Source organism: Cetorhinus maximus, chromosome 2 (genome assembly GCF_964194155.1).
Source record: "Cetorhinus maximus chromosome 2, sCetMax3.hap1.1, whole genome shotgun sequence".
Classification (NCBI taxonomy): domain Eukaryota; kingdom Metazoa; phylum Chordata; class Chondrichthyes; order Lamniformes; family Cetorhinidae; genus Cetorhinus; species Cetorhinus maximus.
Genome location: NC_135880.1, coordinates 116202607 through 116274695, shown reverse-complemented (window position 1 = coordinate 116274695; position 72089 = coordinate 116202607). Strand labels below are relative to the sequence as shown.

Here is a 72089-nt window from a genome sequence, read left to right as displayed (position 1 = left end):
TGCTGTGATGTCCCCTACCTCGCTCTGGCCGCAGGAGGGGCAGCAACAATTACCACTCCAGCCAGGTAGGCAATGGCAGTGGTGATCGGTGCCAATGCTGCACTGAAGAGGTTGGCCATCCAATGCAGATAGAAGGTGAATGATCTCATCATTGCTGCCAGGGTAAGGCAACCATTTCATCTCTCTAAACTCTTACAGTCAAGCCCATCGCACATTTACTGGCATCTCACTCACTGCAGGCTCAAGGGACATCACCACTCACTCCCTCTCACACACACCATCACATCTCCATCTGGCCTGATCTCCTCTGGAGACTGCCTCCTCAGCCTTCACCAACTTGACGCCACTTACACAGATCAAGTTGTGCCCCCACATACAACCTGGGATACTCCCCTTCCCTAATATAGCCCTCGCGCTGCAGTCTCTTCTCTTACCTGAAACCGCTTTTCCCCCTTCCCCAAGCCAGCCGTAGCCCTGCAGCTGTTGGAAAACCACCACCACTGTGGTGACTGAGGGTATAGCCCCTCCTGCTGTCTATCAGGGGTCACGTGATGTTCTGTTAAGGCTCCAACAAGTGGGCCCTAAGCGCAGGAAATCCAAGGGGGGGCTTCCTGATGAGAGTCTTGATCGAGCGTATAGAACCAAAAAACCCTCTGCAATAAAGTTTAGCTGTTTCTTGTTGAAACCTGTCCGCTCCATCAAGTCATTACATTTGGTGACGAAGGTAAAATTAGCTGTGACTCTGCGCCTCACCCTGTTACTGTGGGTACATCGAATTTTAATTAAAAAAAGACTACTCACCAGTCATGCCACTCTTCGGCAGGATTGATCTATATGATGTGACTATGGAACACTGCAGCGCCTCGGATTTTATTTCGGAGCAAACGAAATTACGGTGGAGGAAAAGCGGAAAACCATCCTCTTGAGTGTATGTGGCAGTAAAATATGCAACCTCATTCGCAACCTGACAGCCCCGAGTGCGCCCAATTCTAAGTCCTAAGGTGAATTAGTGGACCTTGTGAAAACACGCTTCCAGCCGAAGCCATCCATAAGAATGCAGCGCTGTAAATTTATTTCCAGAGTTAAGTCCCAGGGAGAGTCCATCGCAACCTATGTAGCAAACCTCAAGCAGTTAACAGAACACTGTGACTTCGGGGACACATTAAATGATATGCTGTGGGATCGATATGGTTTGTGGAGCTAAGGACAGTGTCATACAGCGCTGTTTACTCGCCAAAGTCGACATTGACTTAAGCATGCCCTAGAAACCTCCCTCCCCATGGAAAGTGCTTCGAGAGACTCGCAGGCATTGCAACACATAGAACATGGTGCCGTACTTCATGTTGGGCAGGAACCTACCGTTGAAAGTGGTGCGAAAACCAGACCCACAGCATCGACACGAGATGCAATGTCTACTGTGAGAAACATGAAAAGGCCTAGTAGAAAGACTTCAGCAGCGATTTCAAGATTAGGTAATTATAGAAGTGGAGGTGACCATGGAGCGGACACCTGTAAATTCAAGGAGGCAGACTGTTATTACTGCCATAAGAAAGGTCATGTAGTAACACAATGCCAGGAAAAGCTGTAGCAGTCTGCAAAGCAGCAAACCAACATGATCGAATTAAAGAATACAGTAGAAACTGAAGCTGCTGACACCGATGTTTATTTCCTGTATAATGTAACTGCTCTGAAAACTGAACCTATCACTGTGACAATCCAAGTTAATGAGAAGCCACTAATAATGGAGGTGGATACTGATTCTTCAAATATGAAGGTGGGAGAGCACACCTTCAGGTACCTTAATGAAGGTAGATAGCCAATAAACCTGGAGCGGACAACCACTAAATTAAAGATATACATGGGAGAATCCATTCGGAGGTCTAAAGGGCATCGCCAAAGTACCAGTTTCTTACAAGCAACAGGCAGCCCAGCTGCCTGTAATAATAGTGAAAGGAGAAGGACCCAGTTTTTTAGGCCAAGACTGGCTACAGAAGATCAAACTCAACTGGTCTCAGATATTTCATCTAAAATCAGATGGAGTTCAAGAACTTCTAAGAAAATACAACATGGTTTGTCAGGATGAACTAGAAGTTAAAGGCATGCAGGCTAAGGTATATGTGGAGCCACAGGCGGCATCTCGCTTCTTTAAGGCAAGACCTGTGCCTTATACATTGAAAGAAAAGGATTGACGAGGAGCTGTATTATCCCAAAAAATGGAAGATGGGTCTTAAAGGCCCATTGGCTATGTCTCAAGAACCCTTACCATGGCCAAGAAGGGTTATTCTCAGCTAGAAAAGGAAAGTTAATCGGTGGTATTCGGGGTGAAGAAATTCCACCAGTACCTGCATGGACGACAGTTAAACCATAAAAGCAAGGACAAGGCCATCCCACCAATTGCATCAGCAAGGATACGATGGTGGGCTGTGATATCATCTGCGTATGAGTATACTTTTATGTACCATCCTGGTCTACACATTGCAAATGCAGATGTACTCAGTCGTCTCCCGTTGCCAGACAGCATTGTGCATACCCCCGTTCCACAGGAATTACTGCTATTATTGAACTTCTTAGATTCTTCACCTGTGTGTGCGAAACAATTTGGTAATTGGACAAACAGGGATCCAACATTATCGAAAGTCAGAGACTTTGTCTTAAAAGGATGGCCAAACTTGCCTGTATCTGAAGAATTGAGACCATTCCATGTCAGACAGACTGAATTGAGCTGCAAAGGTGGGATATTGTTGTGGGGGCCAAGAGTGGTGATCCCACCAGAAGGCAGAGAGCCACTCTTGACAGAACTCCATAGTGCCTATCCAGGCATATCAAAAATGAAAATGCTTGCACAAAGCTATTTATGGTGGTCAGGCATTGATGGAGATATTGAAAACTTGGTCAAACACTGTCTCCACTGTCAGCAACAACAGAAGTTGCCTGTTCCAGCTTCCCTGCATCCATGGGAGTGGCCGGGTCAACCCTGGGTTTGATTACATATCGATTATGCAGGACCATTCTTGGCTACCGTGTTCTTGTTAATTGTAGATGCACATTCCAAATGAATGGATGCGTATGAAGTCAAGCTGCCAACGTCAAACGCAACAATAGAGAAGTTACATCATGGTTTCAGAGTACATGGCCTATCTGAAATTGTCATTTCAGATAATGGCCACTGTTTTTACCAGCACAGAGTTTCAGAAATTTATGGATCTGAATGGAATCAGGCATATTAAAACAAACCCTTACCATCCCTCATCGAGTGTCCTAGCTGAGAGGGCAGTACAAACTTTTAAGTCTGGTGTGAAAAAGCTAGCGGAAGGCACTCTGGAATCTCGACTTTCCCACTTTCTTCTCAGTTATCGTACAACACCACATTTGACTACAGGTTCAACACCGTCTGAATTATTGATGAAACGCGGCCTACATACATGGCTGTACCTGAGCTTCCAAATTTAGAGGGGAAGGTAGATTTGTGGAGGATGATGACGAAATGCAGTGAGGAGATGCCATGAATCCTCCCATTACGTCAAAGAACGTTTGACTCCAAAACAAAAACAGAATTACCTGGAAAAACTCAGCAAGTCTGGCAGCATCGGCGGAGAAGAAATCAGTTAACGTTTCGAGCCTTCATGGCCCTTCGGCAGAACTGCAGCATAGTTTCAACAAGGGAGAAATATAAATTGGTTTAAGGTGGGTGGGGGGGGCGGAAGAGACACATTGAGGGTGTGGTGTGAGCAGCTAATCAAAAGATGTCACAGACAAAAGGGTCAAAGAGGTGTTGAAGGTGGTGGTCTTTGTCTGAGATAAGTGCTAATTAAGAATGGAAAACAGGATATTCAAAGTACAGCTCTAGTGGGGGTGGGGTGGAAAGACTAAAGGTTTTAGTTTTAGATTTAAAAATAATGGAAATAGGTGGGGAAAGAAGAATCTATATAAATTATTGAAAAAAAAAAGAGCGGGTGGGGGGGAAAAGAAACGGGGTGGGGATGGGGGGAGGGGGAGTTTAAGATCTAAAGTTGTTGAATTCAATATTCAGCCCAGAAGGCTGTAAAGTGCCTAGTCGGAAGATGAGGTGCTGTTCCTCCAGTTTGCGTTGGGCTTCACTGGAACAATGCAGCAAGCCAAGGACAGACATGTGGGCAAGAGAACAGGGTGGAGTGTTAAAATGGCAAGCGACAGGGAGGTTTGGGTCTTTCTTGCGGACAGACCGCAGGTGTTCCGCAAAACGGTCGCCCAGTTTGCGTTTGGTCTCTCCAATGTAGAGGAGACCGCATTGGGAGCAACGAATGCAGTAGACTAAGTTAGGGGAAATGCAAGTGAAATGCTGCTTCACTTGAAAGGAGTGTTTGGGCCCTTGGACGGTGAGGAGAGAGGAAGTGAAGGGGCAGGTGTTGCATCTTCTGCGTGGGCATGGGGAGGTGCCATAAGTGGGGGTTGAGGAGTAGGGGGTGATGGAGGAGTGGACCAGGGTGTCCCGGAGGGAACGATCCCTACGGAATGCCGTCAAGGGGTGTGAAGGGAAGATGTGTTTGGTGGTGGCATCATGCTGGAGTTGGCGGAAATGGCGGAGGATGATCCTTTGAATGCGGAGGCTGGTGGGGTGATAAGTGAGGACAAGGGGGACCCTATCATGTTTCTGGGAAGGAGGAGAAGGCGTGAGGGAGGATGCGCGGGATATGGGCCGGACACGGTTGAGGGCCCTGTCAACGACCGTGGATGGAAAACCTCGGTTAAGGAAGAAGGAGGACAATTCAACAACTTTAGATCTTAAACTCCCCCTCCCCCCATCCCCACCCCGTTTCTTTTCCCCCCCACCCGCTCTTTTTTTTTTCAATAATTTATATAGATTCTTCTTTCCCCACCTATTTCCATTATTTTTAAATCTAAAACTAAAACCTTTAGTCTTTCCACCCCACCCCCACTAGAGCTGTACTTTGAATACCCTGTTTTCCATTCTTAATTAGCACTTTTCTCAGACAAAGACCACCACCTTCAACACCTCTTTGACCCTTTTGTCTGTGACATCTTTTGATTATCTGCTCACACCACACCCTCAATGTGTCTCTTCCCCACCCACCTTAAACCAATTTATATTTCTCCCTTGTTGAAACTATGCTGCAGTTCTGCCGAAGGGCCATGAAGGCTCGAAACATTAACTGATTTCTTCTCCGCCGATGCTGCCAGACTTGCTGAGTTTTTCCAGGTAATTCTGTTTTTGTTTTGGATTTCCAGCATCCGCAGTAGCTTTTAGCTTTAACGTTTGACTCCAGTCTGGCTTATGGCAGCGCACATACCCTCTGCGATAACGTTCCTATCATTGAGATGCAGTGGAGGTCCTAATAGTCAACTCAATTGCAAGAGAATGATGATGACATGCAGTGAGGACATTCCATAGATCCTCACGTAACCTCTGTGAATGTCTGACTCCTGTCTGACCGAGGGCAGTTCACTTGCACTCTGTGATCAGGGTCATCTCATGGCGACGTAGCTACAAAACTTTAAAAGCATCTGATCCTTTGTCCGCCTTCAGCACCTGACCTCTTCAGTAGCACAGTGTCAATGGTCACAGATGCTGAAGAGATGGAGGCCAGCCCCAACCGAAAGGTGCTGAGAGCACACAGAGAGAATGATGAACTCTGTGACGCCTGCCCACTACATTCTGGCAGCAATGACAAGCACCATCGAGGTGCAGGCATCAGTAATGTGTCCAGGGAGTGTGAGGCCAGACCATCACTTTGCACGGGGAAGAGCCCCTGGACTGAGACACCTGCCTTTATTTTATGCAGAAGGGTTTCATATCTGAGTGACATGAACACTGCTCATCAGAACAAGGAGCCATAGGCAGGGAGACATTCTTGGGAGTTTATTTACAATTTGAACATTATGTACAAGTGATTAACATAGGTGCCCAGGCTGTGCAACTACATCTTCTTGAGCCCCAAGGCCCGAACCCTCCCTCGGGTGCCGGTGCCCCGCAATAATATGAGCCGCCTCGGGGACATGCCCTCCGTGCCATTTGGCACGGTGCGGAGGGGTTTTCTGTACGGACTGCTGCTGCACACCTTCCATTTTCTCGCCCTGGTCCGCCGCCCGGACACGCCCTGGCGTGCCTTGTTGCCGTCCGGCGGCGGAGGCCCCCGATGGGAGGCCCTCTACGGAGGTGTTCTCCCTCTTTCTATCGGGGACCTGGGTTGGAGGGTGTTGCATGCAGCAGTCCCCTATAATCGTAAAATGTGTAGGTTCACGGACTCCCAAGACACCTGCTCTTTTTGCGGTCTTGTGGAGTCCGTGGACCACGTGTATATAGGGTGTCTTAGGCTGCACTCCCTTTTTAGTTATTTAAAAAATCTTTTGTTACTGTTTTGGTTGCACTTCAGTCCCACGCTCCTGATCTACGGACACCCGGTGCGGAAGGGGGTCGGGAAGGAGGAGGACCTCCTCGTGAACCTGCTCCTGGGCCTGGCCAAGTTGGCCATCAACAGGTCCAGGCAGCGGGCGATCGACGGGGGAGTCCCGCCCGATTGTTTGTCACTCTTCCGCGGCTACGTTCGCGGCCGGATGTCCCTGGAAAGGGAGCACGCGGTGTCTGCCGGCACCATCGAGGCCTTCCGTGCTCGGTGGGCACCGCGGGGTCTGGGGTGTTTTGTTGACCCCTTTAATCACATCTTAGTTTGATGTTTGTAAGTTTCCTTTAAAGTTTTTTTCCTTGATTTTACAGCTGACCTGACTTAGGGGCTGTGCTTGTTTTCTCCCTTGTTCCTTTTTGCTCATTTAGTTTATTGTTTTGACTCAAAAGAGTTACATCTTCTTGAGCCCCAAGGCCCGAACCCTCCCTCGGGTGCCGGTGCCCCGCAATAATATGAGCCGCCTCGGGGACATGCCCTCCGTGCCATTTGGCACGGTGCGGAGGGGTTTTCTGTACGGACTGCTGCTGCACACCTTCCATTTTCTCGCCCTGGTCCGCCGCCCGGACACACCCTGGCGTGCCTTGTTGCCATCCGGCGGCGGAGGCCCCCGATGGGAGGCCCTCTATGGAGGAGTTCTCCCCCTTTCTATCGGGGACCTGGGTTGGAGGGTGTTGCATGCAGCAGTCCCCTATAATCGTAAAATGTGTAGGTTCACGGACTCCCAAGACACCTGCTCTTTTTGCGGTCTTGTGGAGTCCGTGGACCACGTGTATATAGGGTGTCTTAGGCTGCACTCCCTTTTTAGTTATTTAAAAAATCTTTTACTACTATTTTGTTTGCACTTCAGTCCCACGCTCCTGATCTACGGACACCCGGTGCGGAAGGGGGTCGGGAAGGAGGAGGACCTCCTCGTGAACCTGCTCCTGGGTCTGGCCAAGTTGGCCACCAACAGGTCCAGGCAGCGGGCGATCGACGGGGGAGTCCCGCCCGATTGTTTGTCCCCCTTCCGCGGCTACGTTCGCGGCCGGATGTCCCTGGAAAGGGAGCACGCGGTGTCTGCCGGCACCATCGAGGCCTTCCGTGCCCGGTGGGCACCGCGGGGACTGGGGTGTTTTGTTGACCCCTTTAATCACATCTTAGTTTGATGTTTTTAAGGTTCCTTTAAAAGTTTTTCCTTGATTTTACAGCTGACCTGACTTAGGGGCTGTGCTTGATTTCTCCCTTGTTTTTGTTAATTTAGTTTATTGTTTTGACTCAAAAGAGTTACATCTTCTTGATAATTTTATCTTTTGTTTTTTCAGTTTCCCTTTAAGGGGCTGCTTTTACTTTGTCCCTGGTTTTGTTTAATTTAGTTTAATTGTTTTGACTCAAAAGAGTTACACCTTCTTGCTGAGGTAGGGAGGGAGGGGGGCCTCCTCTTGAACCTGCTCCTGGGCCTGGCCAAGTTGGCCATTAACAGCTCCAGGCAGCGGGCAATCGAGGGGGTCGTCCAGCCCAACTGTCTGTCCCTCTTCCGCGGATTTGTTCGTGGCCGGGTGTCCCTGGCGAGGGAGCACGCGGTGTCTGCTGGAACCTTCGAGGCCTTCCATGATCGGTGGCACCGCGGGGACTGGGGTGCTTTATAGACCCTTTTGCTCACATTTTGATTTAATGTTGGTAAGTTACCTTTAAATTTTGACTTTATTTTTGCAGTTTCCCTTTAAGGGGCTGCTTTTCACTTTGCCCTGGTTTTGTTAATTTACTTTATTTGGTTGACTCAAAAGAGTTATGCCTTCTTGATGGGGCGGGGAAGGAGGCGGACCGCCTCATGAACCTGCTCCTAGGCCTGGCCAAGTTGGCCATCAACAGCTCCAGGCAGCGGCTGATCGCAGGGGTCATCCAACCCAAATGTCTGCCTCTCTTCCGTAGCTATGTTCACAGCCGGGTGTCCCTGGAGAGGGAGCATGTGGTGTCTGCCGGCACCGTCGAGGCCTTCCGTGCCCGGTGGGCACCGCGGGGACTGGGGTGTTTTATTGACCCCTTTAATCACATTTTGGTTTGATGTTTGTAAGTTTCCTTTGAATTTTGTCTTTTGTAATTGCAGTTTCCCTTTAAGAGGCTGCCTTTTAATTTGTCCCTTGGTTCGTTAATTTAGTTTATTTGTTTTGTAACCAAAAGAGTTACACCTCCTTGATGAGGTTGGGAGGGAGGGGGACCACCCCGTGAACCTGTTCCTGGGCCTGGCCAAGTTGGCCATCAACAGGTCCAGGCAGCGGGCGATTGAGGGGGTATCTGCCCCTCTTCTGCAGCTGGGTGCCCCTGGAGATGGAGAATGCGGTGTCCGCTGGCACCATTGAGGCCTTCTGTGCCCGATGGGCACTGCAGGGACTCGGGTGTGTTATAGACCCATTTAATCACATTTTGATTTAATGTTTGTAAGGGCAGGATTTTCGGATTGTCGGGCAGGTGCAGTGGGCGGGCCGCGGAGTGGCTGGGAAACGGCCTGCCGCCCGCAATTGGCTGCCGACCGTGATTTCATGCTGGCTGGCCAATTAACGGCCAGCTAGGGTGAAAGGCTCAGCGCTGTCAGGGTGGGGGCGGAAGGAGGGCGAGCACTGAAATCAGTGCAGGCATGGGGAGGTGTGCAATGAAAGCTCCCTGAAGGCAGAGAGCTGCCTCAGGGAGCTGAAAAATTTTAAGCCAATGAATAAAATTTTAAAACTTTGGGAAAAAATGTCCACGGAGTGGACTCACTTACCTTAACATGTAGATTTGAAAAATTCTGCCCAAACATGTTTATTTTTAAAATTTATTTATGGAAACCTCATTCCGCCCATGGATGAGGTTTCCTCAACAACCCAAAGGCCGCCTGGCCGATCCACCCGCCCGCCAAAGCTTAATTAATTGATTAACAGCCTTAAGAGGCCTCTTTATTGTCAGCAGGCGCACTAGCAACACTTGCGTGCATCCACTGACCAAAATATCGCGCGAGTGTGCGATGATGTTGGGATGGTCGCCTGATGTCATTGCGCGCTATTTCATGTTCGAGCGTGTCAGGCACATACCTGCACACCGAGCTGAAAACCCTGCCCTATGCTGGCTTTAGATTTTGTCTTTCGTTTTTGCAGTTTCCCTTTAAGGGGCTGCTTTTTAATTTGTCCCTGATTTTATTAATTTAGTTTATCTGTTTGTAACAAAAGAGTTACACTTCTTAACTTTCCTAGCCCATGCTGCTACATCTTGGTGCTTTCCGGACATCCACAGCAGAGGTGGAGGCAGCCTGCTGACTGCTATGCTGTTATCTGTTATGACCTTGGTTGCCATCCTCTGAAGGGCCAAGACCCGGAGGGCGCCGGCCTGCTTTCAGGGTCCTGCTGCATGGCAGTGGCACCCTCCTCGGCCTGTAGAACTGGAGCTGCTGAGATCACAGGAGAGGGGATTTGGATGGGCTGGAGACTCCCGGAGTCACCTAGATGGATGGACACGGAGGGTAAAGCAGCTGATTCTCCTCCCTATGAGTGTGTGAGGGCTCCTGGTTGACTCTTTGAGGAGAAGGGGTAGCTGGAGTGAGATCGGGCTACACCACATCCCTCTCGCATCAGTAATGGAGTTAAGCCTGCGCAGTTGGTGTCCTGAACCAAGGTCTCCATGGCGGCAGCCATCCTACCAGTGTTGACCTCGATGCGTTGGCGGGCTGGCGCTATCACCTCAGCCTAAAGGTGAACAGACTCCTCCATCATGCCTTGCAATCTGAGGAATGCAGCGGACATCCCTTCCTGATGTTCCTGAGCTTACCTTTGCAGCTCCAGCAACTGTGACATGACTGAATCCAGAGTCTTGTCATCTGACTCAGACTCTGCAAATTTCTGGTCTCCAGCAGTCCTCTGAATGCCGGACACCAGGGAAGTCCCTGCCGCTGCCTGCTGTGGAACAGAAAGTGTGATGTACTCACCAGGTTGTGATCCCGAGGCTATTCTAAAGCTAGGCCCCACCGAGGTGTGTGCCTCATGGGTGAGTGCTATGACAGGACTTCAGGGAGGGTTTCAGTGGATTCCTCTTCTGTCCCTCCCTCGGGCCTTGACTGGAGGCCCTGGGTCTTGGACTCCCTTGGCTGTTTCCCAGATGTGCCTGCGAAAGCAAGGGGAGATAATTAGTGCATGGCAGTGGCCTGTGAAACAGGGCACATCACTTACAGCATGGTTGTCTGATGGATGTTGCGCTGCTCGATCCTCACTTTGTAGAGCACCGCCGACCTCACCATCAGCACAGGAACAGTTCAGATCCTGACCGGCCAGCTGGATGGCTCTGTTTCCAAAGTCCATGAGGACCTTGATTTCAGACATTCCTCCAGCAGTCTGCAACCTCTCCTTGTTTTATGCTAGCTTGTCCTGCATGAATAGAGATGGAGAGAGTGTAAGTAGGATGCCTGCCGGCTCAGATGATAAGTATGCCTGGCCCATGTTGGTGGGGAGTGGCCCCATGGACGGGATGAGCACTATGACGGTCAGTGTGAGAGGGTGAATTGTCATGTCTCTTGAACTGGTGGTGAGTGGGCCCTGTGGATGTGTGAGTTGAGAGTGTGAGAAGAGTGACTTACCCTGACGGAATGGAGGAGATCATTAATCCTCCTGTGGCACTGGGCGGCTGTCCCCTTTCGCAGGGTGTTGGCGCTGACCCCCGCTGCCACCGCCTCCCAAGACGGAATGGTGATGTTGCTGTCCATCCTGCAGCCAGAGCGTGGGTAGAGGACATCACAGCGGGCCTCCACCGCATCCAAAAGGTGCTCGAGGGTCCTGTCATTGAACCTGGGGGCTGCAGTCATTTTGCCTTTCAGGGCCGTGTCTTCTGTGCAGCAGTCCTGGGCTGGAAGCACTGAAAGGTGTGCACGGCTGCTGCACTTTAAATACGGTGCCCAGCGTGGTGAAGTGGAGAGATGATGGCATGGTGGGTGAATGACACCCCATCAGCCATGGAAACGGCATGTTTCCTGGGAATGCATAATTCATGCAGCAAGTTTGGGACGATAAGGCGCGACAAGCCGCCATGCCGGCCGGCGGGTAAAACGTCATTTTACCCACTGACTGCCGCACTTAGTGCAAATCTGGTACAATTCTGCTCAAAGAATACATGCTGAATAACGTCACCATTCACTGTGACACTGTTTAAGGAAATATAATTTCTTATATCACACATTGAACAATATTTTGCCGCTGCTGCAACAACACAAATGAACAATCTCGTCTTGTTGGCACAACTTGAAACACTTTAGCAACAACAGTCAAAATATTCACCCATCTAATTTCAGACAATCGGAGATTGCAACAACTCTTCTGCATGGTTGATGCTGAGTGGGGCAGTTCAACTGTGTTATGTTTACCACTGACACATAGGGCAGAATTTTGCCCTCGTTGGGCGTTCTCAGCGGGGGTGAACGGGAGAGGTCAGGAAGGCGATTGCTGCCCGCAATCGGGCAGCGATCACGATTTGACGCTCAACGCTGCCTGTGTTTGGGGGGGCAGTGGGGCATGGGCGTGGGGGGAACTTCGTGCATGCGCACGGGAAAGGGTCCCTGGGGCACAGAGCTGTCTCAGGAAGCTGAAGGTATAAAGAAAATCAAAAATAAAGAATGTAAAAATGTTAACAAAACAGCATGTCCCCTCTGTCACATGAGCAGGGACATGTTATTAATGCAAAGTTAAAATTTTTATTTTATTTTTATTTGCTGTTGGAAACCTCATTCCTTCCGCGGCTGAGGTTTCCTAAAAAGTGCAAAGGCCGCTCGGCCTTTTTGGCTGCCCGCCAACATAACGATGGACGGGCAGCAAAAAATTACATTTAATTGGTACTTTAATGGCCTTAATAGGCCTGTTAATTGTCGGCAGGCGCGCTGCTGACTCCCATGCATGGCTGCCGACTGAAATATCGCGCAAGTGCACGATGACGTTGGGACGCTCGCCTCACATCATTGCGCATCATTTTACACTCCTTCAGGTCGGGCGTGTGCCCGCCCAACGAGGTAAAAATTCTGGCCTTAAAATAATTCTTCTTTTCTCATTTACTTTAGGTATGATTCCCAAATCTTGCATTATAGGAAGGGTTTCTACTGTGCATGTGTTCGGATGGCTTCTTACTATTATTTAACAAAATTTGCAGCATCCAGGGACTTTCCAGATTAGGCACTCTGCTGAAAATCACACTTGGTAATTTTGCCAAATATATTGATTTAAAGTTCCTACAAGTTGAGGCAGAATCTTTCCTTCATAAGCCACATTGTTGCATTATGACACAGGTATGCCATTTACTGTGTTTAGGCTCTTGGTAGTCCTAACTTTAAATCAGCACTCTTATCTGTTTCCACAAGAATGTACAGTAATAGCAGATCCCTGACCTTTGTATAGTCTAGCATGCCTTGGGCTATTGATTCAGAGTCATCATTTGTATGTGGGTGACTAAGGGAGATATACCAGGTGGTGTTTGGGGTCTGAAATCAGCCACAAAATTGCCAGTGTGCAGGTATTATTTCGAACAAAGCACCCTCTGTCTCGATTTTTTATAATTGTTATTTGAAAAATTGGATGACATTGCCTCCTTTTGGCAAGCAACCTAGCCAACGTGCCAACTGTTATTCGCTGCTCTTACTTGTAGCACTGCTTGAGTTATTTTTCTGGGTTTTGTTTTGCTTGACCTAGTTTTAACTACACTCTGAATTTACCTTCTGGGTAGCTTAAAAGCAATATCTTGGGAAACAGCCAGTATGAGGAAAGCATTGAACTGTGGAACAATGTCCGGCACAGATTCTTACGTTGTCAAATAATTAACATTTTTCTCAATAAGCACATGAATGGTTATGTTTGTTATTCTATTGTTTGCATTTTCGTTTTATTTCTAAAAGAAATCTCCCCTCTCCTGAAAGCCTTAACCTGTGCTGGTGTACAGGTCTCTGGGCCGGAATTTTACGGCCTTGTCGAGGCGGGAATGTGGCCGTAAAATGCGGTGAGCCATTCTAAACTCCATTGACTTTGGCAGGAATGTAAAATCCCACTGCCGTAAAATTCTTGCCCTGGGCCCTGGATGCCCTTAGCCAAGTATCTATTTTTCATACACAAGTCCAAATATTGAATGATGAAAAACTATTCATCTAAAAGAGACATTGTTGGCAAACCTTATCAAACCTTTTTGAAGAAAAGATATACATCAATTTATCTACAATATTTGAAAGGAGGTGAGGGGTGGGGTGCAGTGCCTGCAGCTGCAGTACTTTAAACAGCCTCAAGCTCTGAAAATGACAACAGGAAGCTGATGATGAAGGCTGAACAGTATCTGTTACATGGGTGTCCAATTCTTATCCATCTTCAACTGATGAGCACAAAGATTCCAATATTATGGTAACTGCACTTAAAAAAAAATTATAAACACTAATCAGTAACAACTTATCTGCAACAGAGGAGGGGTGGCCATAAGGTTCCACCATCCATGCCTGGGGAAGGACAGATTTGCAGTACAGTAGGGAGCATGTTACAACACCAGAGACATTGACAACAGAGTCTCCAACATGGGCAAAGATTCTATGGCCCTCTCTCCTCCATGTCAGAAAATTGTGGATTCAATATGTACACTGAATTTGAGCACAAAAAAGGTTGACATTCCAGTGCAGTACTGAGACAATGCTACGTTGTTGGAAGTGCTGTGTTTTGGATGAGACGTTAAACCAAGGCCTTGTCTGCCGGTTTAGGTGAATGAAAAAGAACACGTGGCACCATTTTGACAAAGAGCAGTGAAGTCTTCCCTGGTGTCCTGGCCAATATTTATCCCTCAATCAATATCACAAAAGCAGATTATCTTGTAATTATCACATTGCTGTTTGTGGGAGCTTGCTGTGTGCAAATTGGCTGCCATGTTTCCTATATGTTAGGAAATAGAGACAGTTTAAGTAAGTTATATTTGCACTTGTGGGTGTTAGGAATGATTTTTAGCTTTAATGTTAAAGTTTGATTTGTATATCTGTACCTGTGTGTTAAGAAAGGTCAAGTTGAGTTTTAGTTTCACTTTAAAATGTGCCTGTATTTTTAATGAGAGTTTTGTGACTGTGGCAGTTAAGGTAAACAAACAAGAATAGAGAAACTGGGCTGTTGTCTAGTAACAGGTCCAGAGAGGCAGGCCCCTCCCACAGACACAGAAAAACTAAAGAAACAGCAGTTTTGAGTTCAGTTTGAAGACAGCTGCCAAACAGAGGCCACCTAGAAGGGACAGATAAATTTATCTAAAATTAGTTGAAAGTAGCTGCCAAAGAGCTACTGGAGCAAAAAAGACAGATAGCAAGTCCTAAGCTAAATAAAAGACCCCAAAACCCAGGGGAGTGGAACAGGAGAAAGTCCCAAGCATGCGTTCTACTCAAAGTAAGGACAGGAACTTTGAAAAGGTCTTGTTAAGTGAAGATAAGAGTGAAGGGCAGAGAGAAAGGCTCCAAGCTTCAGATTTAAAGAGAAAAAAGCTGCTGAAAGCAGATTTAAAGCAACAACAGCTTGTAAGAGGCAAGAGGATCCAAAGAGATGGCTGAAGGTCCGTAAATCTTTGCCATGGGCATGTGAAGCAGTGGTGTAAGGTTGATGGCTGAGTCAGTGAGAGAGAGTGTGTGGAAGAAAGATTGAATGCATGTGGTGACCCAGGGGAGAAGAACATCGGAAGGAGACTGCAAAACCCTGGAGGTGAACCCTTGCGGAATGCGCCTGAGAGAAAGCATCAACTTGAGAGAAGATACCAAAGTGAGTCCTTTGAGAGTGGAGATTGGAAACCCTTGTGTGAAAGACTGAGCTCAGTGAGACTGGTTGGCTCACGGTATGACAAGTGTCTGAGGGGAGTTGATGAGAGATCCATAGTATCTGGTTGAGGTGGCATCTGTCATTTGGTTTCAGAGTGTGTTGTATCTGACCACAGGGTGCCAATTGACTTACATGGACTGTGTATTTACTGTGAACATTAGAGTATAAGATAGCTTTAGTAACTTGTATTATTCTAACAAATCAGTATATATCTGTAAAGGTATAGTTATGGGTGAAGGAGTATTGTAAAATAGTTCATCTTTTCTTGTTTAATAAATGTTTTATTCTTTTGTTAAAAGTTCATCAGCTGACCCTTGTGACTCTGTTCAGTAGCGACTCATCATGAATGTAAACAAGCAAATAAAAGTTAGGATCTATCAAGCTGGATTCCAGTCTGGGATCAGGCTTGTCCAGTGGTAACCTCAGCTAGGGATCATTACATACATTACAACAGTTAATGCGCTTCAAAAGTATTTTATTACTATAAAGCACTTTGAGATGTCCATTGGCTATTAGAGACATATAAATGCAAGTCTTTTTTTTTAAGGCTAGCCACAACATCTCCTTTGGGTAAGATGGTTACCATAGATACCTTGGGCTCCATTGTGGAATGGACTCTGTGCCCAGCACGGACAGGCTTGAAGATCAGATTGTGAGAGTTCTGACAAGCCATTACATCAGTCATAAATAAAAATGCTCCCTTTTGTCGTTATAATGATTATCTGTTAGCTTCTTCTTGGTTACAGCTTCCACACAAGGTTCAAATTGGTTACTGTGAGTTATTTCTCATCTGGAGAGAATGGGCAGGATTTTCCTGTACCAATGAGGTGCAAACCCTATGTCAAGTGAATGGAAATGAAAACATGCAAGTCCCACATGTGGAAGTCCTGCCCCCATTCCTGTCGCCGGCTATTTTGATCAGTGCAGGAAAAGGAGCAGGTTGCAAGCACCTCATGCATCACTTCTACCTTTGCTGGCTCTAATATGGGTGTGGGCACTTTAGGTCCCCAACAGTTTTCATGAAATCAGGCTGGCTTCAGAAAGTGACATGGTTTGAGACAGCTCAGAGATGTCAGGAACCATGGGAGCATCCTAGTTTGGAGTTGGGAACCTTTTGATAAGTAGGTTCAAAAGGCATTGACAACTTCACATGTCATAATGTATATGATAAGTTTAGTGTGTTTTTAATACAACGATCAATGCAAAGGCTTTGTTCTTGAAATATAGGACATCTGTTCCCCTGCTTTTAAGTTTGAATAGATGGCTGAGCTCATTCAATGGCTTCAAAGGATTTAATATATTGGAGGTTTTATTTATACAGCTATGGAATGGAATCTCATTATGAATGCTTGGCTGAAGTCTAAACCCCAATAATGGATTCAGCTCAGCAGAGGTTGTTGACACAGTTGTCAAAGGGACTGTGAGTTTATTCATCTTGATAATCCTCTTCAGTCGTCATAAAGCTATGTTTTTGGAAGTGGCTTTTGAATGAGTGTTTTTCTTGAAAGTATCAATAGCATCTCAAAGATTGCCTAATGTAATTATAGGGGTCAAGAGTTCTGCACTTAGTGGATACTAGGTAAATTGGCATGGGGGTGAAGGGGTATTCAGGTGGGTGACAGGGAGTGAGGGATGGATGAGAGAGTAAAGGTGCCTCACACTCATCTACAGAACTGGCCCGATATCCCAGTGAACAGTTGGGGAGAGGAGCCTTCTAACATGCCCACATCGGCATCTGCCCGCCTCCATTCCCACTTCTGCCCTGCTTAGGGAGGCCATGTCCACACTTCAACCTGGCCCCATCTCTGAGGGGGAAGAATACAGTGAATGGGCACAGCCACTCAGGAGGTGGGATTGTGACACCAGGAAATGGCCTGATTCCGATTCCTGCCTCAAAGGGGAAAATCCAGCCCAAGGTATATTGCAGATAGGCTGATTATAGAGGGATTGAGTTCCCACTCTGCTGGTCCACAGTCGCTCAATGGTAGCACTGTCACCCCTGTATCAGGAGGTTGCGGAATCAACTCCCAATCCAGAGATTTGGAATGGTAGTATTATAGTAATTTAAATAGATTAGTAATCCAGATGCATGGACTAATGCTGCAGAGACATCAATTCAAATCCCACCATGGCCACTTTGGAATTTAAGTTCAATTAATTTATAAATCTGGAATAAAATTCTAACCTCAGTAATAAGCTTGAAGCTCCCAGATTATCAAAAAGCTATCTGTTCACTAATGCCCTTTAGGGGAGGAAATCAGTCATCCATACCTGTCTGGTCTACACATGACTCCAGATTCACAACAACGTGGTTGACTTTTAACTTTTCTCTGTAATGGTCTAGTAATCCATTAAATTGTATTAAACTGCAACAGAAAAAAGTGCTGTGGGTGGGCCTGTACCACGTGGACTGCAGTGGTTCCAGAAGGCGGCTCACCACTAACGTCTCCAGAGCAATTTGGAATGGGCAACAAATGTGGGTTTGGCAGCAATGATCATATCCCAAGATTTTTTTTAAAGTACGTAATGTAGGCTGATGCTACAATGCTAAGGAAGCGCTGCATTGTTGGATATTCTGTTTTTCAGATGAAACCTTAACTGAGGTCCTGACTGTTCTCTCAGGTGGACTTAAAAAAAATCCCATGACATTAATCAAAGAAGAGCAGTGGAGCTTTCTCAATGTTCTAGTCAACATTCATCCTTCAACCAAGAGCTAAAACAAATAATGTGACCATTTATGTTATTATTGTTTGTGGGTGTTTGCTGTGCACAAATAAGTTGCTGTGCTTCCTACATTACAACAGTGACTATGCTTCAAAAGTAGTTCATTGGCTAAAAAGCAGTTTGAGATGTCCTGAAGCTGTGAAAGGTGCTATTCTTTTCTTTTTCTCCTGCTCATTCGCTGAAACTTTGGCAGAGTTGTGAAAAACCCAGAAAAATGATGTAAAAGGGGATTTCTGCAACTCTTCCTCCGAACTTGCAGCAGAGAGGCAGGCAAACCACCACAGAATGGTTTTTGCCATTGTCTATGCAACAGATAATTCAAAATATTTGAGCTTGATCAATGATTAGGCCATTTCATTCAGTTCAAACATACTATATGATTAACAGCCTAAGGAACTCTTTAAAGTAATATGTTTGCATTGAAGATTTGAGTTAGCTTTGTGAGAGAGGTAGGGCAATGGTTCTTTATAAATCCATTGTCGGATGGCTTTGTAATCAGGAGCTATAGATTTAGGTTCCAGCTCTGAAGAAGAGTCATACGGACTTGAAATGTTAACTCTTTTTCTGACTCCACAGATGCTGTCAGACCTGCTGAGTTTTTCCAGCATTTTCCGTTTTTATTTGTTCTAGGCTTATATTTGGCAACCTACACTTAGCTTACTGAACAGTCTGAAGTCGATTGGTAAGTCTGATGGGAGAACTCTGTGGTCAGTGTTCCTTGTAAACTGTGAAGGCCGTAGACATATCAACCCCTTTAAGTTATTGTGTGGTGGCTGTCAAAAAAATTAAAGTGACCATGCACTTAAATCACAAAAAAGTGAGGGAACGATGTCTGTGGTAACAAGTAACCATGTTACCATGAGAAAAATCCTCCCCCTGTCGGGGGGAAGTGCACGAATGGGCGCAGGCGGGCAGGCGTGCCTCCAATTGGCGCCCCCGATTGGGGGTGTGCCACCATTTTACGTGGGCGAGCCAATTAAGACCCGCCCAGCGTGACACTCGCCCGGAAGTGTTGTGCGCTCCCTGTGTGGGCGGTGGGGGGGGCGGCGGATTCCGTGAGATGTTTCCTGCGCTCTTTCGCACGCAGAGATCTCCACGAAGCATGGAGGTGCCTCAGGGAGATTTGTTTCAGTGCTAAAGTTTTAAATAAAGGTTTTTATCACTTTTAAAACATGTCCCTTCATGTGACACTATCACATGATCTGGGACATGTCAAAGAATAAATGTATAAATTTTTATTAGATTTTAAAATACTTCATGAAACCTCATCCTGCCTGTGGATGAGGTTTCATGAAAAACACGAAGGCCGCCTAGGCTTTTTGCCTGCCCGCCAACCTTAAGGTTGGACAGGCAGCTCATTAAATTGAATTAATTAGGTTTTAAATGGCCTTAATAGGCCCTTGACAGTTCGGCCGATGCGCAGCTGACTTGGCTGCGTGCCAAATGAACTGAAAATCTAAATGATGCACGGTGACATCGGGACGCACGCCCAACATCACCGTGCCTCGTTTTACACGTCGGCAAGTGGGCCCCTCCCCCGCTCGCCGACGGGAAAGTTCTTCCCCATGTTTCACAAGCCAGACATATGTTGAAGGTTAACACAGGTGTGTCTTTGTTATTTTTGACATGTTGAGGCGGTTTGTAAAAGAATATAATTACTGAAGATGTACAGGTCCTGAAAATCTGAAGCCCTTCTTTTGCACTCCTGGTGTAAACTGGGCCAGATTGCAATTAGGCTGGGACCCAAATAAACCAGGTCCCAATTTGTTTCTCATGAGAACAATCCCAGGAAGGCTTAACATATGAGGAACATTTGAGGACTCTGGGTCTATACTCAATGGAGTTTAGAAGGATGAGGGGGGGATCTGATTGAAACTTACAGAATACTGAGAGGCCTGGATAGAGTGGATGTGGGGAAGATGTTTCCATTAGTAGGAGAGACTAGGACCCGAGGACACAGCCTCAGAGTAAAGGGAAGACCTTTTAGAACAGAGATGAGGAGAAACTTCTTTAGCCAGAGAGTGGTGAATCTATGGAATTCATTGCCACAGAAGGCTGTGGAGGCCAGGTCATTGAGTGTATTTAAGACCGAGATAGATAGGTTCTTGATTGGGAAGGGGCTTAAAGGTTACGGGGAGAAGGCGGGAGAATAGGGTTGAGAAACTTATCAGCCATGATTGAATGGCGGAACAGACTCGATGGGCCGAATGGCCTAATTTCTGCTCCTATGTCTTATGGTCTTATGGTCTCACGTGTTGATGCAGACTCAATGGGCTGAAGGGCCTCTTCTGCACTGTGATTCTGTGATACTGTGATTCTGCACCCAATTTCAGGTGAGCCGCATTATCAAAGGAATGGCATTCCTCCTTGTGAATCAAGTCGTGAGAATATGAATTGCCTCAGTTTTTGTCTCTCTTCTACACTCTGGAAATTGTGAGAAGACGTTTCCATCAGAGACTTATTGTGATTTTCAAATGGTCCTCAGTTTCAAATGTGCCTAGCGCTTTGACTGGAAACTGGCAGGAGTTGATTAAATGCATTCAAATAAGAGTCTTATGATTGTGGTATTCAGGAGGCAACACAGGTGTGAGACAGCCTTCCTGGAACAGTGCATCCTCGTGTGCATTGCAAAGGACAGTGGCTCTTTGGGAGGATGACTCTCTTCCCACTATCACCCCACTCCCCCTTTCACCTGCATGGCTGCACGCCATCAGAAGGATCTAAGGATAAAGATAGGGTGAAATAAAAAAGTGAACTGTAGCAGATAAGTGGTAATGAAATGCAGCCTCCATGTTGCCATTTTAAGTATGAGCTAGACTAGAGAGTTATATAGAAAAAGTAAAGGAAGGGAATGGCCAAACACACAGCAGTGCACAACATCCAGCCTCGCTAACAACAACTCTGCATGTCCTCCCTCTATTGATGAGATTAATGGTAGTCTCTTCCATTTGGTGTAAAGAGTTTTCAACGTAGCTGTACCTCTCTATTATTCTTTTTTCTGTTTTCTTTCATTTCTATTGTTTACATTTGACCTATAAGAAGATTGGGAGTGGCTTAGTGTGTCCCCCTGAAAGAGTTGTGAAGAGTTGTGAGTTAGTCTAGCATAGTGAGCATGCTTGGAAGAAGCAAGTGTTTGCAGGGAGTGTGGCAGTTGTTAGGCGAAAGGAACAGTAATCTGTGTGAAGTATCACAGAACTTCATAGCAATGTGAGAATTAATTCAAGCCCAAACAAAATAAAAGCAAAAATATTGCAGTAGGTGTTGGGTGTGAGTGTAAATGAAGGTGCCCTGTTGTGATTGGAGGAATGGTTTATGCTGTGGTGGAGGGAAAGATTGGTAGTCGGAAAGCTGGAGGGAATTTATATTGCAGGGCTGTACTCAGAAGTAAGTGCGTTGTAAAGAGGAGTCTTACCTCAGCATTTCTGGTAAGGCCATTATACCTTTTGTAGCAATCCAGCCAGGCCTTGGAATTTAAGCAGCTGGCACTAACACTTCACCTGCCCCCTTCCTTACATGCTGCTTTATATATTGTGGTACCCATCTGCTGTTGGAGGGAAACCAAAACTTCTTTCTGGTCTTGACTTCTTCAATAAACACTAGATAAAATTGGGTGCCCTGGCTGCTAACATGATGCCTGCTGCCCCACAACATGCTTTCCACATACCACCAATGAAAGCTACAACTCCCCTTTTGGAGGTGCAGGCTGGCTTTAAGAAGTAGCAAACCCCTTGAGTTGCCTGCCCTCCTGAAAGTTGAGCTGCCTCTAAGCATTGCAATTGGCACTGGCAGCTCACCATGCTCAAATTTAAAAGAGACACGGTCACCAAACTTAATCAAGCATTTCACCAAGGTCATTTAGATGGTGGACCAGACATTCTCCACCCAATCTGTACCTAAAATGATAATCATACTGATCATATCTATTATCTTGCAAGTGTCCAACATCATTCTGTACTGATAGTTACAGACAATTTGGAGTGGTAACAATCGTGATTGATAGATTTTTGCAGCCCATAGGCCATTGATAATGCAATAATATTTACAAGTACTCATCTTGGGCTTAAATGCAATGAGCCACTAATAGTGATGCAATTATGCTAACATTTCATCTAAAGCAGAATTCCAAGCCTGATTGTTATGAGACAAGAATGCTACCAAGCCGACTGACACTTCGATAAAAAGAACTGAAGATGAAATCATAATGGAGAACAGCAACATTTAAATTAGTTGCTTGTCTATTCAATACAGATCTTAATGTTAACAGTGTATGAAGCGGTGATTATAAATCAGGACATAAATGTGTGACATTTTTGCAACCTCCTGTAATTATTTATGCATATATCATTAGTATCTCAATGCTGTAGGCAGGCTGTGACATTTTCACTTCTGGATGATAGGAAATCCTTCAAGAAATAAAGCATTAAAAGTGACAGTACATCAAACTAAAGTCAGAGGATAGTAATATTGTACATTTACCCACAGCGCACAGATAATACAAAACCTGGTCAGTCTTCAAGAAATATTTGCACTAAGCTACAATGCCCACTTTGATCTATATCCAAGGTGTATTGTGATTTATACAATCCTGTTCTAAGTTGTATAGCCCTAGAAATTTCATTATACATTCAGTAAAGCCTACTCATTATAATTGTAATTTATGTCACAATGTATTTATTATTAGTAAAACAGTCAAGACATTAAACCATTAATTAGTTATATAGCTATAACCCAATCCATTTTCTTGTATATCCTAATAGATTTATTTTATAGCACTATTTCCTAGCTTAAAGAAACTCAACCAACCTGACAAATGATGTGGACAATATTTTACTTTGCCAAGATTGAATCCTTGACCTGAGTTAATTGCATAACACTTTCTCTAATTTGAGTATTGCTGAAAAAAGAGACATGTCAAAGCTTTTCATCTTGCACTCATCAGGACACTCTGCAAGAATACCAATATAAGGGGAAAACAACGATTGATACTGTATGTGAAGAGAGCGCTGATTGGTTGACAAGTGAGCCCTTGATTGGTAGAGGTGTTGCCATGGAGAATGCACCAATGATGGTGACTAAGAGTTATCTGCCAACCATTGTTTGAAATTTAAACCAGGAAGCTTGACCCTGATTGGTCAAAGCATTACCATGAAGAATGAGCCAGCTTATTTTGTTTAGCTGAAACAGGTGCAATGTGTGTACAGGTTCTTTCTGTCTGCAAAGGACAGGACTCTGTGTATTAATATATGTAGCTTCCAGTACACACAAATGTGCCACAATGTGAGCCTGGCTGACAATCTTAAATTGGCTGTCAGCATAACTCTTAGCACACTGAGGATTATTTAGCAAATGTTGTCCAATCACAGAATCACATCTAATCTTGGACGCTGTTTTGAGTTTTACAAGCACCAGCTGGTTGGGTACAGTCTGTACCCTGCCAGTTGCAAACAGCAGCTAGGACATGCTGTTTGATACGATCTGCCAGCCTTTGGACATATGGCCTACATACCTAGCATCACACTGGCACTGAAATCCACATACCACATTATTCATTTGTGTGATAGGCAGAACATCTTTTTGGCTTGAAGGCAGCATCCTGTTAGTGGTGAATACCACTCGTGTTGCTACTGCACAGTAGCAGTGTGAAACAGCTAGCTTCACCTGATGCTCAAATTTTTGAGATACCTTGCCCTTCCAGGATAATCTGAGGTAGACTGGGCACTTTTCAGGGCCAAAAGTCTTAGACCCGTTCATCAGTTTACATGATGTGCAGCATGAAATGACCTGATCAGGGTAGCCATTATCCTGCAGGATGCCTTTGGTGTGCCTTATTGCAGCATCAAGCTTGCATGGTGAGCAAATGGCTCAGGCCCTATTTACCAGGTTGCTAATAAGACCAATCTTATAGCGGGTAGAAATGTAAACATCTCAACGTGTATATTGACCAATGAAGGTATGCTTGTGGTAGACCTTAGTGGAGAATCCCTGGCAGATTTCTCATCTAGCATGTCAAGGAAAGGGAGTTTATTTGACTGCTCCATTTCAAAGGTGAATTTGAGCGCAGGCTGTCTTAACACAGTATATTCCCCTTTCTTTTAACTGTATTCATGCTTCTTTTCACTTCTATTTCTATGTTTTCCTTCCTAATTTTAAACCAATATATAGACCAATTTTTCTCCTTTTCCAACCTTTATACTCATATTGGCTTTTACTTGACTATTTAATGAATGGAAATAAATATAGCTGGGTTGTAGGCATCCCAGATGAAAACTTAAAGTCCAGAGGAATGGAAAAGCTGCTGGTTAGTGGTACCCAAGATCTCAATTAATAATCAATTATAAGAGAACTTAGCCTGATTTATCAAATCTTTTGGCATTCCTTGGAGGCGATAGAGTGGAATTGGCACCCTGTATCACATTTCTAAGATCTCCTTTAAGATCTAATTAATGAGTTTAGAACAGATCACCACTACCATAGGTTTTACAATCAATTCTAACCTAACCCCATGTCACTTCAGTGTTTTGGAGCTGCTAGTGGAAATCCTATTGAACTGTTTGTCACCATATTGACGTCTTTTTTTTGTAATAGCAGTTTCATCCTGGTACCTGGGCACTAGGTGAAGTTGACTCAAGGCTCCGACCTCGGAGATACAAGATAGCCCAGTCAGAGAACTATGCTTTTACATAGAATACATAGCACAGAAACAGATCAATCCACCGAACTGGTAAATGCTGGTTTTGATGTTCCATATGAACCTGTTCCCACTTCTCTTCACCTAATTTTATCTAAACATCTTTCTATTCCTTTCTGTGGAAAAACATTTTCTACATTTATCCCATCAAACTCCTTTTCTGATTTTAAAGACCCATTGTGTCATCCCTTATCCTGCACGTTTACAAGACTACCTGGAATGGGAGGGTTGTCTTATGAGGAAAGGTTGGACAGGCTTGGCTTGTATCTGCTAGAGTTTAGAAGAGTAAGAGACGACTTAAATGAAACATTTAAGATCCTGAGCGATCTTGACAGGGCGGATGTGGAAAGGATGTTTCCTCTTGTGGAGAATCTAGAACTAGGGGTCACTGTTTAAAAATAAGGGCTCGCCCATTTAAGACAGAGATGAGGAGGATTTTTTTCTCTCAGAGGGTCATGAGTCTTTGGAACTCTCTTCCTCGAAAGGCGGTGGAAGAAGAGTCTTTGAATATTTTTAAGGCAGAGCTAGATAGATCCTTGATAAGCAAGGGGGTGAAATGCTATTGGGGGTAGATGGGAAGGTGGAGTTGAGGTTACAATCAGATCAGCCATGATCTTATTGAATGGTGGGGCAGGCTCAAGGGGCTAAGTGGTCTACTCCTGCTCCTAATTCGTTATGTTCATATCCTCTTTTCCAGAGGAAAGAACCCCACCCTGTTCAATCTTTCCTGATATGTACCCAAGTTATCAGTTCTGGTAACAACCTTGTAGATCTTTCTGGCACCTTCTCCAGTGTTTGTATACCCTTTTTATATTGTGGAGATTAGAATCATGCACAGTACCCTTAAGTGTGCTCTAACCAAGGTTCTGTGCAAGTTTAACATAACTTCTCTGCTTTTCAGTTCTCTCAGTCTCAATGGTTTGTTTACTTTTCTTATGGCTTTATTAATCTGTATCTCTATTTTTAGTGATTTGTGGAGCTGTAGCCTAGATTTCTTTGCTCTGCTACCCCATTTACACTCTTATTTTCCAGGGAGTATATGACTTTCTTATTCTTTCTACCAAAATGTGCTCACACTTATCTATATTGAAATTAATTTGCCAATTACATGCCCACTCTGCAAGTTTATTAATGTCTTCTTATATCTTGTCATCCTTCCTCAGTATTTGACTATTCCTCCCATTTTGGCACTACAAATTTTGAAATTGCACTTCTGATTCCCAAGTCCAAATTGTTTATGTAAATGGAAACAACAATGGTCAGAGTGCTGATCATTGTGGAATATCATTTCCCATCTTTTATCAGTTTGTGTAGCTACCCACCTTGCTTCCCACTGTTTGTTTTCTGTTTTATTATGGCATGCTATCCATTCTTCTACTTGCCCTCGTGAATCTATATGCTTTGCTCTTAGACATGGGTTTACTATGTGCTACCTTGCTGAAGATTGTTTGAAAGTACAAATATATTGCATCTAATACATTACTCATGTCTACTCTTTCTGTTACTTTGAAGTTTGTCAAACGTGGCCTTACCTTTTGAAATCTGTGTGGACTATTCTTTACTATACTTTAGTCTTTAGAAGCTTTTCTATTACATCCATGAGTAAGAATTCCATTATGATGGATTCCACTGACATTAAACTATAATTTCTTGAGCTACTTCTATCCTCTTTTTAAAATATAAGAATAGCATCAGTCCTCTGGCACTATTCCCTTTTATAATGGCTTTTTATATATGGGTAATAGTCCTTCTGCCATCACTTCCCTAATTTCTTTTGATATGTGTGGATGCAATCCATCCAGACCAGGAGTTTTATCCTCTCAAGTTTGTTTAGTTTATCAATGATCTCCCCCTGCTACCACCCCACTTTCTATCTTAATTATCTTTATATCTTTTTGATCTTTTCTTCTAATTTCATGGCCAGTTTATTGGCATCTCTGGTAAACTAATTTTTCCATATTTCATGTTTATTTTGTGCCTATCCCTATCACCCGATAGTCACCCAATTAATTAAGCTGCTATCCCTATCTTGATTTTCCTTTATTAAATTTGTTTCTATAGAATAGAATTTTTCGTATATTCCTTGATAGTTTAATTTTGTAGCACGTTTTGCCTTCCTAATTGTTTATTTTTACTTCTTTCCTAAGCTGTGTGTATTCCCTATTGTCATCCTGTCTTTTACATTTAGTGTATGGCTTTCTCCTTAATTTCAATTTTGGCCTCATCGCTTTATTCATCCATGATGCCTCTTTACTGATTAGTTTGTTCTTATACACCTGAACCAAGTTAAAAGTTATTGGGTGTGGTCTACCTATCGAGGGATTGTTTTTGTTTATTGATTGATTGAATCCTGACTAGGGGATTTTCAAATGACTTTTTCAGTCACTGTTCATTTACGCCCTTCAGCATTTTACATGTAGGAAGTGTGTTGAAATTCAGGCCAATCTGATGGGATTAAAGTTTATTTTTTATTGGCCATAAAGATGACAGGAAAACACTCTCCATAATTCAGCACAAATCATTAATTTCATTCAGAGAAGTTACAAGTATGGCTGGTATACATTATCGGGACAAAATGGTAATACCTTTACTATGCATCTGTACATCATTCTTCATGTGCTTTATGCTAACACTGGCCGACAAAAAATGAAAAGTATTCCATAGAAGTTGACAGCACAAAAGGAAGCTAATTAAAAGGTCATGTCTATCCACTTCACAAGCGTGTTCCAAAACTAATCCCATTGTGCTTTCTTCTCTGTATCTTTTGCTTCAAATACTTTACAATTTTCACTTAAAAGATAGCCTCTGCTTCAAACATTCCTTATGGCAAAGCAATGCACACTGCCACAACCTTCTGCATAAAGAAATTTCTCCTAACCTCTCTGCTCACCCTTCTTAGTGACAATTTTAAATTGATGACCTCTTGAATTAATGGGCTGAATATTAACCCCCAAAGTTGAGTGAGTTGGAATCCTGGCAGAGGTTAAAATGCAGGAAATCTTCTTGCAGGAAGTGTATTGGTCATTTAAATATCATTAGACATTCATTTGAATAGCCACTTTATTTTTAACCATCAGTGGATGGGTTTCTTGGACCTCTGGAAGCTCAACAGGTTAAAAGGGGCGAAAAAGGGCTGAATTAAGTACCTTCACAGCAATGTTTGTGGGTCAGGAACAGCAGTAGTGTTTTCTTCAGGCCCAACAATCTACGCAGTAAAACCCTGTCTACCATCTCCCCTCAATATTTGACGCTGTCAGGAATGTGGCTGGATGGCTGTTAGGGGCAAGGAAGATACCTGCATTGGACATAGCTCAAGATATTCCTCCATAACCCATACCACACTGATAAACAGAGGTATAATTGAAGCCAGGGTTCACAATCGTTATAAAGGACAGATTGGGATGCTAATGCTGAGTTTCAGGTTTTTTGACAGGTCTGGGTGCACCCTACAATAGCTCAATAACTGGATTTTATTGATGGGCTGGGAGACAGGAAGCCTGGTGAAATGGTGGCAGAAGGTGTTGGGAGAGAAGTCCAATGTCTTCCTGTTGCCATGGCATGGCCAGCCAATTAAACCAATTAACTGAGTGATAATTGGCATTTTATCACCATTTAGACAGGCCTGTGCTATGTGCAGAGGCAGCCAAGTATAACAAGGCACCCTCCCAGTGGGTTCCCAGGGTAAGAGGGGCATTCCATTATGGCTGCCCCATGGCCAATGGAGGGGCCTCCGGTGGCACTGACCAACCCTATTGCTCCTGTGTTGCTGCTGGAGGGTTCACCCCTCCAGTCCCCAGAGCCTGCCTGCCTTGTAAATAAAATAAGTTACCTGACCTTCAAGGTCACCTCAACATGGAGGCACCCAGCTTCTTCCCACAGCCTCAGCAGTGGTCACCTCCATTGGTGGCACTGCTGAGCTGCCAGTCTCTTATTGGGCCAGCAGCTAGATGCAGGTCACTCCCCTAAATTGAACAGTAGCTCCAGCGGTGACCTCTTAATTCACTGCCACCAGTAAAATACCACCCAGGGTCCTGCCACCTATCCTTATGGGCTCAGGACATTCTTTCAGTGCTAGTGGAGAGATGCTCTATAACTTGGAAAAATTCCGGCCAGTGTCTCCTGCACCATAGTGGTGTGTTGCATACAGTAAACTTCTCATGCATAGAGGGCTGCAGAATAGCAGTAATAATCAGTGAGTGAGGAAGATCAAGGGGAAGAGAAGAAAACATCAGATGAGGGAGGAACACTTCAAATCTTTGCAGCCAGGGATTTGAGGAGTCAGCAATGGATTAGCGAATTGTTCAGCAATTCTATGGATCTGCTCCTACTCCCACCATCAAAACCTGCACAGAGCTACACTCTTCAACAGTCCTTGTTACATATATTACAAATCTCCTCATGACATACTAACAACAACAATAATTTAAATGCTACAATAACAATAAACAATAATATCAATACCATGGCATACAAGGCTATGTGCCTAGTGCTGGGAAATGGGATTAGAATAGTTAGGTACTTGTTTGACTGGGCAGATTCGATGGGCCGAAGGTCCTTTTTCTTTGCTGTACACCTCAATGACTCCATGACTCCATGACTCTATGACTCTAATTTATAGTTATATAGCAGCTTTAACATAATGTAACATCCAAAGGTGCTTCACAGAGGCATAGGGAGATATTAGGTCAGGTAGGTTTTAAGTGTCTTAAAATGGAAAGTGAGGTAGAGAAGCAGAGAGGTATAGTGAAGAAATTCCAGAGCTTGGGACCTAGGCAATTGAAAGCACAGCCACTGATGGCAGAGCAATTATTATTGGGGATGGACAAGGAGTTATAATTAGAGGAACGCAGATATTTTGGAGGGTTATGAGGTCAGAGGAGATTACAGTGATAGAGAGGGGCAAGGCCATGGAGGGATTTGAAAACAAGGATGAGAATTTAAGAAGCAAGACGTTGCTTGACCAGGAGCCAAAGTAGGTCAGCGAGCATGCGGGTGATAGAGAACCAGGACTTGCTGCGAGTTAAGGCATGGACACCAGATGGATGATCTCAAGTTTCGGAGGGTAGAATATTGGTGATCAGCCAAGAGTATGTTGGAATAGTTGAGTCTAGAAGTAACAAAGGCATGGATGAGGGTTGCAACAGCAGATGAAGTGAGATGGGGTGAAATAAAGTTACAAAGGCGGAAATATGCGGTCTTAATGATGGCATGAATGTGAGGCCAGAAGCTGATCTCAGGATCAAATGTGACACATGGTTGTGAAAAGGCTACCTTAATCGCAGGCTGTTGCCAGGGAGAGGGATGGAGCTGGTAGTTAGGAAATGGAGTTTGGAATGGGGACTGGAAACAATGGCTTCAGTCTTCCCAATATTTAATTGGAGGAAATTTCTGCTCATCTGCTACTAGATGTCGGATAAGCAGTCTGATAATTTAGCAACAGTGGAAGAGTCAAGAGGGTTGGTGATGGGGTAGAGCTGGGTGTCATCAACGTACATGTGAAAACTGATGCCATGCCTTCAGATGATGTCGCCAAGGGGCAGCATAAGGGAGCTAAGAAATCATTCAGACAACTTCTGTATTAATGGAATTCTGATGATGCGGAATTAGCTGCTATTAAACCACAATGTAGACCAAAGTACCAATTATAATAAAGATTAATGGCAACCATGTTATTGGCAGCTATTTATTTCTCACCCAAGTGATCAATCTATAATGCTTTGCATTGAACCTCTTTCTACATTGAATCCAGGTCCTAGGGTGATGCAGCTAGCACTGACCCAGCTAGTCATTGTGGCTGCTGGGGAATAATCCAGTACTTCCTTGCCTGAATTCCTCCATGGGGACGTCTAAGGAAGCATCGCAAAACTTGAACATGGATTGTGGGGTGATAGGTGGTCCAGAGTGGGGGAGGGCAGCTCTATGACTCATCCTTAATGTCAGAATATTGTCCAATGTACTTTAATAAAAAATTTAATTAAACGTTTCAACCTCCATTTTAAAAGATATTTACCTGCTTTAAATAGGCCTTGGGAGGCCAAATGGAAATTGTGTGCATTGTGGGCAAGCTGATCGATTCTTGCCACAATGGGGAGAGAATACTGTCATTCAAATAATAATGAGGTATAGGAGTTAAAATTGCTTCTTTCTGGTGATGTCATAGGGGCTTCCCATCATCCAACTCATACTCCAAGTTAAAATTGGGGCTAAAGTTTCCCACCATTCACATCATGTTGGTGAATCTACCCTATGCCCTCTCAATGTATATCGTGGGCAGCAATTTCTGGTTGGCGAGCGGGGGCAGGGCCCGCTCGCTAATACGTAAAATGATGTGGGATGATGTCGGGTGTGCGTCTCAACATCACCCCGCGTCATTTAGATTCTCAGTTTGGCAGGTGCGCAACCGAGTCGGCTGTGCACCTCCCGAACTGTCAGTGGCCATTTAAAGCCTTTAAAAAAGTAACTTACCTAATTAATGGGTCTGCCCATCCAACCTTACGGTTGGCGGGCAGGCGAAGAGCCCCAGTGGCCTTCTGGAAAAGCATGAAACTTCATCCACGGGTGAGATGAAGTTTCATGAGTATTTAAAATGTTCAGAAAACTTTCCAAAAGCAATGGACATGTCCCAGCTCATGAGGGGACATGTCGGGAATATTTTATTCTGCCTTTAATAACATTTTCACACTTGAGCTGATCTCTCTGAGGCACCACTTTGTGTCAGGGAGATCTGTGCGCTCTTTCGCGTTTTTCCCGGCTCAGGAAAGCTTCCGGGCGGACGTCACGCTGGGCGGGCCTTAAGTGGCCCGCCAATGTAAAATGGTGGCGCACCCCCAACTGGGGGCGCTGATCGGGAACCCGCCCACCTGTGCCCGCTCCCGCACAACCCACCCAACGGGGAAAAATGCTGCCCCATGGGATTTCAAAAATGCAGTGCCTAAAACTCTCAGTACTATAACAGCAGTTTAACAAATATTTTGTAGATATTTATCATTACTTTTCTTGCACTCAATACTGCTACGCATAAACTGTTGTGTCCTTGGCTTTTTTTTAATGGCTTTATCTAATTGCAATTGCACTTTTAGGGAAACATGTATTTTGACCCAGTATCCTTAAGCAACTTTTCATTGAGTAAACCCTCATTCCTTGCTTTTCATCGCAAAATGTAATACTTCACACTTATCTACATTAAATTGCATTTGCCACCTGTCTGCCCATTCTGCAAACGTGTACATGCCTTCCTAAAGCCTTTTATATTGTTTGCCAAACCCCTCTAGTTTGTTCCATTTTCTCTGCACTGTTATCACATCACCATAAGCACAAAATCTCTCAAAGTTTAGTATAAGGATTAATGTTAAATATGTAAATAGGCAGTCCACATCATCAGTGATATAAGATCACATGACAACAGAGCCTGCTGAGAGATGGTTCTATGTGAAGCCTCATGCTAAGCCTTGTATTGTGCATAGTTAGTACAATGTTCAAGTAAAGGTAAGGTTTACCAACAGCCTAGCCTCCAGCAGTATCTATCAACCCTGACTAACAACAACCTCATCCAAGGCCAACAATGATGATAACTGATGGTGACAGTGGAAAACATGGTGGAAAAAGCACCAGTGAAGAATCCAGAGACTGGAAGAAGCAGCAACAGAAATGACTGGGGGACAAGGACAGTTAGGAAAAACACCAACAGAAGGGCTACAGTGAAGGAAGGACATGGGGAAAACCTCACCTTTACCTGCATGCTTTGACCATGTGGAAGACCTGGATCAAGCTGAGAAGTGGCAGAACTGGTGTCATAGGCTTACTAGCTATAGAACCACTTCAAGAGTAGCAAGGAACAGGTCAGTACCCTTCTCTACTCCATAGGCAGTAGTGCAGACAATGTAATGGTCAGACAGGGCATAAATGAAGAGATGGTGACATACAAAGAGGTTCTAAAAGCCTTTGACATATATTTCAGCCTTGGAAGAAACAGCATAATAGAAAGGGTGAAGTTTAATAGACGCATTCAAAAACCGAGAGCGAGCATAGATTCCTTCATTAATAATTGACATCGACTAGCTGAGAGTTGCAAATATGGAACTCTGAAAGATGAATTAATTTGGGATCGCATTGTTGCAGGAGTTTTAGAGGAGACTTTATCAGATTTTCTATAGTCAAGGGAAGATTTGACGCTTTTGAAAGTTATGCAGTTAGTAAGGCAGCCAGAATTTAGAATGCAAAATCGTGTATTTATTTGAGGTGACAAGGAGGCTTTGTGGAGCAAAGTAACTCACACAATGCAGCTTGTAGGACACAGAAGTAACAGCGCACCTACTCAAAAACAGCAAAAAAGAGTGAAGAGGGTGTGGCAACTGCCATGACTCAGTGTTTTTGCTGTGGTGGGGAAAGGCAGCAGTGGCACGAAGAAGGCCCCACCAAAAATTTGTAGTGTAGTTCCTGCAAAAGGATAAGACATTTTAAATCTGTATGCCTGTATGCCACAGCAAAAAGCTCCAAGTACAAAAATTAAAGGAGAAATCATTTAAAGCATGTAGCATTCAAGAAGTTGAAGATGAAAAAGACAATGAAGTGCCATTCTTGGGAGAAATTACAGGATCCTAATGGGAACTATTGGAGTATAAATATTGTGGTCAATGGACATAAAACAAACTTCAAATTAGATACTAGAGCAGGAGTTTCAGTCCTTTCAGACACAGAACAATGGGTGAAGCAAGACTTCCTCCAGCCATCGACCACACGGCTCCACAGCCCAGGAGGCATTCAGCTGAAGGTCAAGGGACAGCTGATTGCTAAACTTCAGCACAAAGAAAAAGAAATCACAGAAACTTTGTATGTGATCCAAAACCACGAGTGTTCACTGGTAAGCTGAAAAGCCTGCACAGATCTACAACTCTTCTATAAAGTCGACGAATTGGGAAGCCAAGAAAACCCAACAGAATTCAAGACATAATTTCCAAAATTATTCGGAGGTCTGAAAACAGCCCATTGCATCACATTGAGACCAGATGCTAAATCAATGTGCTTGTTCACCCTAAGGAAAGTTCCACACCCACTTTTACAGAAGCAAGAAATTGAGTTAATGCTGCATCAAAGAGTCATCTCACCTGCAACCAAACCTACGCATTGGAGTTTAGGTATGGTTCCAGTACCAAAACCAAATGGCTCAATACAAATCTGTGTTGACTTCATAAGTTAAACAAAGCAGTGGAATGGGAGATCCACCCCAATCACATCTGCCAATGAGAGCCTGGCAAATGTAGCGAAAAGCACAATTTTTATAAAATTGGATCCAAACAGTGGTTTCTGGCATCTACATTTGGACGAGGAATCCAAACAACTAACTACATTCATCACACTGTTTGGGAGATATTGATTCAATCGACTGCCCTTTGGAAATACATCAGCACCAGAGATTTTCAGAGGATGATGACAGACATTTTAGAAGGATTAGAAGGGGTTATCTGCCATATGGATGACATCCTCATCCGCAGGTCCACTATACTGGGACATGATGCAAGACAGCAGTGTTGGAACACTTGCGAAGAGCAGGGCTAACTCTCAATAATAAATATGGGTTCTCACAGCCAATCATTAAATTTCTGGTTCACATCATTCATGCATCAGAAATCAAGGTTGATCCCCAAAAGATCCAGACAATCAAAGATTTCTCACAGCCTCGCAATGTTTCGGAGCTCCAACGCTTCATGGGAATGGCCAATCAAACAGGTAAGTTCCTACCTAATCTGGCATATGTAAATGAATCACATTTTGCAACAATTTCTTAGGCAAGACCAAGCATGGTGTTAAGGAGAACATCAATAAATTTTGTTCTAAAAATTAAAAGTGATGCTCATTTCACCAGACATATTAGCACACCATGACCTGGAATTGCCCACAATAGTTGCTGCAGGTGTATCAGCAACCAGACCACGAGCAATACTCTTTCAAATCCAGAAAGATAGAACATGCAGACCAGTATATTATTCATCTTGATCATTGACTGAAATGGGACAAAGATACGCTGTAGTTGAAAAAGAGGCATTAGCAGCTACATGGGTCTGTGAGGAGTTTCCCAACTGTGTCTTATAACTAAAGTTTACTAATGTTATGACCACAGCTGATGTTATTGCTGAGCAAGCCAGGCCCTAGAGTGAAGTCTGTCTCGCTGATCATGATCATTTTTTTATTGTGAAAATAAGGAGGAAGAGCTACAGACCTCAAAAGCATAGAACTCCAGTAACACCTTTAGAATTTTAGAAATTAAAAGATTTTATAACACAAGATAAAAGTTACACCGTTAAAACAGTCTTACAGAACAACCCCCAAAAAACATGCTCAGTCAAAAGTACGCAATTAAATTATCTTTCTGGCAACAATCCCTTATAGATGTTAGCCATAAAAACCCAATAAATATTACCCAATTCAAGGAATTGTTGTCACTTTACTAAAGGTACACCTCATAACTTCTCAGACACTTGCACTCTGATGTGGAATTCCAAAAGGAGGTTTAGAAATAAATCCTTTCCTAAAACAAAGACTCTCCTGGCTTAACACTGGGTGGCTGCTTCCAGTTCAAAACTTTCACGGCTTCTCAGCAGCTCACACACAAGGAAGCTGGCCTTCAGTGGGTTCCCGCACAGCAACTCTCAATAGTTAAACGTTCCCTTTCCTTAAATATCTTTTTCCCCTTTCATCTCAGGTTCCTTTGAACTCAAACACCTCTTTGAAACTCAACTTCTCCGAGGGCGGAATTTTTCGCCGAGCAGCAGGCAATCGTCCGACACGCTTGAGCATAAAATAGTGTGCGATGATATCAGGCGAGCATCCTGACATCATCGCGCACACACATGATATTTGAGTTGGTAGGCGCATGCGGGAGTCGGAGCTGTGCCCGCCATCAATTATGAGGCCAGTTAAGGCCATTAAAAAGGCAATTAAGGTAGATTTTAAGTTGCCCGTGCAATTTCGCGCTTGTCGCACAGGAAAAACGGGCGGGCATGTAGCTAATAATTTGCTAAACCTCATCCAAGGGCAGGATAAAATGGGTCAGCAGCATTGCCAGTGTGAGTAGTGAGGAGTTTTGGAGATAGTTTGTGGCTGGTTGCTTATTGGTACTTGGCAGCTTCATCTCTGTTCGGGGCTTCATTGTTAGCATTTCCAGGCTTCATTTCAGGACTTATTCATGTCACAGAAACCCCCAGAGGATTCAGATCATGTGGACCTTTCCAGTCATCAGACAGTCTTCCCTTACCCTGGTATTGGGGATTGTGGTCTCCACTAAAGGCACCTCCTCTGAGGAGGAAGATGAGGGGCAGAAGGGAGGGGAGGCAGGTATCCCAATGCAGCTTCCAGGGGAGCAACCTGTGGGAGGAGAGGTGCAGGCACAAGGGGCGCAGGGCCAGCAGGAAGTCCGAGGCGGAAGAGGCCACAGAAGACACCACTATCCTGCTGCCAGGGTTTACAGGCAGCAATGCAGCTCCCTCAATATGTCTGAGGTGCAATGCCGAAGGAGGCTCCACCTCTCCAGGGGGACCATGACCTCCATTTGCCAGATGGTTGGGCCTGAGATCAGCTCCAACTGTGTGGGTGGACAACCCATGCCAGTGGTTCTGAAGGTCACAATGACCTTCAACTTCTATGCCTTCAACTCTTTCCAAGGGTCAGTGGGAGATCTGTGTGGAGTCTCCCAATCGGTTGTCCACAGTTGCGTCAAGCTGGTGGCAGAAGCTCTGGTCAGGTGGGTACTGACCTTTATTCTTTAGCGTATGGATGAGGTCAGCCAGGCTGAGCGAGCCAGAGGCTTTGCAGCAATTGCTGGCTTCCCCCGCATCCAGGGTGCAATAGACTGCGCACATGTGGCCATCAAGGTGCCAGCGGATCAGCTGGGTGCCTTCATCAACAGGAAGGGCTTCCACTCCATGAACGTTCAGATAGTGTGTGATCATAGGATGCTGACTCTACAAGTCTGTGCAAGGTACCCAGGCAGCTCCCACGACACCTACATCCTCAGACACTCCCAGGTGCCGAGGATCTTCAGTGCTCCAGCCCGACTGGATGGATGACTGCTGGGTGACAAGGGCTATCCATTGAAAAGGTGGCTTATGACACTTCTCCACGACCCAAGAACAGAGGCAGAGTAGCGGTACAATAGGAGTCATGCCTCCACAAGGGCAGTGGTAGAGAGGACCATCGGTCTTCTCAAGTTGCGTTTCCGATGCCTGGATCATTTAGGTGGAGCACTACAATACCCCCCAGAGTGGGTGTCACTGATAGTCGTTGCATGCTGTGCTCTCCACAATCGGCTCTGGCAAGGGGGACACACTGGAGGAAGAGGATCTTGATGCAGCTGTAGAGGCCACAGAGGATGAATCTAGTAGTGAGTCCGAAGATAAGCACGGTGAGGAGAATGCTGAGCGTGTGGAGGCAGACCTCGGTAACTTGCAGGGGAGCAGGAACATCAGGGATGTCTTGATCCAACACTCCTTCAGCTAGGCTACCAAAGATCTGCTTCCACCTCATTCCAGGGCTGCCACCTCCATTCCGGATGTCTGAAATGTCCCTTTCATTTGCACCCAAAGTCCACTCAATGCCTGTGCAATAAAGTATCGAGCCACTCACGTCCAGCATTACATACTGGTGTACCCTGCACCAGAAAGAAAAAAGGTGAAACATACTCAGGCCATCAGAACCAAAGCAGATTTAATGTTACTGTCACATTGAAAGCATAATGACATTACCACTACTGGTGTTGATGTCCACCCCAGCAGACAGATAAACCAAACATAAATGAACAGAAAATCACCCGTGAACTGTCCCTCTAGTGCTCTTGGTGCCTTTAACTTACATTTCTGAGTGCCACGTCTTGGTGCCCTCCCCCCCACCTCGCTGGCACTGGCATGGAGACAGCCTGCTGACTCTGCAATCTTGTTGGCCTTAATTCCCTGGGGGTCATCCTCTGGCCAGTGGAGCCTGTGCTGGCACCACCTGGGAGGGAGTGGCCAGTGCCACGGATGGCATTTCCCCAGTCATCGCAGCCTCATCTGATGTGACAGGGGCGGAGGAGCTGGTGCCGTCATCCGGAGCGCCCTGAAAGGAGCCTGCAGACATGACAAGCAGCTCGTGCGCCAGTGTGAGGTCACTCTGGACCTCCCTGCTCACCGTTGATGGAAACCTAGCTGGGATACTGAGTGCCTCATCCATCTCCCACACTGGCACTGACCACCTGAGGTCGTTGCCTGTGTGAGGGCTTGAAGGTCCGAGCGCAACCCCAGGAATCCTTGATTCTGTCCATGGAGCTGCCTCGCCACGAGAGTCGTCACTCTCTCAATGGAGGAGGCAGTGCATTTGGCCATGAGGGTCAACACAGTGCTCATGCTCTGCATGGGCTCCTCTACAACAGAGATCATGGCATGCAGACCCTCATGGATCTCCGCCAGATCCTCCCGCATATCCCACTGGAAATCCAGCATCTGCCGCCTAATGGACGACTCCAGAGACTCATCATTAGCCTTCAACTGAGCATTGTCCTGATCTCCAGCAGTCCTCCGACTGCTGCCGCCATGGGCGCTCTCTGCCTCCGTCTGCACCTTAAGCGAGTATGAAGTGCCCTCACCAATATGCAGCGACATTCTTGCTGCCGATCTAATGCCCAGCGAGGTGCTGGTATCTCCGCTGCTGCCTGGTGTAGAGTGGGTGTGACGCAGGCGCAAATGAAGCCCGGTGGTCCTCCAGCGTCAGGGGTGGCCCTTCAGGGTCCAGAGAGTGATGCATGCTGGCAAATCTAAGGGAGAACAATGACATGTCATTAGTTTAAGTCATCACACTGTCACTGTTCATGCCAGGCACCCTGGTGAGACAATGGAGATCTGCATCATGGTGCCATTGTCTTTCAATGATCAATGGGACTCGAGGTATGAGGCTCCCATCAATGAAGAGGCTACACTAAAATGTTTGCACAATCTGAAACTCTCACCTCTGTGCACTGCGCTCTTATCTTTGTCTGGCACCCCCGCCTCTCTACGCCCGGTGCAGGTGGAGTGTGCCGGCTCTCCAGCTCAAGGGCGTCCTGCTCAAACCTGCTCAGCAGCAGCAGGTTGTGCGGGCCTCTGCCTGCATGTGACCTCTCTGGTTAAGGCTCGTTTTCTCCTGAAACAACAGAGGAGCATTGATTAGTCCGCTCACTACCTGCAGCGCCATTGCAGCCTGGCCAACCCCACCTCAGGGACACCTCATAGGGCACATCCATGTCATGGCCCTCGAGCCACAAGGCACTCAGTCCAAGCAGCCAGGGCTCACTCCCTTGGCCAGCTCCGGTGTCATTGACAGTTGGCAGGGTTGGCACTCAGACTCTAGCACCCCTGAGGTCCATAGTGGGATGGCCATGCCTTAACACTTCTGCACACTGACCCATGCCAACACAGTATTCACTCTTCCTGAGTGCAGCAGGTCATTGAACCTCTTCTGGCACTGTGCCCATGTGCACTGCACCACGTCATGGCTGCTGACCTGCGCTGCCACCTCCTCCCATGTCCTCTTTGTGAGGTGCCCTCCTCCTCCCATCTCTGGGGACAAGGATGTCCCTCCTGGCAGCCATTTCCTTCAAGAGGACTGCGAGGAACTCATCCGAAAAGCGGGGGCCAAGTGCCCATCTGACCTGCCCTCCTACCTGGCATTTCCTGCCGCACTTGACTTCTTGACTTGAGTTTGCTAATGCAGAACAGACATTCTTCCATGGCAGCCTTCCAGAAGCTGCCTATGCCATTTTTAAACCGGCCGCTGGGCTGCCATTGGACCCCGTGGCCGACAGGCCCCACCCTGCCAGTGGGGAGCTGTGTTTCACACTGGGGGGGGCCAGTGTGAAATCGCGGTCAGGGACCAATCGTGGGTGGTAGCCTGTTTCCTGGCCAATCCCAGGCCCGCCGACTGCGCCCATCCACCGAACTCAAAATTCTGCCCCAAATATAAAAATCTTCCATGTTTTCTAGTTTGCCCCTACTTTCAGGTCAATAAAATTTAATATACCTTCCCTTGTTAACTCATGGAGCCCCCGTAAGATGCAAATGTCCCTTTTTATCTCTGAACCCCCTTTTGAAATTCAACAGCTGAAAAACCAATTTCCCCACTTACCTCAAAATGCAAATTTCAGATCCAATCTATTTCCTTGTAACACAAACCCACCATAACCTTTCATTACAAATGCACAAACCTAACTCCTTTAAGTTTTCATATCTTAGACCTCACAGACAACCTGTCCCTAGCAAGCTTCCCCCTGTTTAATTAACCCTGGACTCACACACACCCACAGCTTTCTAAACAGAATACATAATCACAAAAATATTAAATTATACATCTCTCATCACACTAATGAGACAGACCACAAGCCACCTTATTAAATGCTAAAGAACTAGAAAAGAGGCCACTAAGAGTCTAGAGATTTTGGTTGAGACTCATGAGATTCAATGCCACAACTGAACCTGTCCAAGGAAAACAACAAACAGCAGATGCATTGTCACCCATTTCTATTGAAAAGCCTGAACAAGAAGACATAAATGTTGTTGAAGATGTAGAGTCCTATACCTCATTGATCACAAAATGTCTACCAATGACACTACAGAAATTGAATGAAATTCAAAAGGTACAAAAAGCAGATGAAGAAGTAGAGCCTGTCCACCATCTACAAGGCACAAGTCAGGAGTGTGATGGAGTACTGCCAACTTGCCTGGATGAGTGCAGCTCCCACAACAATCAAGAAGCTTGACACCATCCAGGACAAAGCAGCCCCCTTGATTGGCACCACATCCACAAACATTCACTCCCTCCACCACCAAAGCACAGTAGCAGCAGTGTGTACCATCTACAAGATGCACTGCAGGAATTCACCAAAGCTCCTATGACAGCACCTTCCAAACCCACGACCAATACCATCTAGAAGGACAAGGGCAGCAGATACACCACCACTTGGAAGGTCCCCTCCAAGCCACTCACCATCCTGACTTGGAAATGTATCACCGTTACTTCACTGTCGCTGGGTCAAAATCCTGAAACTCCCTCCCTAACAGCACTGTGGGTGTACCTACACCACATGGACTGCAGTAGTTCAAGAAGTCAGCTCACCACCACTTTCTCAAGGGCAGTTAGGGATGGGCAGTAAATGCTGGCCCAGCCAGCAAAGCCCACATTCCATGAACAAATTTTTTAAAAATGCATGTGCAAAAATTAGGGAATACTGCAAAAATGGATGGACAGAATATGTTCCTAATAATCTCACCCTGAAGTAATACTTTTGAACAATGAAGACATCTCAGTGGCATGGATGACCTGATGATTTATGATGAAGACCGGTCATACCTAGAGTCATCAGAGTCAAGATCCTTCAGAGAATACGTCAGGGACACCTAGGCATTACAAAGTGTTGTGCTAGAATGTGAAATTCCATTTTGTGGCCAGGGATCGCAAAATTATTACAGGCAATGATTTTCAGCTGCATCACCTGTGCAACCCATCACCAGGAGCAAAGGGAACCATTGCTGATAACCTCTTTTTCATCCAGACAGTGGGAACATCTCAGAATGGATCTTTTTGAGCTCAAGGGGAAGGCGTTCCTCATTGTTATTGACTATTATTCCCGACGGATTGAAGTTAAGCATCTTCAGGGTACCATGGAAGCAGTTGCTGAATTTCAACAATGGCCCTCTGTTTGCAAATGAATGATTTAAGCAGTTTACAGAAGTCTATGGATTTGTCCACATGACTAGTTCTGCCAGATATCCACAAGTAAATGGAGTGGCCGAAAGAGAAGTAAGAATGGTAAGACTTTGTTGAAGAAAAACGACGCCATCAACTTGGCACTGTTGAGCTATCATCCCTAACCACTCCAGAATAGTTTGGCTCCATCAAAACTTCTGAAGGGAAGATACTACGGACTCAACTTCCTATTCTTCTACACATGCTTATGACATGTCCCAAAGCAGCAAATGTAGAGAGAGTAAGGTAGAAGGAGGATGTGTATTATGCAAGTCAAACCAGAAACTACAATCAACACCACAGGATGCAGGATTTACCATACCTCCAACCAGATAAAACATTCTGGATTTGTGACCAGAATTGGAAAGGCCAAATTTTAGAAAAAGCAGCAAATCCACGACCTTACCTTGTAGAGACTAAAAGTGGAATAGTGAGAAGAACAGAAGCGCACTTATGTCTACATGAAGAAGACCATCAATAGAAATGACCAAATGTTCCAGACAATCAGGAAGATGACCTGAACAAGGAGCCAATAATCTCTGAAGATTATACACAGGGTACAGAGGTCGAGAGAGAACATGGAGAACTTGAATCCGATACTACCTCAGACAGCTGAGAACAGGGTTGAGGAGATTGGTGAAACCACCACAATGCTTATTTCTGTGAGCGAGGGGTGAAGGCATAGACTTCGGGGGGAGATATAGGATGATTGAAATAATGTATGTAATAGAGTCAGGGACATGGGGACAGACGTAGTATAAAGGGTTCATGTTAAATATGTAAATAGATAGTTACATCATCAGTGATGTAAGGTCACATGACAACAGAGTATGCTGGGAGAGAGTTCTATGTGAAGCCTCATGCTAAGCTTGTACTATGCATAGTTAGTAGAATATTCAATAAAAGGTAAGGTTTATCAACAGCCTATCCTCCAGCATTAATCCTGATGAAGGACAACCTCATCCAAGACCCACAATGATGATAACAAAACAATGTAAACATATTAAAGCCATACATAATTGTAGCTATTCTAACTTTGGCCATAGGAAGAAAACCACTACGCAGAGAATCAGGAAGCTGAAGATGACCTTCTGGTAAGTTTTTTTTCACTTCGCCAAGCTCCAGAAGGAAATGTTAGACCTCTGCTTTCCTGAATTCTCTCACACTTTCCTTACCAAGAGAGCACATTCCCCATACCTACCTGACTGTCGGTGAGTGGCAAAGCCTGCCTAATTTTCAGAGGTCAGCGGCTGCTTCCCATTCACTGTTTCTGGTAACGAGCAGCTTGCTAATCACTCAAGATGTTAATTTTTTCATTTATTCATAGGAGGTGAGCATCGCTGGTAAGGCCAGCCCATCCCTAATTGCCCTCGAGAAGGTGGTGGTCAAGCACCTTATTGTACTGCTGCTGTCCATATGGTGCAGGTACACACACACTGCTGTTAGGAAAGGAATCCTGGAAGGTGCTGTCGAAGGAGTCTTGGTGGGTTGCTGCAGTGCACCTTATAGATGGTACACACTGCTGCCACTGTGTGTTGTTTGTGGAGGGAATGAATATTAAAGGTGGTGGATGGGGTGTCAATCAAGCAAGTTGCTTTTTCTTGGATGGTGTTGAGCTTCTTGAGTGTTGTTGGAGCTGAATTCACCCAGGCAAGTGGATGGGCTATGAGAATAACAAACAAGGCCAGTCTATTCCTAACTGGGATGGAAGAGTATTTAATCACATTCCTGGCTTGTGCCTTATAGGTCATATACAGGCTTTAGGATGTCAAGTGGTGAGTAATTCACCACAGAATTCCCAGTCTCTGACCTGCTCTTGTAGCCACAGTATTTGTATGGCTCATGCAGTTAAGTTTTTGGTCAATGGTAACCCCCCAGCTTGTTGATGGTGACAGATTCGGTGATGGTAATGCCATTGAATGTCAGGGGGAGATAGTTAGATTCTTTCTTGCTGGACATGGTCATTGCCTGGCACTTGTGTGGAGTGAATGTTACTTGCCACTTATCAACCCAAGCATCAATGTTGTCCAGGTTTTGGATGCATGTGGGCACAATATCTGAGGAGTTGAAATGAACTGAACACTGTGCAATCGTCAGTGAACATCCCCACTTCTGACTTTATGCTGGAGGGAAGGTTATTGATGAAACAGCTGAAGATGGTTGAGCTTAGGACCCTATCCTGAGGAACTCCAGCAGCGATGTCCTTGGGTTGAGATGATTGGCCTTCAAAAACCACAACTTTCTTTGCGCTAGGTATGACTCCAACCAGTGGAGATGTTTCCTTGTGATTCCCATTAACTCCAATTTTGCTAGGGTTCCTTGATGGCACATTCAGGCAAATGCTACTTTAATGTCAACTCGCTTTTGGAATTCAGCTCTCGTGTCCATGGCTGTAATGAAGTTTGAAGCTGAGTTGTCCTGACAAAACCCAAACTGAGCATTGGTGAGCAGGTTCCACTTAATAGCACATTAGAGGATACCATCCATCACTTTACTGGTGATTGAGAGTAGACTGTTTTGTGGGTAATTGGCCAGGTTGGATTTGTCCTGCTTTTTGTGGAAAGGATATACCTGGGAAATTTTCCACATTGTTGGGCAGATATCAGTGTTATAGTTGTACTGGAGCAGCTTAGCTAAGGGCAGGACTAATTCTGCAGCATAAGTCTTCAATACTACAGCTGGGATGTTATCAGGGCCCAGAGTCTTCCCTGTATCTTCAACCTTCACCTTCAGCCTTTTCTTGATATCATGTGGAGTGAATTGAATTGTCTGAAGACTGGTATCCATGATGGTGGGGACCTCAGGAGGAGGTGGAGATGGATCATTCACTCAGCACTTCTGGCTGAAAATGGTTGCAATTTGCATTGACATGTAGGGCTGTCCCATTATTGAGGAGGGGGATGTTTTTGGAGCCTTCTCCTTGGGTTAACTTTTAATTGTCCACCGCCCCTCATGACTGGATGTTGCAGGACTGCAGAGGTTTGATCTGATCCATTGGTTGCGGGATCGCTTAGCTCTGTCCATTACATGCTGCTTCCACTGTTTAGCATGCATCTAGTCCTGTGTTGTAGCTTCACCAAGTTGGAGCCTAATTTTCAAGTATGCCTGGTGCTGCTCCTTGTATGCTCTCCTAAATTCCTCATTGAACCAGGGTCGGTCCACTGGCTTGATGGTAATGGTAGCATGAGGTATATGCCATGCCTTGAGGTTACAGACTGTGGCTGAATATAATTCTGATGCTACTGATGGCCCACAGTGTCTCATGGATGCCCAGTTTTGAGCTTCTAGATCTGTTCTGAGTCGATCCTGTTTATCATGGTGGTAGAGCCACACAACACAATGGAAGGTGTCCTCGGTTTTAAGACAGGAAGATGTCTCCACAAGGATTGTGTGATTGTGATCACTTCTGCCAATACTGTCATGGACATTTGCATCTATGACAGGTAGGCTGAGGAGGACAAGGTCAAGTAGGTTTTACTCTCTTATTAGTTCTCTCACCACCTGCCTCAAGCCTTGTCTGGTAGATATGCCCTTCACGACTTGGCCGGTTCAGTCACTAGAGTTGCTACTGAGCCACTCTTGACGATGGCCATTGAATTGCCCGACCCAGAGTACATCCTCTGCCTTTGTGTTTAGTTCAAGTGGTCTTCAACATGGAGGAGAACTGATTCATCAGCTGAGGGAGGGTGGCAGTTATTAATCAGCAGGATGTTTCCTTGTCTGGGGCCATGAGACTTCATGGGGTCTGGAGTCAATGTTAAGGACTCACAGGGCAGCTTCCTCCCAACTGTATATTATTGTGCTGCCACCTCTGGTGGGTCTGTCCTGCTGGTAGGACATTGTCTGTAGGATTTAGAGAGTGTGACTATGTCAGGTTGTTGCTGTTAGTGTGGTGGGTTTTGCAGAGCCCACAGAACCATAGAAAAGTTACTGCACAGAAAGAAGCCATTCAGCCCATCGTGTCTGCCGCAGCTAAAAAAGAAAACATTTTTTAAAACTAGCTGCACATTTTAATCCCACCTTCCAGCAACTGGTCCATAGCTTTGCAGGTTACAGCACTTCAGGTGCAGATCCAGATGCCTTTAAATAAGTTGAGGGTTTCTGCCTCCACCACCAAACCAGGTAAGTGAATTCCAAATGCCCACCACCCTCTGGGTGAAGAAGCTTTTCCTCATGACTCCTCTAATCCTTCTACCAATCACCTCAAATCTGTGCCCCCTGGTAATTGACCTCTCTGCTAGAGAAAATAGGGCATACCTGTCTACTGTATCTAGGCCCCTCATAATCTTATACATCTCTCAGCCTCCTCAGTTCCAAGGAAAACAACCTCAGCCTATCCAATCTTTCCTCATAGTTGCAATTTTCAAGCCTTGGCAGCATTCTTGTAAATCTCCTCTGCACTCTCTCCAGAGCAATTATGTTCTTCGTGTAATATGGCGACCAGAACTGTATACAAAATCCAGCTGTGACCTAACCAGCGTTTATACAGTTCTAACGTTACATCCCTGCTTTTGTATTCTAAACCTCATTCAATAAAGGAAAGCATCCTATATGCTTTCTTTACCACCTTGTCAACTTGTGCTGCCACTTTCAGGGACATGCACACCAAAGTCTCTCACTTCCTCCATCCCTCTTAATATCTTCCCATTTATTGTGTATTCCCTAGCTTTGTTTCCACTCCCCAAATGCATTATCTCACACTTATCTGAATTGAATTCCATCTGCCACTTTTCTGCCCACTCAACCAAACCATTGATATTGGACTTTGTTGCTTCCGATGCCTAGGTTGATGCTGGTGGTATGTCCAGTTTTACTTTTATTCACCTTGTTCTCATTCCCACCTACTGTGCAGAGAAATTTAAACTCTTCAGTAAGAATCTGAACTGCCAGATTACGCAAGGACTTTAAACTCTTATTTTAATCCTTGGTCTTAACCCAAGACTAATTTGGATTCCTGGACAGTAATTGGATATATAGGCTCCAATCACGTATCCTCTGGCCATATGAATCGTCACCACTGCTTGTCATAAAAACATATTATTTATTACACCAATGCTGCAACTAAAATAGTATGAATGCTATCATTACTTCTTGTCACTATAGTCAGACCACCTTAATGCTATTTCCAGATCTCTGCTATTTACAATTTTACCGATCAGAAACACAACTTGCTGGAACATCCTTATTTGAATTGTGATTCGTAAAGGAGTTATGTTGTAATGGTGGGAGTATTATAACTGTGTCAGATCCTGAAATAGCAAAGAACAGTTTGTGCCAGCATTCTGATCAGCTGACCACGAGATTCTGTAGTGCAATCTTTTCCTCCTTTCTAATTGAAATGAGTTTAACTTTTTTTTTGCTGATTTTAGTAAAATTATGTATATGACAATATGACCATTGTGCTTTAAACACAATGTGCTATCATAGACATTCTTGTATATTACGTTAATTTAATACTTTATTACAATAACTGATTTGTTGATCTAATGAACATACTCTTCTCACACACAAACGAAAACAAATTTTTAAACCTCACTAATACTTAAAAGCCTTTCTTTCAATTGTGCTCCAGATGTTAAGCGCTATTTTCTGATTCTATCCCTGAAAGTTTATCAAACCACGCCTGTCATGAATTACATATATTAAGAAAATGCTTTAAATGTGTAATTGTATCCATCTCATGAGCATTTCAAGTTAAATTTTTATGACACTCCCAACAAGCATTGCCAATGCCTTGATCTGCTTAATACTTTGATTGCAAGCAATGATAAGCACCCAAAGCACTAAGAAAGCATTTTATTCTTAGATGGAGTCCACTGGCTTAAAAATAACAATGATGGGATGAATTAAAAACAGAAAATGCTGGAAAAACTCAGCAGGTCTGACAGCCTCTGTGGAGGGAGAAACAGAGTTAACGTTTTTAGTCTGTATGACCCTGGGCATTGGGCTTTGCTCCAGATGCCTTCTGCTGCCAATTTACAACCCCTCCCACCTTCCAGTCTGCCCCAGAGGGTTGGTAAAATTGCAGCCCGTGACTCTGCTCATCGTAACCTATTTTCTCACAGAAACTCAAAATGTAGCTCCCTATTTGAGGTTATTCTTTTCACTGATGTGTTTAAGGTTTTAACAACAGCATTTAACACCATCTAATCATTCTTCCTTAATTTAACCTGTCTTTTTTATTATCGTGCCTTGCATTATGCATCTTGACCCTTCATCTTCCCTTAGAATCTTTTTGTTCCCTGATGGTGTTACCAGACCTATCAACTGTGTTTTGGTAATTATAATAAAGATTACCGTTGCAAGTGCATAAGGGATACCTATGGAAATGAACTGTAACAATGCAATCCTACTTCATTGGAGTAGGATACATTTCTATTCTAAAAAAAAACAGTTTGCAATTGCCTGCATGTTGTTTGTCAGCTGTGTTTACTGCAACATGAGCTTCTGAAATGCCATTTTTGGCTTCCTAATTTTGTTAATTAAAAAATATTGTGAAATTATATAACTTACATCATTTTCGTCTCTATTTACTTGTCTGGTAATGGTCATCTTAACCTATTCATAATTTGAAACTATTTTGGTGTAACAAGCAAAATAGAGATCACTCTGCTGGGACAGTAGTCTTTCTCAATAGTTACAGAGAATATTGTGCCATTTTATTAACAAAAGCAAAAAGGATTATTGCTATTTATACCTAGCACAAAGGAAGATGGTTGTGGTTGTTGGAGGTCAGTCATCTCAGTTCCAGGATATCACTGCAGGAGTTCCTCAGGGTAGTGTCCTCAGCCCAACCATCTTCAGCTGCTTCATCAATGACCTTCCTTCCATCATAAGGTCACAAGTGGGGATGTTCGCTGATGATTGCACAATCATTCGCGACTCTTCAGATACTGAAGCAGTCCATGTCCAAATGCAGCAAGACCTGGACAATATTCAGGCTTGGGCTGACAAGTGGCAAGTAACATTTGTGCTACACAAGTGTCAGGCATTGACCATCTCCAACAAGAGAGAATATTTAATCATCTCCCCTTGGCATTCAATAGTATTACCATTACCAAATCCCCCACTATCAACATCCTGAGGGTTACCATTGGCCAGAAACTGAATCTCGCAGCTCCAATGCTGCTGCTGGAGGCCCTTTGAGGCCACCTGAACATGCAGGCACCCTCTCCTTCTCCTTGCAGCCTCAGCAGCAGCCATTTCCATGGGTGACACTGCCAAGGCTGCTGATCCCCTGATTGTGCCACCAGCCTTAAGAGGCAGGCCACCATCCTTATTTGGGCAGTGGTCCTGGCAGCAGCCTCTTAATTGACCCATGCCTGTAAATCACCCGCAAGCTCCCCCTGTCTTTTCATGCAGGCTGGGAACCTGTTTTGGCAGTGGGTCTTTCTTGCATCAGGTAAAAATCAGCCCTTGATTTTGTCACAGTAATACGTAGGGAAAAGTCTGAGTGTGTGGAGTAAATACTGAGGCTACAAGAGCAGGTCAGAGGCTAGGAATCCTGTGGCGAGTAATTCATCTGCTGTCTCCCCAAAGCCTGTTCACCATCTGCAAGGCACAAGTCAGAGGTGTGATGGAATACTCCCCACTTACCTGGATGAGTGCAACTCCAATGACACTCAAGAAGCTTTACACCATCCAGGACAAAGCAGCCCCCTTGATTGGCACCCCTTCCACAAACATTCACTCCCTCCACCACCGATACACAGTAGCAGCAGTGTGTACCATCTACAAGATGCACTGCAGCAACTCAACAACGCTCCTTAGACAGCATCTTCCAAACCTACGACTGCTACTATCTAGAAGGGTAAGGGAAGCAAACACATGGGAACACCATCTGAAAGTTCCCCTTCAAGCCACACACCATCCTGACTTGGAAATATATCAGACCTTCACTGCCACTGGGTCAAAATCCTGGAACTCCCTTCCTAACAGCACTGTGGGTGTACCTACACCACATGGACTGCAACGGTTTGAGAAGGCAGCTCACCACCACCTTCTCAAGGGTAATTAGAGATGGGCAATAAATGCCCATGAATGAAATGAAAAGGTATCATTACCTCTGCCACTGAAAGTGGGCAGAGGTAATGTTTTCACCGCTGCTTGTTAGTCTGTCTGTAAACAACATATCCCAAAAACTAATGGGCAGATTTCAATTAAACTTGGTATGCAGGTAGGTTATGGCCCATGGAAGAACTGATTAGTTTTTGGTGAAGATGCAGATCTGGGGCAGGATTTTTCAGTTGGCGTGCAGGGACGGGCCCAACATATTGACGTGTACAATGACCCACGATGACGTTGCGTGTGCATCCCAGTGCCATTGCACAGTCCTGCGATGTTTCATTTGGTGAGCGCACACTGGAGGCAGCTGCGTGCTTATTAAGGCCATTAAGAAAGTAATTGATGGAATTGTTAATGCTGCCCGTTCAGCCTAACAGTTGGCATGCAGGCGAAAAGGCCAAGCGGCCTTCGTGTCTTTTAGAAAGCCTCATCCACAAGCAGGATGAGGTTTCCTAAAGCTTATATTAAAAAAAAATGTTTTCCTGAAATATAAAAACATGTCCCATCTCATGTGACACAGTCACATGAGATGGGACATGTTTAATTAAGTGTTTAAATTATTTATTTAATTATTTTATTATCGGTTCAATCTCCCTGAGGCAGCTCTGTGCCTCAGGAAGATTGAAGCACTCTTTCAAGCGCATTCTGGCTCCGACTCTCCCTCCTCCCCCCACCCGCACAGGTAGCACTGAGCGCTACGGCACACGTATTACGCTGGGTGGGTCTTAAATGGCCCACCTGCGTAAAATGGCGGCACAGAGCCGATCACGGGTGGCGATCGGCTCTGTGACCACCCGTGCTTGCTCCCGCTAAACCCGCCCACTGCCTGAAAAATTCAGGCCTTGGATCCTGGAGTTTTTGAAAGGATCTGTTAACTTTGGGAGATAGGGCAAAATAACTTTTTTTTTTAGAACGTTGTGGGTTTTATTTAGAATATTGTTGATTGTTTCAGAATGTTGTACATTTCCTCAGCTCCTGTGGTGGGATTTGTCACAGCTGTCAAAATGTGAACAGAGTTTTCAGAGCAGGTTGTTGGATGTGGATTGGCCAGAAGCCTCCTCAGTGAGATGGAAGCTCTTAATAAAAATATTTCTTTTTTTTCAGCTTTCTAGTTACAGAGCATCAACCAGGCAGGGAAAAGCCTCAAGAGAGAGCTGTGTAATTGAACTAATAACACAGCATGGCAGAAGTTTGTGCTCTACTGAGTGCCTTGTTCACTTGTTAACATATGCGCTGGAAGTGATTATAAAAGATGATTGCTTTTCATTGCAAATAGCATTGATTTCAATAATTGTCACCAAAAATGGAATGCTAACAGATCTGCCCACTTAGTGAGGCTGATGGTAGAGTATAAATAAAAATTAATCTCCAACCTAAAACTTTTAGGCTTAAAAATTCTTCAGAATATGATTGGTACCAATGGTAAAAAATGTGGCCAAGAATTTTACGCCAAAATTTCATGCAACATTAATACCCATTTAGTTAATGGCAATTAACACTGAAATTTCCTGCCACATGCAGATACTGGAAAATGGAAGATGGATGCAAAGAAACAGAAACCAGTGCAAATAATCAGGGCCTTATCAATGCACAGAACTCCCACTAAATGCACCTTAAGTATAAACATGAACATTTGAAGCTATATAATTATCGTTTACACACATCTAGCACAGTATATTTAAGAAAATGTAATCATGGAAACTTAGCAATTCTTAATATAACTTATCCTGATGCTATAAAAATGCACTCAAAGAAAAAGAAAGCAGAGTGCTGGTGTCAGTGAAGAGAAATATATTTTTATTGCTTCATGTATGTGGGCATCAGTGGCTAGGCCAGCATTTATTACCCATCCCTAACTTCCCTTGAGAAAGTGGTGGTGTGCTGCCTTCTGGAACTGCTGAGTCCCTGTGGTGCAGATACTCCCACAAGGATGAGAATTATTTTAAATTCAAAATGGTTTCTAGTAAGCAACAACGTAGGTCAGCAAATACATAGGTGATAGGTGAACAGGACTTGGTTTGTGTTACTACACAGGCAGCAGAGTTTTAGTTGACATCAAGATTACAGATTGGTAGGATATAGGAGACCACGCAGGAGTGCATTGGAATAGTCAAATCTAGAGGTAACAAAGGCATGAATGAGGATTTCAGCATTAGATGAGCTGAGCATATTTAAGAAAACGTAATCGTGGAAGCTCAACAATGATGTCTGGTAATGTTATGGAGGAGGAAATAGGTGGTCTTAGTGATTATACAAATATTTGGTTGGAAACTTACCGGGGGGTCAAATATAATAGCAAGATTGTGGACTGATTGGTTTAGTCTCAGACTGTTGCCGGGGAAAGGTTGGAATCGGTAGCTAGGGAACCGATCGAAAACAATGGCTTCAATCTTCCCAATATTTAATTGGAGGAAAGTTCTGCATGTCAGAAAAGCAGTCTGATAATTTAGCAACAGTGGTGGAGCCAAGGGAAGTGGTGGTGAGGTAGATCTGTGTTGTCAGTGTACATGTGAAAACTAACATTGTACAGGTGATGTCTGAGGGGCAATATGTGGTTGGGAAAAGGAGGGGTCCAAGGAAAGATCCTTGGGAGATACCAGAGCTAATGATGTGGGAATAGGAAGAGAAGCCATTGCAAGTGTTACTCTGGCTATGATTAGATAGATATGAACGGAAGCAGGTGAGAGCAGTCCGACCCAGGTGGGTGGCAGTGAAGAGGTGTTGGAGGATGGTCTGCTCAACAATGTCAAAGGCTTCAGAGAGGTCGAGAAGGACCAGGAGGGATAGTTTATCTTTGTTGCAACCACATCAGATGCCATTTGTTACATTGGTGAGAGATGTTTTGGTGCTGCGGCAGGGGCCTCCGTTAAAAAAAGTGTTTTGACACATTTTTCACTGGCTGATTTTTGATTAATTTATATTTTAGTTCTTAAAAATACAAGTTCGCACCGTAACGACAAAACTTGAATTCTCCCATTCGTGTCTTTTGTAACTTCCTTTCATTGTCTCGGACCACCTTAAGCGCGATCTGGCAGTGTCCCTGCTGGATGTTACCTAAATAGCAATTTAGTGAGATCAGCACCCCCTCCGTCTGCGTCCGTAACTCTTATTTCTCTCCAGTTATGCAACAGCATGTTATACTGTGCCGCTTTTCAACCTAACCCAGTACAATCTCAGCACCCGCCCTCTTTCAGCCCTGGTTCCGGCCACATTGGCCGCTCCCCTGCTCCTCGCCCGCTGCTGCTCTTCGCTGTGCGGTCCAACGCGCTGCCAATCAGGCGGTTCCCTTTTTTTTGCTCAGGGTAGGTTGTTCGGCGGCTGACCTACTAACACAGATCTCGGGCTCCATCAGCATCAGACAGACGGCTCTGTGAGGAGAGGCACGGCGAGGTTTCAATGGGAAGTGGGAAAGAAGAGAAAGAGGGCTAAAAAGTAAACACAGGTGGACTTTCACCGCCCACGACGAGCTCTGCTTCGGCACTTTGCGGCGGTAGTTGATGCTGCTTCGTGAGGTAAATGCTAGTTTGATATGTTGCTTTCTGGGGGTAGTGCATTGTAATAAAATGGATTTAATCTCCGCCTAAAGGCGCAAAGCTCCAGAGCGGCAGCGTTGCGCGTCTTACTGTGACGAACAGCTACTATATATAAATTCTATATTTATAATATCTATCCATAGAGGAGACACTGACCATACTATCCTATTATGTAACCACAGGAGCGCTGCTAGCCCTTGTACCAACGATCTAGGTGTTCTGCGTCTTGGCACAAAACTAAAGAGAGGGGAGAAAAACCCCAAAACACACAAAAGAACGCGGTAGTCTTCATAATTTTATAACAAGGAGTTAGGATGTCTGTGTCACAGATTTCATGTACGTTTATGTAATCCTGAACAAACAGGTTGGTGCTGGGCAATGTGTGTAATGGGCTAACTATTTCTTTATGTGACGAATTCCCCATTCTCGTGTATATTTTTATGGCATTATTGCGTTATTATTAATAGGTTGTTCGCCTGCAGAGCACATCCTGTGCCTTGTACTGTAGGGCTTGTTCTTGTAAACATTGCATAATATAGCCATTATAAAACGCTGGCAGCATAAAGAGGCTGAATGGGCGCTTTTGTAATCCTGGTATTAGGAAATTAGGACACGGGGCAGTGCTGTCTTGTCCCTTTTTTAAAAAAAAGTATTTTTAAATAGTTAAGTAAATGTATGCAACAATGTTTTGGAAACGGTCATTGCTGTAGTACGACCGAATCCTTTTTTTTAAAAAAAAGGAGATTCGACTATTTCCAGGACCTTGCGTTACTCACATCGGTTAATTGATCCGCTCAAATGTAACATTCATTGTGGCAACTGACTGTCCTGTCCATTTGAAGCGAAGCACGCCTGTTTGAAAATGTTGCACCACGTAATCGGGAGGAGAAGGTGGAAATCGAAAGTCAGGATTTATAGAGATTGTGCAATCTTAACCATACAACTATTACAAAGCAGATATGTTTTAGGAAAGAAGTATTTTTTTTGGTGTCGATGTCCAGGGATCCATGAAATAATGCTTCCATGGAGTAAGCATTTAAATTATAATTGTCCACTGGAATGTGAGCGGACCTACATGTCTCCTCTGGCTCTATCTTCAAAAAAAACTGCGAGAAAAGCTTTGTTTTTTTAAAGTTTTTCTTAGGCAGATGGCGCGGCTTTTTTTCCTAGTACAAAGGAGTATGTTGTAGGCGTTGGTGTTGGGAACACGTGAAGGGCAGCGGTTGCATTCCTTTGTTCAGGGCGGATCGGAGTGAAGAGCAAGACGAAGAGCTGAATGAGGATGAATCAGCCGCAGGATGAGCATGGATGCTGCTTTAGTCACGTATCCTGACTCTAACTGTCGCAATCCAATGAGAGGGAGAGAAAACACACACACATACACACACAGAGGTACATTATTATTGTGAAGCAATCGCTTCAGGATTGGCACATCTTTCCAGAACATTTCATCAGTGCAGCTATAAACGCGCTTAGCGTTATCAACACACTCAACAACATGGGGGTGGGGGGGGGGATTACTGGCTGCCACTCACCAGAAATCGGAGAAGGGCTTTCTCAAGACGTTCTTTCATGGGGGGACCCATTACTTCGGCTGAAGTTTCCTTTTTCCCCCTCTCGTTGTGATAGTGGATCATTTAATGTAACCCAAATCATCAGTACAACTTGTTTTTTCCAGTGGTAAGAACGTGGATTGTGTTTTTTTTAAATAAATCTGATGATTTGATAACCAGTTGGTGACTAGCGAAAGCTCCGGACTTTAATGTGGTTTTTAAAAATCCAGTTCATTCCTATTAATGCACATTCATCCATGTTATCATTATTTAAAAATAATTTCCTTGCCCAATTGGTTCTGGCTAATTCAGTCTCTTACTATCGATTTACGAAAGAAACAGATATTTCCCCATTGCTAGGAGGAGTTTTTATGGACAAGCTGCCTTGTTGCTTGTTTAAAATTGGGCACATTATAGTGTTTAAAATGTGTGTCACTATTATTGTTGACCTGACAGCAGGTCTGAATTGTGTGTGGCTGGTTAAATAGGTCATTTGGTATAATAGCTTCATTTTCCCGGTGCTCAGTAATGTTGTCATCAACAGCGCTGGGTTGGATCGCTGAGTTGCAATGCGGGGAAAGTTCTTCAGATGGCGCCACCGTCATCTTCCCTTATGCACAGTATTTGTTATTCAGAGTCAAAACAGAAACTTCTTGCTTTGCCCTGACACCCATCATTATGCATTTCACATTTTGACAAAATCAGGGGAAAAGCAAATTAGTCACTGAAAAGTATTGACACTGATGCTGCAGAAATTACTGCAGTGTTTTCTGGGGCTAAATGAATTCAAATTTCGTTTGAAATTCAAATTAGCTTTATCTAGCATTTTGGTCAGGGATAGTCACTCCAATCCACTGTGAAATTGCAATACTGTGTACATTTTTTTCCTTGTACCAATTGACTGATACTTCCTCGCCTTAGCCCCTCCTCTCCTGAATCATGCTGGCAAGGCTTGTTATTCACCCTAGTACCTTGGCTAAGATTAGTTTACAGCACAGGCTTATGATATTTTGGCTTGGCATTGTGGCACCCTACCAAACTACACACATCATTGATCCAATGAGCTGTTAGAATCTTACAAGGTTCAATAAAATATACATCACATTAGATATGGTGAATGAATTTACAATACATTTATCTTTTTGCAACAAGAAATTATTACTGAAAGTCATTATGTGCAAGTTTTAGATATTAAAGTCTTTATGAAAATTGACAAAACAATATTGTTTCCTGTATGCACATTAAACGAGGTCAAAATCTATTGTGTAACAGTAAATATTGTGACCTTAGCTATTATGATTTTTAAAAAGTCAACTGAAATGCAACATCTTGAACCCAATAATCAAGTTTAACCCATTTTAATAATAGAAAACAAAACAAAGTCATGGTTACAGTTGAGCGTTACAACAAACTTAGAAGATTTTACTGTGGATAGATTTTTTTTCTGTTTATTCAAATGGTTTTGAAGTAAAAAGATAAACACAAGAATTATGTTGCTTACATTGGTTACAATTTTTGAGTAGACCTAAAAATGAAAAGGTTAACTGATCGTCCACCTCACTAGTGTAGTATACTTTTGCTTTTGAGAGTGGTCAGACTATTGTGCCACAACTAGTGAAATATGTACCCTTTACATGGCTAGGCAGTTGCCATGACTTAAAAAGCAATATGAATGTGTTGGGGTCAATTGAATGGTTATATGAAGGTTTTCAATCAATTGAGTGATAGGTTGATAAATATAATTTGTATGATCAATGCTAAGAAATAAACAGTTTAATAAATAAGCAATGACCAGTTTGGTAAATTTCGTAATCTTTTAATGAAACAAATTAGGTGTTCAGTTTCTCTCCATGAATACAGAAATAAAATGATCAGATTTCAGCTGCATTCAAGACAACATTTTATAGCTAGGAAATGAGGCTCAACATAGTTTAGCACAAATAAATTTAATTTTCAATAGTGTATTAGTGTTCAATATATCCAGCATTTTACATATCAATCAACATTTAAAAACATTTCTGCAAAACCTAAGATTCATCATACCATTTATATTGATGTTAGAAAATGCAAGTATTAAAACATGAAAGACAGATGTTCTTTCTATTTATTATGAAATTATTGTTAAACTAATTTCAGTTGTTTGTTCATTTGAGCTGCAGCCCTCAGCTCAGTCAGATTATCCATTATTCATTTATAAACATTCAATAATATAGTGAAATAAAGCTTAGAACCAGCTCTGCTAAATGTTGCACTTCCCCCTTATAACGGCTGCAGCAGTTTGTAAGTAAATAAGATTGTGAGGGACTTCAGCTGATAGTTAAATGTTTTAGCAACATGTTTTATGAATAACCAAATTGAAATTTTCATTGCAAGCCTTGATAGTTAAAACTTAGCTAATTTATTTGAGAAAATTAATTCACCTATGATGGTTTCAAATAATCAACACAGTTTCTTGGTCTACCTTCTGTGGAAGTGACTTAGAAAAGTAATGTATGAGATAATGAAAATTTGCAATAAGAAAATTACACTTAAAAATTTTTTAAAAGGGTTATTTGGTGAACTATTCCTCTATGGTTCAAAGGGTTAAAGATAAATTATATAAGCTGCTGATAATATTACTGAATGACATATTGTACACCCATTTCAAAAGCAGTGCAGGTATCCATGATTGTTCATTGAGCCGGTCAAGGCAGTTATTTTTATATAAATCTGCATAGCAGGAGTGCAGTTACATTGTTAGTAAAGTGAATTGAGGCTGTTCAGTGACCAATTAACCATCACTTGGTAACCAATTAATCATCAGCAATTAATCATTGCTTTAAAATCCGTTTTTGAAAACTGAATAAAATCTGAGCCATTTTGGGTCTTTGACTTCGATGATATAATTTTTATTGGGTTTCTGAGTTGTATTTTGTGCAAGATAACATAGCCGTTGGAATATTTGCCAGTTAATATTTTACAGTTGTCTGGAACCGGCCACCCCTCACGATGTTCTGTTAGAGGAAAAAGATTAATGACTAAGAATTTACAATTGTTTCATTCTACTTTAAATGCACTCAATTATTTAAACTGGAATTTGAAATTGGGATTTAATTATCTCAGTCCCAGGACGTCACTGAGGCGTTCCTCAGGGTAGTACCCTAGACCCAACCGTCTTCAGCTGCTTCATCAATGACCTTCCTTCCATCATAAGGTCAGAAGTGGGGATTTTTGCTGATGATTGCACAATTTTCCACACCATTCAGAACTCCTCAGATACTGGAGCAGTCTGTGTCCATATGCTGCAAGACCTGGACAACATGCAGGCTTGAGTTGATATGTGGCAAGTAACATTCACGCACACAACTGCCAGGCAATGACCATCCCTAACAAGAGAGAACCTGACCATCTCTCCTTGACAATCAATGGCATTACCATTGCTGAATCTCCCACTGTAAACATCCTAGGGATTACCATTGACCAGAAACTGAACTGGACTAGCCATATAAATACTGTGGCTACAAGAGCAGGTCAGAGGCTGGGAATCCTGCAATGAGTAACTCACCTCCTGACTCCCCAAAGCCTGTCCACCATCTACAAAGCACAAGTCAGGAGTGTGATGGAATACTCTCCACTTGCCTGGATGAGTGCAGCTCCAACAACAGTCAAGAATCTCAGCATCATCCAAGACAAAGCAGCCTGCTTGATTGGCATCACATCCACAAACATTCACTCCCTCCACCACCAATGCACAGTGGCAGCAGTGTGTATCATCTACAAGGTGCTTTGCAGTAACTCACCAAAGCTTCTTCGGCAGCACCTTCCAAACCTGTGAGCTCTACCACCTAGAAGGACAAAGGCAGCAGATGCATGGGAATGCCACCACCTGCAAGTTCCTGTCCAAGCCACTCACCATCCTGACTTGGAACTATATTGCCGTTCCTTCACTGTTGCTGGGTCAAAATCCTGGAATTCCCCATCTAACAGCACTGTGTGTACCTACACCACAGGGACTACAGCGAATCAAGATAGCAGCTCTCCACCACCTTCTGAAGGGCAACTAGAGATGGGCAATAAATGCTGGCCTAGCCAGCGATGCCCACATCCCATGAACTAGTAAATAAAAAAAAGGTTACATAACTATTGTACCTCAATTCTTAAAATTGTTATCTATTTTGTGAAATTTATTTCAATTTCAAAAAGCAAACTGAAGATTAAAAGACGGTGAAATATTTTTTTAATTGATGACACAGCTATGTTTTAATCTGCTGTTTGGTTGGGAACGGAGGGAGAAGATTTTCTGTTGCTTCAAGTCTTTTCTTGACCCAGTTTTATCAATATTGTTTTGTCAGCAGCAGTGGTAATAGCTCACTGCAGAGATGAATCCACCTGATTTAGGATAACAGCAAATCTTTTAATTATATCTTACTTAAATACTGTTTTTTTAAGTAAGCCTTCACCCAAGTAAATGCAGAGAGAGCAATTTTAGTAAAATTAATTAAGACTTTTTAAATACATTTGTGTTTATGTATGTTTGGAGGCTGCTTGGCATCATTCGCATTGCTTTTTACTACACAGTGCTTCAGTAAATGCAGGTACTTTGTGGCTTTTGTTTCGTCACTGATATATATGCATTTTCCCAAGCACTAAGAAAGAATGATGAGTCAGAGTAAACCAATTAATAAAAAGTGAAATGTAGCCTTCGTCAGTTATTTCTTTGAAAAAACTGATGAAGTTACCAGCCTTTGTACTTGGGCCAGTAAAATTGTACAATATTTTTTTCTACTATAATGCTATTAGTTTTGTATTTACCCTGTTGATGAGTGAAAAGTTCAAACAAATTATGTTTGAAAATTCACTGTCAGATATTGTACTTGACTATTTATTCTATGTAAATGTTAGTCATTTTAAAACTTGCTGGTAATAATTTCCACTAGTATCCCTCTTGGGAGTTAACTTGGTGGGTGGGATCCAGGTCCTGTGAATAATTTTCCAAGTTGTGACTAACAAAAATAATATTTTTGAGTATATGGTTATTTGCAGCATTTAGAGTTTTCAAGAAACAACACTTTATAAACTACAGGTATGTCCTTTAGATAAATTGGTTGGGATATATTACTTGATCTAATATAGCAATCATTTTAGTCTGATTTCTAATCATCGGTCTTTTACTCTTTTCCTTTGCAATGTATCTTTATTTTCTTAGCTATCAGTGTTCTGGCCCAAGACTTTGTTGATATGAACTCCAGACCACTATATATCCTGTATTGAATTGGAGAGATTGCAAAGGGAAAGGCTTCAATTGTAGGGTATCTATTAGTTACACAATAGGGCTTCCCCAATTCCTTGGTGTCTTTAGATTTCAAGGTTTTTCAGGGATAATTGCTCCAGAGAAGGAACAGTGTCTATATTTAGTTGGGACAGACAAAAATGTCAGTTCTAACCAAACTTACATATAATGGGGGAAGTACCTGTATGAGTGCCAAGATGGATTGTGCACTTGGTAAAAATGTATTTATTTTGAGACTATGGGGGAAGCTTTAACCCCCAACTGGTAGGTTGAGTGGGATGTTAAAACATTAAGTACCTGAATCCTGACTTCAACCCACCCATTTCCAATTTTAAAAGAGGCTAGGCAACCAATCTGCTTGCAGGAGATAGGTTGGTAACTTAAATATTAAAGTCTGTGTACCTCATATTTAGCCACCATTTTAAATTTAACCTTGGCTGGCCAAAATTTTTGGGTGTCAGGGAAACCCAGCAGCTTAAGGGAGGAGAGGACCACTAGATCCGGGAGTTAAGTCCCTTTTCTGCAATCGGACACGCTCCAACCCTTTTGGTCTCCCTCATTAGGCATCCAATCGCCTCTGACCCCAGCCTCGCCAATGTTTTCTGGCTCTGGACTCCAATCTTCATTGGCAGCAGTACTGAAGGTCTAACTGCTCAATAACAAGCCAGCTTTTCAATCTGGCTAGCTGTAGCCGTGAAACAGAGACAAAAAATGCTAATCAAGTCCTACTATTTAAATTTGTCAGGATCTTCGGGCACACGTTCTCTCGGATTTTCCAACTTCAAACCAGCATCCACGAAGTCCCTCCTGCCTCCAAGTTAATATCCAGCCTCATGCTTATGAAATTTGCATATATTGCAGCAATTTCTTGTTGATCTTTTAAAATAGTTTGTTACCTGAATAAATCCAGGCTTATGACGAGTCTGCATTTCCCCTGAATATTCTTTTTCATTCAACCTGCTGTTTAGAGATCAGCAAAATATCACAGAATCAGAATCACAGAATGTTACGGCATAGAAGGAGGCAATTCGGCCCATCATGTCTGCACCGGCTCCCTGAATGAGCATTTTGACTGAGTGCTATTCTCCTGCCTTTTTCCCATACCCTTGCTCATTGTTTCTATTCAAGTAATCGTCTAACAACCTCTTGAATGCCTCGATTGAACCTGCCTCCACCACACTTCCAGGCAGTGCATTCCAGACTCAAACCACTCGTTGTGTAAAAAAGTTTTTTCTCACATCATGTTTGCTTCTTTTGCAAATCACTTTAAATCTGTGCCCTCTCGTTCTCGATCCTTTTACAAGCAGGAACAGTTTCTCCCTATCTACTCTACCCAGCCCCCTCATAATTTTGAACACCTCCATCAAATCTCCTCTTAGCCTTCTCTCCCAGGAGGACAGTCCCAGCCTCTCCAATCTAGCTTCTTAGCTAAAATTTCTCATCCCTGGAACTATTCTTGTAAACCTTTTCTGCACTCGCTCCGTTGCGTTCACATCTTTCCGATAGTGTTGTGCCCAGAACTGTACACAGTACTGCAGCTGAGGTCTAACTAGTGTCTTATATAAGCTCAGCCTAATCTCCCTGCTCTTGTACTCTATGTCCCTATTAATAAAGCCCAGGATACTATATGCTTTATTAACTGCTCTCTCCACCTGTCCTGCTACCTTCAATGTTCTATGCACATATATACCCAAGTCCCAACGCTCCTGCACCCCCTTAATAATTGAACCCTTTTATTTTATATTGTCTCTCCATGTTCTTCCTACCAAAATGCATTGTCTCACACTTCTCCACATTGAACTTCATCTGCCACCTATCTGCCCACTCCACCAACTTGTCTATGTCCGTTTGAAGTTCTTTACTGTCCTCGCAGTTAACAATGCTTCCAAGTTTCATATCATCCACACTGCACACCAAGATCTAGATCATTAATATATATCTGAAAATGCAAGGGTCCCAATACCGATCCCTGGGGAACTCCACTACAAATCTTCCTTCAGCCCAAAAAATATCCATTGACCATTACTCCCTGTTTCCTATTACTCAGCAAATTTTGTACTCACTTTGCTACTGTCCCTTTAATTCCATGAGCTATAACTTTTCTCACAAATCTGTTGTGTGGCATCGTATTGAATACTTTTTGAAAGCCCATGTACACCACATCAACAGCATTAGCCACATCAACCCTCTCTGTTACCTCTTCAAAAAACTCCAAGTTAGTTAAACACAATTTCCCCTTTAGAAATCCCTGCTGGTTCTTCCTAATCAACCCATATTTTTCCATGCGACTATTAGTTCTATGAAGTAAATAAATTAGCTTAGAAGATATTACCTGTAAACCTCTGTGTAACCATGGTAAAACTGGCTTTAAATAAGCATTTTCTTGAGTAAACATGAGCATCAAGATAGATGGCCCAGGAAACACTTTAATATTGTTTTTATTTCAGAATGATTAATATCTGCTTAATTTTTTTCAGGTTATCAAGGAGATTACAGTCTGATTGACGGAAATGCTCATCATTTCAATTGCCCAAGTGAAAAAGTAATTTTTGCAGTTTTTTGAAAACAAGACTGAAACTGAAGATCTGCGTAAGATTAGGGTCTCCAATTTCATTGTTTCACAAGCAGTGCAAGTGTATAAATAGAAACCTGCTAATGGAAACAAAACTTTCACCGAGACACATAATAATAGAAGATAGTTAAAAATCTTTCCAAGCAGTCACAAACACACAAAGAACAAAGCAGACATAATGGAAGCCCAAAGGCCAGCACTTCAAAATGAAGCAGCATTGGTTGGATCTTGCATTTCCGGGGAACAAATGGTAGTGTTAGCTCCTGCTTTAGAAAATGTGGCAGAATCATTTTCTGCAGATGACAGTTTGCTGAGTGACGACCTGAGCAGTGGTTCTCTCAAACAGAAATCTTCAAGCTGCCGCAGAAAACGGGAATTCATACCTGATGAGAAAAAAGATGCATTATACTGGGAAAAGAGAAGAAAAAATAACGAAGCAGCCAAAAGGTCACGTGAGAAACGACGTTTGAATGATATGGTTTTGGAGAACAAACTGATGGCATTAGGTGAAGAGAATGCACGACTGAAATCTGAACTTCTTGCCTTGAAACTAAAGTTTGGATTAATCACTGCAGCATTTTATGCCCAGGAGATACAGAATCTTGGAAATGCTTCTGGGCCATGCTTTCAAGACTATAAACCCTCTAATATAAATTTGCCTTCTTTTGCTCCCGATAATGAGCGTAGTTTTCTTGGAAATGGATGTATTTCAGTCATTAAACACTCACCACCAAGTTCATTGTCGGATGTTTCAGAAATATCATCAAATGCCCGGGAAAGTCCCCTTCTCCAAGTTGCATGTAAAAGCCCCAACGGTACCTTCAAGGTTATAAAACAAGAACCTTTAGAGTTCAAAGTAGATTCTGAGACTTGTTTGAGAGAGCCCAGAGAGGATAATGGTTCATATGTCGCAGCTATGTATAGAAACTGTATTGGGAGTTCTTTCAACAGGAATTATTCACCACCTTCTATACAGATTGCCAGGTCATCAAGTAACTCACCAAGAACATCAGAAGCTGATGAAGGCACATTAGGCAAACATACATCTGAAGAGGATGGAGAAGATGAACAGCAAGTGCCTAAAGGCCCAATCTCTTCTCCTGTGGAACCCAAAATTGTGAACAATATCACAGTTAAGGTTCCTGAATCAAACTCTTCTGCATTGCCTCACAAGCTTCGTATCAAGGCTAGAGCAATCCAGATTAAAGTAGAGAATGTGGAGGCATATTATGAAACGCCAGAGAAACAGTCATCATCAGCCAGTAATATTTCTTCTAAAATATCTTATCCATTGAACAGTGCAGCAATGTTTAAATGCAATGCTTCAAATCCAGTACATCCCTCCTTAGCTCCTTTGTCTATTCAGGTCGCAAGCATCAATGATTGGTCTCACAAACCAGAACTTTGGCGTCAAAAAGAAAGTGAAGAAAAATTGGACGGGGCTTATAAAAATGTTCGCCGGTCGTGTTCCCCTGTTGCACTAACAAACCAATCGCTTGCTGTTGGGAAAGACTCTGCCTACATTCATCAAGGAGTACACTTGGAATCAGAAAACTTGTACTTAAAACAAGGCATTGCAAATTTAAGTGCAGAAGTTGCTTCACTGAAAAAACTCATAGAAAAGCAGCAGGCTGCTGCTTCAGACTCTGGTAAAAGCACTACTGAAAAAAGATTTGCCAACTAAGATTGCAAACTGAAGTAAAGTAGTAAATTTTATATTCTGCTAAATTTTCACTGGAACTGTTTTGTCATTTCACTGTAGTTAAATTGTTATTTCTTGCAAATGCTCATGTATTGTCTAAATTGTACATTATGAACATTGTCTTTTGTGGACCTTGTGATACACATAGGTTGTACTGTACGCTGAAAACATTCATTTCTGTACATTCAAACACCTGATACAAAGCTATGGATGAATCTTTCATCCTTTTGTTTTATTGGACATCAAAAAATGAAATATCAGGTACACCAAATTAAACAGTTGATGAATAATAAGTCTTGCCTGATTTTTGTTTAACATTTCAGGGATTATCAAGAAACTGTGTTATGCCTGGTATTTTAGTTATTTTGGTTTAAAATGTATAACTTCACTTATAACCAATGACTTAAATAACAATACAGTACCTGTGCTTGGCTGGAAGCACCCTAAATTTTTTAAAAAAATTTCTTTGTATAAATTATATTTTAGTCAGCATACTTGTGAAGTTAAAATTGAAGACAGGCGAATTCAACTCTTAATACAAAATGTTTTTATAAATGCACAGAATTTTAAAAAAACTTGGCTGTTTTTATTTCAACTCTAATCGAATGTGCAAAGATAACATTTTTCTATTTGTCTTATAATTTTACATTTTGTACTGGGTTTCTTCTTCTGTGTTTAGGAATAGAAGACTTACCATCTAGTGACAGCATCAAACATTCTTGGTTATATATATGGTGCAGGTTGGTCGCAGAGTAAAGCTTCCTTGATGCTGTCTCTAAAAATGTGCCTTAGCACCAACCAGTGAAGAACAGCCTGTATTGCACCCAAAATGAAACTTTCTATTTTTTACAGCAGAAATGTAGTATATTTTATTTATAAGTAATAGAGAGAGAGGCATTTGACCCATCCCATCAGTTTGGTCTATATTCAAACTCAGATCCCAGGTTGATGAGATGATAGTGGAATAAAGCATATTTTATATTTAGCACATTCTGATTTATGAGTAATCATAAAAATAAAGTGGGGATCTGATTTATAAACATTGTGCCATTTAACCAGTTAAAAATAATAGGGGTGGGGCATAAATGTGAAAATATTTCATTGTATTAGATGAAAATTGGCTTCCTTATCAATATCTAATCAGTATATTTTGGCAAAGAAAATCTGGATAGAAAAGTTACTTCCAGGAAACCAGTTCCATATACAACAAGGGCTTGGTAAAATTCCTTTCTTTGCTAATTTGAACAAAAATTTGTTGACCAAAACACCAAAGATGACAAAATATCCTTTTTAGCTTTTAAGAAGCTTTAGATATCGTTTGATAAGCTTTAAGTGTTAGTATGATTAGTTCAAAATATTTGAATTTCAACCGTATAACATTTGTAGGCTCACAAGGTTGTTAATCACAGATGAGTTAGATAGACCAGGTCCAATAGGCTGATTTTGGGTTTTGGATCAGGACTCAAAAAGCTCCTGACATCGGGGCCTGGCCCTGCACTGCTTTGTTGTCTGATACAATTTTCAAGAACATGCCCAATTAATGACCAGATGGCATGTTTGACATCCAATGAAGGACAAAAGGTGACCCTCCAACACTGATAGATTGGCAGCCTCACTGTCAAAAGTGCACACCGCCTATGTAGGTAGGAGAAAAAGGGAGTACCCCAAGATGGGGAAACCCTCCACAGGCCGACCTGTGGCGGTAGCCCTATGGTTATTTCAATTGCAGGGGGGTGGGGGCTTATTGTTAATGACAAAGTTCCAGTCTACCACCAGAAGGCCACCTCCATTCATCTGCCGTGTTTTGGTCTCAGTGGGAGAGGGGTCTGCATGCCAACTGGAAACTTCCAGTTGGTGTCGGGAGAGTGGCCTCAACAGACCACTTAATTAGCTTGAATAGCTATCTGCTACTTGTGAGGGGAAGAGGGGAGGTAGCTGTCAACTCCACCCCACCCCAACCCTTTTCCAAAGTAACCTCTTGCACCATGGCTCAGAGGCTGTAAAATAGTGGCAAACTGGTACACCAGCTAGGGATGGAAAATTTCTGGCCCACCCTCCTCCACAGCTGAATGAAAATTCAGCCCAATGTCATCATATCCATGCTAGATTAAAAGCTTACACATGCCTGCACTTTTGTCTGCAAAATTTTACTTCCTGTTCTCAAACTTTATTGCCCATTTTTATTTCTAACTTCTTGTCCATGTATATAAACTTGTCAGGCTGCAATTGGATCATTATTACACCCTGCCATCAGTGGTAGCACTGTAATACTCCAGTGTTGCACTTCCAAATTCCTCAACCTGTATTAAAGAGAAATCCCTACACTCCAACCAAATCTGTTTCTATATTTTCCAAATTACTGAAAATCTCAATATTAACTATAAATAACAACATATAATCAAAAAATGGAATATAAAAAAGGGACAATGTGACTTTAAAATGGAGACTTAATTGGTCTAGGGCATACCTACGTTATTATCTCCATCTTTTAACCTGTTTTTCCTCAAGATCATATGGTTTCAACTCTGAAAACATAATTTCATGGGTGACTGATTAGTATAATGTAAATATATTGCCTTGGGTACTGAATTTTATCATAATATCTTTTTTCTCCTAGTGATCTTACAATGTAATCACAACAATCAAATGTTAATAATGCAAGCTGATTGTACAAGTGTAACACAGGCTACATAAGTATGAAATTATTTAATATACAAGAACATCGGAAATAGGAGTAGGCCGTTCGGCTCATCAAGCCTACTTCGCCATTCAATTGGGTCTATGTTCCAATAAATGGAGATGGGCCTTCCAACCTATCAGCCTCGCCTTCTGTCCACCTCTGCTGGCGCCTCAGGCCTGCCTCCGGATGCAGCGGGCTCAAATCCATCCCATCCCTGCAATCCCAGAACGAAAATATGGCAAGTGGGGACCTCCTTAATGAAGACAGGTCTGCTGTGTCAGAAACTTTGCTGACTCATGCTTCCTGTGTCCTTCATGAAAACCCAGCCCTTTGTGTCCTCCTCACAACTTGCATTCTTACCTAGCATTGTATCATCAGCAAATTTGTCTACAGTACATCTCTTCAAGATGTATTGTCTCCAATACATCTCTTCTACAATCTTATCATCCAAGTCGTTAACGTAGATTGTAAATAGTTGAGGCCCCAGCAGATCCCTGTGACACTCCACTATTTCACTCGAGCTAGGGGACAGAGGGGACAAATTATGGATCTCCCATTTAAGCGAGAGATGAGAAGAGTTTTTTCTCTCAGAGGGTTATAAATCTTCGGAACTCTCTTCCCCAGAGAGTGGTGGAAGCATGGTCAGTGAGTATTTTTAAGGCAGATATAGATAGATACTTGACAAACAAGGGAGTCAAAGGTTATCGGGAGTAGGCATAATGTGAAGTTGTGGCCACAATCAGATCAGCCTAGATTTTGAATGGCAGTGCAGGCTGGAGGGGCCGAATGGCTTATTCCTGCTCCTAATTCATAACTTCATATGTAGTTACCAACCTGAAATGACCCATTTATCCTGGAATTTTCCATAAATGAGACAAAGTGCAGTGGTGGGTGGTCTCAGCGGCGCCCACTCCACCGACCGGAATGGCAGGAACTTGCGCCCGATTCTGTTCCTGGAGCCTAATTAATTATGCAAAGGTGCTTATCGGCCCAAATCACCTGGCGGGTCGGGAGTTGATTTGTGTGGCCGCCATCAACTGGCGGATTTGCAGATCCAGGCGCCATTTTTAAAGGCCAATCCAACACACAATCTCACTCTCACCAGCCCACCAGAGATGCCTGGCAGCCAGAAGAGGAAGGCCCAGAACCTGAGGAACAGGGCAGCACCCCGGTTCACGCACCAGGCTCTTCAGGCCCTGATCAGAGGTGTGCAGGCGCACAGACGCGCACTCTATCCCAAGGATGGCTGCAGGAAGCACAGCTGCATCACCTCTCTGACCTGGGGGGCCATCACAGAGCAGGTCAGAGCAACTGACACCTGTGCCCGAAATGCCACCCAGCGCAGGAAAAGGATGAATGATCTTATCCACTCCACCAGGTTAAGTTATCCTTCAACACTCTCCAATATCAGCCTCTCATCATGGCACCATGCACTCAAACGGCTACTCTCTTCAGGGATCTCAAGCAACAATCAGTGGGGGACATATATGAACACTTGCTCTCTCACCGAAACTTTCACATCACCACCACCCCATCTATCATGTTGCTCACGCTCCATTCTCTGGCCCTTCTGGGGAGGGCTTGCACACACAGGGGACATGCATCTCACCCAACCTCTGATCCATCCCTTCTCATCACATGCCTTTCTCTCTTCTTCATACAGGCAAAGTTGACACACAATAGGCGTGAAAGAGCACAGACTCGGGGAGGGATGGCCAACATCATTGCCCTCACTGAGTTTGAGGAGGCTGCAGCTGAGCTGGCCGGGGAGGACAGGGATCGCTCCTGTGGGGAAGGGGAGATCGGCCTCTCCCACCAACCCAATACGGATCACAGCTCCATCGCTTCATCAAATCCTGACATTCACAGTGAGTCACCTGCAGCCTTACCTAGCTCATGCTCATTAACTGAAACTCTATTTTCTAGGTACCAGCAGATTGAGGTCCCCAAGACAGTACGATCCCTCAGACTTCACCTGAAAAAGAAGCTCTGGAAGAACCGTCACGGCGTTCACACGCAACCTCCACCAGCTCAGATCCTGGCTTGGCCTCACTTTCTGGGGAACACCTCACTGACACGTCCAAGCAGCAGTCAGAGGCAGGGACAGCCCAGGTCTCCAGCATTCGGAGGGCTGCAGTAGACCAGCCACCTGCTCAGTCCAGGTCAGATGATGAGCCTCTGGAAGCAGCCACCAAATCAATGCTGGAGATGCAACAACAAGCAGCGGAACATCAGGCAGAGATTCGGCAGTCACTCGCAGACTAGAGTGAGCAATGGAGGAGCTCATCCGCGTCCTGTCTGATGTTGTGGCTCCGACATGCAAGCGCCTTGAGATCATCATGGGAAGTCTGGGGACCATCATTTTTAAAAAATTTATTTACGGGGTGTGGGCTTCGCTGGCTGGGCCAACATTTATTGCCCATCCCTAGTTGTCCTTGAGAAGGTGGTGGTGAGCTGCCTTCTTGAACCGCTGCAGTCCTCGTAGTGTATGTAGGTACACCCACAGTGCTGTTAGGAAGGGAGTTGCAGAATTTTGACCTGGCGACAGTGAAGGAACAGTGATATATTTCCAAGTCAGGATGGTGAGTGATTTGGAGGGGAACTTCCAGGTGGTGGTGTTCCCATCTATTAGCTGCCTTTGTCCTTCTAGATGGTAGTGCTCATGGTTGGGAAGGTGCTGTCTAAGGAGCCTTGGTGAATCCCTGCAGTGCATCCTGTAGACAGTTCCCACTGCTGCGACTGTGCGTTGGTGGTGGAGGGAATGAATGTTTGTGGATGTGGTACCAATCAAGCGGGCTGCTTTGTCCTGGACGGTGTCAAGCGTCTTGAGTGTTTTGGGAGCTGCACTCATCCAGGCAAGTGAGGAGTATTCCATCACGCTCCTGACTTGTGCCTTGTAGATGGTGGACAGGCTTTGGGGAGTCAGGAGGTGAGTTACTCACTGCAGGATTCCTAGCCTTTGACCTGCTCTTGTAGCCACAGTATTTATATGACTAGTCTGGTTCAGTTTCTGGTCAATGGAAACCCCCAGGATGTTGATAGTGGGGGGGAATTCAGTGATGGTAATGCCATTGAATGTCAAGGGGCAATGGTTAGATTCTTTTGTTGATGATGGCCATTGCATGGCACCTATGTGGCACGAATGTTACTTGCCATTTGTCCAGGTCTTGCTGCATTTGGATATGGACTGCTTCTGTACCTGAGGAGTCATGAATGGTGCTGAACATTGTGCAATCATCAGCAAACATCCCCACTTCTGACCTTATGATGGAAGAAAGGTCATTGATGAAGCAGCTGAAGATGGCTGGGCCGAGGACACTACCCTGCAGTGATGTCCTGGAGCCGAGATGACTGACCTCCAACATCACAATCATCTTCCGTTGTGCTAGGCATGGCTCCAACCAGTGGAGCGTTTTCCCCTGACTCCCAATGACTCCAGTTTTACTAGGACTCCTTGATGCCACACTCGGTCAAATGCAGCCTTGATGTCAAGGGCAGTCACTCCCACCTCGCCTCAGGAGTTTAGCTCTTTTGTCCATGTTTGAACCAAGGTTGAAATGAGGTCAGGAGCTGAGTGGCCCTGGCGGAACCCAACCAGGGTGTCAGTGAGCAGGTTATTGCTGAGCAAGTGCCGCTTGATAGCACTATTGATGATCCCTTCCATTACTTTACTGATGATCGAGAGCAAATTGATGGGGCACATAGCCAGGTAGATGCCAGTGTTGTAGCTGTACTGGAACAGCTTGGCTGGGGTGCAGCAAGTTCTGGAGCACAAGTCTTCAGTACTATTGCCAGAATATTGTCAGGGCCCATAGCTTTTGCAATATCCAGTGCCTTCAGTCATTTCTTGATATCATGTGGAGCGAGTTGAATTGGCTGAAGACTGGCATCTTTGATGCTGGGTACCCCCGAAGGAGGCCAAGATGGATCATCCACTCGGAACTTCTAGCTGAAGATTGTAGCAAATGCTTCAGTTTTATCATTTGCACTGATGTGCTTGGCTCCCCCAACATTGAGGATGGGGATATTTGTGGAGCCTCTTCCTTCTCCATTGAGTTGTTTAATTGTCCACCACCATTCACGACTAGATGTATCAGGGCTGCAGAGCTTAGATCTGATCCATTGGTTGTGGGATAGCTTAGCTTTATCTATCACTTGTGTTTATGCTGTTTTGTATGCATGGAGATCTTGGTCCAGCAGGTCTTGCTGGTTTTGTGCTGAGCCCTGCACTCCATGACTACACACCCTGGTGGACACCATCAGGAAAATGGACCTTGACCCCCCACCAGGTGCACCATGTCCTGCAGGAGTCAGGGCAGGGCAGGGCCTTGGGTACCCACAGGGATGATGAGTGTCAGCTAGACACCCCAGGGGCCTCCTCTCTGGACGCTCGAAGGACGTGCATCCACTGACAGCCCCCTCTGCCTGTGACCCCATCCACTCTAGCTTCTCAGGCCGCCAAGGGCACTTCCGCCACTAAGCAGGTGACTCTAATCAGGCTAGGGCCCTCCAGGCCACAGGCCACCAGAAGACGTCCACCAAGGTCATCACAGACATCAAGATGTAGCAGTCAGCAGGCTGCCTCCACCTCTGCTGCGGATGTCAGAGCTGTATCCAGGTATAGCGCTAGAATTAGGAAAATTTTAAAAAATATGTAACTTTTGGGTCACAAGTGTGTTACTCACAATAAGAGGTAGTGGTAGAATAATTAACCTAGGCTGATCTTTTAGTTCAAGCTGGTTTATTTTCAAGACAACTCCTCAATGCTACTGACTTCCAAATATCTTCCACACAAAGTATTCCAGCTGTATCTTTTTATTCTATTTAGATGGGATAATCAATGCCCATCACCTGTTTAACTAGCAATTGTTTTTAACAAGGTGATTGCCATATTAATAGGGTGTGCTGGAGAGATTGTTAATACATTTGATGGTTATGTGAATGTTGAGGTGTCAGCTGTGGCTCAGTCCATAGCACCCTCGCCTTTGAATCAGAAGGTTGTGGGTTCATGTCCCACTCCTGGAAACCAAGAACTGTGATTGTACTCAAAGGAGTTGCAATCTGTGACTGTTGATAACTCGAAAGAATTTTGGGGTGTCAGCTGTGGCTCAGTTCATAGCACCCTCGCCTTTGAACCAGAGGGTTGTGGGTTCATGTCCCACTCCCAGAAACCAAGAACTGTGATTGTACTCAAAAGAGTTGCAATCTGTGACTGTTGATAACTCGAAAGAGTTTGAGGTGTCAGCTGTGGCTCAGTTCATAGCACCCTCGCCTTTGAATCAGAGGGTTGTGGGTTCATGTCTCACTCCTGGAAAACCAAGAACTGCGATTGTACTCGAAAGAAGTTGCAATCTGTGACTGT

The 72089-nt window shown here is 43.9% G+C and overlaps 1 protein-coding gene across 1 annotated transcript; it reads left to right on the top strand.

Moving 5' to 3' along the window:
• The first annotated feature begins 52618 nt into the window (after positions 1–52618).
• On the top strand, positions 52619–64340 carry nfil3 (nuclear factor, interleukin 3 regulated). Its single transcript, XM_078568761.1, has 2 exons — positions 52619–52930; positions 62251–64340. Exon 2 carries the CDS (start codon positions 62524–62526, stop codon positions 64027–64029), a length of 1506 nt encoding a protein of 501 aa, XP_078424887.1. The 5' UTR covers positions 52619–52930; positions 62251–62523; the 3' UTR covers positions 64030–64340.
• The last annotated feature ends 7749 nt before the right edge of the window (positions 64341–72089 follow it).

Excerpts from the sequence above, each read along its gene's own strand:
- nfil3 (XM_078568761.1), top strand. The coding sequence starts at position 62,524 with ATGGAAGCCCAAAGGCCAGCACTTCAAAATGAAGCAGCATTGGTTGGA.